Raw genomic sequence first — 71,609 nt, forward strand, 5'->3', positions numbered from 1 at the left:
GACCTCACTTGCTTCCGTGCGCACATCTGATTTTTGGGCCAGCTGCAGGATAGAGGTTACTGATTGAGGATGAGCCTTTACACCCAGAGCGGGTAGAAAAGCGCCAGAAACAGCAAGCCGGCCTCCCAGAGAGTCTCACTGCAGGACCAATAGGCAGGGAGCCCTCCACCCTCTCGTGTTTTCCATTACCTCCCCATAGGGCACACACTGTGCGATTATTCACGAGTAAATTGTCTTGAGTTACCGATGAGTAACGACATGAAACTTCACAAATGCCCTAGGTTTCTAGCCAGAGAACTACGTTTATCAGAGAAGGGAGTTTGCAATCTGCAGCAAACACATGTTGATTCTCAGTATTCGCATCATTATCGCTGGCTCGGAGGCCTTGTTTTCATTGCCCACTTTGTGTGTCAGTAAATAACCCTCTCTGGCAACAGGTCTGCCGTATCTGCGTGCACAGAAGGAAATCTGGTGGGGCTGGGCCAGGGCAAAACGCTCCTCAGAGCCTGCCCTATAAAAGCAGAGAGCCCTTCTCTTAAGCTCGGGAATGCTTTAAAGATGCATCATTGGCAAGCCCCGCTAAAGAAATACAGGATATAAATGTGATAAAACCCAAGACATCAAGCTGGCTCTGGAGGGCTCCTTTGAAGTTCGCTAAGTGGATTATCAGTGGGAGGCTGATATTTATATGTACAAACATACAGGCCGTTCCTGCTAATTGTGGTACGTCAGGCTGGCCGGGCTGGCTCTGGGGCCCGCTGTGCCCGTCACCACAGCAGTGAGGAAACCCTGCAACCCCCCCGGGCACATGCCAGGATCCGCAGAAGCCATCGGCGAGCCAGCATTGTGCAAATTGCATTTGGGTTCACAGCCCTGCAATTGTACTTCTCTCGCTGGGGTGAGCAGAGAAGGAAAGCCGGGCCCCAATTTGCATTAGGAAATAGTGTTGGGCGGGGGAAGGAGGGGACCCACAAGACTGAAACCCTGACCTTTCCTTGAGGGAGACCATATGGTGAATTGGAGAGAGCATGGCTTTTGTGTCACATAGACTTCGGGTTAGAATTCTGGCTTTATCACCAGCTGTGTGACTTGGGGTGAGTTGCTAAACTTCCCTGAGCCTCAGCTGGCCCTTCTTAAAATTAAGTATGTGTCAAGGCTATTATTTTTGAAAAAAATTTTTAATGTTTATTTATTTTTGAGAGACAGAAACAGAGCACGAGTGGGGGGGGGGGCGCAGGGAGGGAGGGAGACAGAATCTGAAGCAGGCTCCAGGCTCTGAGCTGTCAGTACGGAGCCTGACACGGAGCTCGAACTTACAAACGGCGAGATCATGACCTGAGCTAAAGTTGCACCCTCAACCGACTGAGCCACCCAGGCGTCCCTCAAAGTTATTAGGTTATTATTAACAGACACGACATAATGACAGCTTTGGCTTAGTAAATAGTTGTTTCTCATTCCTGCCTTGGAGAGAACAGAATTATTGTTTTTTTTTCCCGTCTACCCCCACCCCCTACACACACCATGGTTACCAGCATTCTGCCTTTCACTCTTTCTTCCTCCTGGTAGAATTCAGTGAAGCAGAAATCCGGTTTGTGCATATGGGTCACCTTAAAGCGGAAATACATGATCAGACTCACCCAGAAATGACTAGGCTGTCATCTGCTGGATCTTTTCCAACCAACCAACCAAACAAACAAAAACAAAACCCCACAAAACTATAGGCGCTTAACACAGGCATACATTGAATTTCTCTTTTTTGCTGTGGTTGGTTGGTTGGTTTTAAGCCAATTTAATCAGGAATCGTGAACACACATCTTCGTTTCCAAAGCCCATGATGGAACCAGTTAAATCCCATGAACTCCTTCCACTGCATGCTTGGGGTTTTGAGCCACTCAGGGGCCCAGTACATCCCCGGCCAAGGCTTAGGTGACTTTTTTATGGCATATCATAAAGCTTGTGCCCCTGCCCGGGCCCCTCAGCGGGGCCTCTCCAGTTGAAACTTGGGTGCACGGTTCTTTCCCTAACTGCTGTCAGATCACTTTATCAGTGATGTCATGTGGGCAGTGAAGGGGGAGATAAAATAAGGTAAGCGGGATGTGCATGAAAAGGAAGAGATAAGGAAAAGGGGGCCTTTTCAGAGGATTGCCCAGAATAGGCTGTTCGGTGGTTTCACCTCGGGGCTGCCTTGATCCTTCTTTAATGTTTCCCTGCTTTCCTGGTTTGTGTCTTCCGGACGTTCAGTTTCAGTGTCTCTCCCCACTTCTCTCTTCCCCTGCTCACATTTTGTGGCAGGAGGTTTGGAGTCGAAGACTTGGTTTCTGCAGCTACTGTCACCCGATTGTGAGAATCACTCGTTGGTCTCTGCTGCATTTTATCGTGTGGTTTCCTGCGTCCTCGGAAAAAAACGGGCATTCAGTCATGCTTTCCTCTCCCGTGTCCTCTCCCTGCTTCACCTGCTTTACTGCGCGATCCACTCCCACGTCCTGGGCTTCGGGTGCCTTGTTTAGCCCCACTGAGGTGCAGCAGGCCCCCGGGGGAACGCGGGCCGGGAGCCCAAGGCCTGAGCCTGGTCCGGGTCTGTGCACGGCAGAGTGACATCGTCTAAGTGACGTTGGTTAGCGGGACTTTCACAAACCCTAGATCAGAAAGGCTGGTAAGTATGGGAGATATTTGTTGTAGCCCAAGCATCTCTTGCAGAGCTTGTAGCTGATGTGAGCTTCATGTACTTTCTGTAGCGAAACACAAAGCAAAGGACAACGTGTTTTGAGTGAAAACAGCTCCAGTTTGGAAGTTGATTAAATAGATGTGCTCGTGTTTCACATCCTTAATTTAAATGGCTTAAAAGGAACAGTCGTCCTACACTCTTGGACGTATTCTAAGACCGTAAAGCAAGGCTTTTTGGAATTCGAGAGCCACACGCGATCAAAAAGGGTTTCAGCTTCAGGTGGTTTCTGCATGATCTTGGGGTCCCATCGGACCATGCGATGACCATTTTAACCATGAATCTTAGATCGAGGTGTTTTTCACTAAAACGATGCTGTTAACATGTTCCATACTGCAAAGCACAAGAACGAGGCTTACCAGTCATTTTATTGGCTAATGCTGTTTCTGTTTGACTTTTGATTTTCCAGTTTTCCAGAATTATGGGGACTTCCCACCTGGCGCTCCTGGTGTTAGTCTGTCTCCTCACAGGTATGGGTCCCCGTTCTCCTCGAGTTCCTTGTTCTGGGGGAAGCCTTGCTTTCCAAGTTCTCTGCTCCGGGAGTGTTATTACCTGTACTCTGCAAACACAGTCCACAAGAGTGAAGGAAAGCAGAAAATTGTGAGAAGTTATCTAGAATGACCACAAACCTCCAGGCCCTTCTGCTGTATCGCACTAATTCCAGTTCAAAAAGAATGCTCGCCAGTGGCAACTTTAGCGTATGTGTGATCCTGGCCTTGAATCGTGGGAGAAGTAATAGCCTAAATTTCCCCACTGTTTTTTATTTTTCCTGGGACATGGATCTCCAGTAAAGGGGATCAGAGACCTTCAAGAGTGTTCAAAAGAAATAAACAATGGAAACTTCTTTACAGGAAATCATGCCTGTCTTAAGTGGAAGATGCTTAAATTGCTGGAGAAATCTTAGAGCCGCCTTTTGCCTTCGAATCTAATTGGTAGCCTGTTTGACTCTTGGGTAATCTTACTAATGCTTTTCTACCAGGAGGACACTACTTGGACCATTTGCTGAAATGCTTACTGGGAATTTTTAGTTTCCATCCAGATGTTTATACATCACAGATGTTCATCACCAACCCAATGTTTTTCTAGTCTGAGGAGTTAACTTAAGTCTGTTAGTGTCTATAGGGCTTATCTATAAGGGCATGTTAGAAATGAGCGGTTTGGCAGTTCTAAACTCCAGCAGGGATATGCCGCCTTCAGGATAGAGGTGACCAGATCCACTTACGACTTCTGCCGTAAGCTGCAGGAATCCTAGTGGGCACATAAGTGAAGTTGGGTGGGATTCCCACATTGGGCTTCAAAGGAGATAAGAGGCCACTGATGAACAATTAAGCCATAATATCTCTTCTATCAGTTCTATAGACAGAGACAGCTAGGCTGAAAATTTAGGTTGTAAGATGAACCTAGAGTTTTCACTCTTGGACTTCATGTATTCTTACCTTTTTTTTTTTTTTAAGTTTATTTATTTTGAGAGAGTGAGAGAGAGAGAGAGAGATCAGGGGAGGAGCAGAGAGAGGAAGAGAGAGAATCCCAAGCAGGATCTGCACTGTCAGCATAGAGCCTGACATGGGGCTCGAACTCACCAACAGTGAGATCATGACCTGAGCCCAAATCAAGAGTCAGACACTTAACCGACTGAGACACCCAGGTGCCCCTGCGTATTCTTACTTTTTAAATTAGAATCTACATCATCCGGCTTGGGTTTTTGGGAAGTCGTTAGAGAGAAGGCACGCCAGAGTGTCGTGAGAAATGGAAACCGTGTAATTCTTGAGCACAAATCTGCCTTGTGCTTTGTTCGGTCTCCCTGGTCCTGTTCTCATCCTGTTTTTTACTAAGGGAAACCTCCGCAGGGAGTGTGGACGATAAAGAACATGTATGTGCTTCAGCCTATGCCGTCTTGGGATATTTTATGGTCACCCATGACCGTGTAAAATATGGAATTGGGATCAGGTGTCCTCTCTCCATTTGAGTGTTTGGACGGGTGAATCTAGGGGTTGGGGGGGGGTTGCTGTTGAGGCCTTTGGAGCATTCGCTGCTCTCGGCAGATGCAGCGGCCGTTATAATGGGGGGCCTTTCATGGGCATCCAGGCTAACGGATTTTTGCGGAGAAATGGTCATTGTTCGTATAAGCTGCTACTGTTGTTTCTGTCAGTTCTCTGGGTGAGACTGTCCTTTCTGGCTGCATCCTATTCAGAGCGTGTTTCCTTTTACAGGACCGAGCCTAATCTCCTGCCAGCTTTCATTACCCTCTATCCTTCCAAACGAAAATGAAAAGGTCGTGCAGCTGAATTCCTCCTTTTCTCTGCGATGCTTTGGGGAGAGTGAAGTGAGCTGGCAGTACCCCATGTCTGAAGAAGAGAACCCCAATGTGGAAGTCAGAAATGAAGAAAACAACAGTGGCCTTTTTGTGACGGTGCTGGAAGTGGTCAATGCGTCGGCGGCCCACACGGGACTGTACACTTGCTATTACAACCACACTCAGACGGACGAAAACGAGATCGAAGGCAGGCGCATTTACATCTATGTCCCAGGTGAGCTGTGGTGGGTCCCCTGGGCCAAACTTCTGGCCCCGTCTCTCCTGTTAACTGTATTCAAGTTTTAAAAAATACAAAAATAATAAACATCTATTGGAGAAAATGTGAAAAACCACAAGAGGACGCACAACGGTCAAGGTCATTTGTGACGCCGTTACCGAGAAATATGTATCGTAAACATTTTGGAAGTGTGTTAAGTTTTGGAAATCATTTTCATCGTGGCACATCTTTCTTTTTTTTTTTTTGGCATTGTGCAAAAACAGCTGAAATGTACTCATTTCTGTTCAACCAAGTTTGACAAATATCTGCTGTTTATTTATTGCGTGTCAGGCACTATGCCAAGTGTTGGGGACGCAGAAATTAGGTAGGTCCTCTCTTGGAGCTGCTTGTAGTTCATTATAATAGCTTCCAAATAACCGGGCTATTTTTCAGATTGAATAAAACATATATTTACTCTTGATTAATTAGATGGGCTTTTTTTTTTTCTTTTTAATTAAAATTTGGGGGCAAATTCCATACTAATGATGTTGTCTCCTGACCTGTGAGATGCAGACGGCAAGATAGGAGTAAGACAGGATTAAACACGCTAGGGTTTGATTAGGGGAGAAGCCTGTGGGAGAAAATGGGGAGGGGGACGCCGCAGAGCCTGCGAGGGCTCTCTGCCAGCACTGTACGCGTGACTCTGAAAGGAGGAGAGAGAGGGAAGGAAGGTGGGGTAGATGAGTCGGGGAACTCTGTGGAAGGGAAGTCTGGGAGTCCTGCAGCCTACGGAGCCCCAGTTCCACGCAGTCTGTGGCTGTGGCTGGCCACACCTCCGGAGGGCGTGGCCTTGGCTTGTGATGGATTTCAGGGCCCGCCCCCTACAGTGGAAGATTGTGTGGCTCTTTCTCACAGCAGCCCTGTGAATCAGCTAGGCTTAGCTATGAGCTTGAGGTTCATTTGGTTTACCACCCACCTGGCATTCCTCGTAATGATCTAAATCTAAATCTGTATATATGTCTCTATCTGTATCTGCATCTTTGTCTATATCTTTGTCTAAATCTATATCATGTATATCATGTATATCTGTATCTATCTATATCTGTACCTATATCTGTATTTATATCTATACCTTTATGTCTATATCCATATCCATATCTGTGTATCTGTATCTGTACCTGTATTGGGTACCTGGGTGGTTCCGTTGGTTGAGCATCTGACTCTTCATTTCAACTCAGGTCATGATCTCACAGTTCCTGGGATTGAATGCCCCACCTCCAGCTCTTGCGCTGACAGCACAGAGCCTGCTTGGGATTCTCTCTCTCCTTCTCTCTGCCCCTCCCCTGCTTGCACGCTCTTCTCAAATAAACTTAAAAAAATTACATCAGTATTGGAGTGCCTGGGTAGCCCAGTCGGTTAAGCGTCCGACTTCGGCTCAGGTCATGATCTTGTGGTTCATGAGTTTGAGCCCCACATCGGGCTCTGTGCTGACAGCTCAGAGCCTGGAGCCTGCTTCAGATTCTGTGTCTCCCTCTCTCTCTGCTCCTCCCCTGCTCGTGTTCTGCCTCTCTCTCTCTCCTTCAAAAATAAATAAAAACATTGAAAACAATTTTTAAATTACATCAGTATCTATATTTATGTATTTGTACCTGTGTCTGTACTTATATCTGTATTTAGATATACTTAGATAAGACTTAGATTTGTACCAATATCTATATCTGTATATATTGGCTTCTACAAGGATAGTTGTTAGAGGAAGGACCATGATGTTTTTTAAACATTGCATAGCAAAAATAAATAAATAAATAAATAAATAAATAAATAAATAAATAAAAATAAACATTGCATAGCTAGTGCATAATGGTAGGGAAGCTGTGCATTTTAAAGGGAGCCGTAGGGGCGCCTGGATGGCTCAGTCGGTTGAGTGGCCGACTTTGGCTCAGGTCATGATCTCGCCGTCCGTGAGTTCGAGCCCCACGTCGGGCTCTGTGCTGACAGCTCAGAGCCTGGAGCCTGTTTCAGATTCTGTGTCTCCCTCTCTCTCTGACCCTCCCCCGTTCATGCTCTGTCTCTCTCTGTCTCAAAAATAAATAAACGTTAAAAAAAGATTTTTTTAAAGGGAGCTGTGGCTCATGTGTTATGGATACCAAGTATATATCTTAACCTGAAATGAATTCGGAGTTTTGTTCGCTGAAATCTTTACTAACAAGGTTCAGGGATTTGGAACTCTGAACACAAATTCAAGTAATGGCAATCTTCGTATGTGATTTAAAGGAACTAGAGCTAGAGTTCTTGGCCTTAAAACAAACATACGAATATTGATAACTCTTACCATCCTGTTTTGGCAGAGGTGAAATAAGGTGGTCTCCAAAGTACGTCTTCCTTTTTTCCCATCTTTTCAAGTTTTTGTTTTTTTTTTTAAGTCAGCTACTCTTCTTCTCTGTAACTGTGGGTGCTTCACGGATCTAGACCCTGTTCACTTCTTTTTTTTTTTTTTTAATTTTTTTTTTAATGTTTATTTATTTTGGGGACAGAGAGAGACAGAGCATGAACGGGGGAGGGGCAGAGAGAGAGGGAGACACAGAATCGGAAGCAGGCTCCAGGCTCTGAGCCATCAGCCCAGAGCCTGACGCGGGGCTCGAACTCCCGGACCGCGAGATCGTGACCTGGCTGAAGTCGGACGCTTAACCGGCTGAGCCACCCAGGTGCCCCGACTCTGTTCACTTCTTTCATGACACTCTTATCTATCTGAACCTTCCTTCCTAACAATAAAAGGTTTTGTTTTAAGAAAGGTAGGTATTCAGAACTATCACCCCAGCTTTGTGCACACATAAATGCCCTTGCTTTGAAGAGAATGGTCGGAATGTGGGCTTGTTAAAGTTATATATGAGTCCTGGAGTTTTGATCACCTAAGCTTGTCTAAAAATTCTTGTTCCTCCCCCACCCCCAGCACAAACATCACCCAAGTAGGCCCTGCACTGGTGTCAGTTAGTTTATTTGTAGTCGTGGGGAGTAAGGGGCCCTTCTGAAACTGATGTTTGAGTCTCTTAGTACTTTGTACCGTGGTAGCCTCCGTAGCTGGTTTTCTTTTGAAAATAAAATTCTCAGGTTATGGAATTATAAATTTTATTTGTTACTTGACAGATTATTACTTATTTATTTTTAATGTTTATTTACTTATTTTTGAGAGAGGAAAAGGGTGCACACACAGGGGACGGGTAGAGAGAGAGGGAGACACAGAATCCGAAACAGGCTCCAAGCTCTGAGCTGTCAGCACAGAGCCTGACACAGGGCTCGAACTCATGGACCACGAGATCATGACCTGAGCCAAACCTTAACGGACTAAGCCACCTAGGTGCCCCATTGATAGATTTGTTTTTAATAGACAACTTTCTGTATTGCTTTTCAATAATACTACCTATAGGCAATAAGAATTTTTGAAATCATGAATATTTTCTCTTGTTTTGAATAGACTTGATTATTGATCATGTTTTTAGTAGTGTTTAAATTTTGATTGCAACGTATTTATATTCATCACCAGTCTTTTTTATTGGAGTATAGGCAATTTGGCGTTGTTCATACTTTATTTTTTGTTTTATTTTATTATTTTTAAAAAAATTTTTAAATGTTTGTTTTTGAGAGAGAGAGAGAGCAGGAGCAGACAGGGGAGGGGCAGAGAGAAACACACACACAGGATCTGAAGAAGGCTCCAGCGCAGAGCCTGACACAGGGCTTGAACCCATGAACCGTGAGATCATGACCCGAGCCGAAGTCAGACACTTACCCAACTGAGCCACCCAGGCGCCCCCTGTTATTCATGCTTTAAAATCACCTTCTAGCTGTGATGATGATTAATGTCAGCGTGGGGACAAGTCTGGATATATGTGAAGGTAGAATTCATACCTAATGTGACTCAGGCCAGCGGGATGATTTTTCTGTATGTGTGTGTAAAGGTAAAGTTAATGCCTAACATGTTTTTCTTTCTTTTCAAAACCACAGACCCAGACGTAGCCTTCGTACCTCTAGGAATGACAGATTATTTAGTTATCGTGGAGGACGATGACTCTGCCATCATACCTTGTCGCACAACTGATCCCAAGACTCCGGTTACCTTACGCAGCAGTGACGGGGTGGTACACGCCTCCTATGACAGCAGACAGGGCTTTAATGGGACCTTCAGCGTCGGGCCCTATATCTGCGAAGCCACAGTCAGCGGGAAGAAGTTCCAGACCATCCCATTTAATGTTTATGCTTTAAAAGGTACTTGTACCTTCTCTCTCCTCCTTTAAAGAAGAGTTAAAGGCAAAATAATTAGATGTATATATGATTAAAAAAATAAATCACAGTCCCTGGTGATGGAGACTCTGAATATTTGGGGATTTAGGACGCAAATATTTAGGACCCCACATTTACCGTACGACGTTAGGCTGCTCTCTGTGGCTATAATCATACTAAGTGTGGCATTACTAAAAACAAGTGCTTCTTTGCTACCGTAAGATTTCATATTTCATCAGTTGACTTCAAAATACTGTAAGGAATTCTTTTCTTGCATAAGCCTCTTACTGTTTTACCCACATTCCTGACCACAGAGGACCTAAAAACAAACACATACCTGTGGGGGGTGGATGCCTAGATTAACTTTAGTAACTTAAGAAAAGTGATTTTGATTTTGAGAAAAGCTTGTGATTACAGTCACCCCTTTGATGTGGGTGGTTAATGTGAATGGAGGGTATAATACACGTTTGGGGCAGCAGATTTATTGAACACTCACGTGCAAGAAGGCAGCAGCAGAGGGCCATTGGACTCTCGGTAAGGGCTTACTTTATGCCAGCACTGTGGTAGGTTCTAGAAAAGGGCTGAGAATAGCCGGGTAGGAGGGTGGGAGAGAGGAGAGAAAGGGTAGGGTAGGAGTGCCCCGAGCAGTGCTGGTCAGTAAAGATTGGTTGAGTAAATGAATAAATACATCCATAAAGGTGATTGCAGAAGAGGAAAGCCATCATTGACCCCAATGCTAAGGAAGGTGATGTTCTGTTAAATTGGAATTTACTTTTACTATCGTTACCGTTTTGTATGTAGGTATTTGTGTGTACGTGTGTACGTGTAGGTGTGTTATTTTATAACTATATGCCAAATTATATATGCCAACATAAAATCAAGGCTCCTGAGACTTCAAAAATTTCTTCTTGATCACAGTGGTTTGAAAATTATTTTTCATTTCTTTTTAAAAAAGAAAACAAACCCCAACCTTAGAAGATTCTAACTATACTGTGGATATTGAGGTCCTTGTGTTTATTCTTTTTTTAAATAGCAACATCAGAACTTGATCTAGAAATGGAAGCTCTCAAAACTGTCTATAAGTCAGGGGAGACGATTGTGGTCACCTGCGCCGTCTTTAACAACGAGGTGGTTGACCTTCAGTGGACTTACCCTGGAGAAGTGGTAGGTAGCTTCTGGGCTCCTGGTGGAACGGGGTGGGGCACAGCAGGACTCAAAAGACCCGTCACTGCCAGGGCAGGACATGAGCTTGTCCAGACCTCAGCTTGCCGCCTCTGTAGTGAGCCCATTTGTCTAGATGACTTTCTGGCTTTTCGGGCAATGGAAGAGGCTGAGACAAAAGCTGGACCAGACCCTTCAGAATACATAAAGGTTGCACCCTCAGCCTTCTTATTCATAAGTTAGAAAGAAATAAGAAAGCTCTATGGCTACAACTTAGCAACCAAAAAATTAGAAAAGCAAAAGGGGGTAGCTTTTACAATTTATGAACTGCTGAGAGAGTCATTAATTCCCATTTTCTTGGCTCCCATCCTTTTGGGTTTTGAGGCATTTGATAATGTCGATGGCCTGCCCCCTTTCAGTTCTGCTTCTTTGCCACCCAGGACGCTGTTCTCGCTCCTTTTGGCCTGGTCTTTCTTTGCATGGCCTGCCTTCAGTGAGCAGGCTTAACTTGAATCATTAGGCAACGATTGAGGAATGTTTGCTAAATCCCAAACACTCTGCTAGCAGCTGGCCCATGCACCAGAGGAGGGAGGAGTGCGGACAGAATTGGGGAAAGGGGAACCACATGCCAGCTATAGGTCCCTGGGGATTTACACACAGGGTCTCATTCATTCTGACGCATTGTGATAAGTGTACAAGAGAACCGTGTGTAAATGGCTGTGACTGTCCGATGGAGTGATGATCAGCAGGGCTTAATGCAGCAGCCTCATGGAGAGCAAAAACCATGTATATATTTGTATATGATTATATGGGTATATATGGTTATGTATATGTGTGTATATATGTATATAATATGTATTTTTTCCCCTTCAGTCCTGATTTGCAAATTTCTGCTCCCTGCTCTTTTTGGCAATTGAGAGCTTCTCTCCTTTTATCCACTTTCTCCGCTGTGCTCTTACTGCCCCTTCCTTCCTTTCTCTCTGGGGCATCTGACTGGAAGTTGGGCATTTTCACATATGACCATTATCACATATCACATTTTCACCTACTACCTTCACATAGACCTCGTGCATTGAAGAGACATTCATAGTCCCAATATGTGTACCTCTTCTCTGAAACATGAGGCGTTTTTATTTTACCCTTCACACTTGATTGCCCTTAATCCTTAAAGCATAAGCATTTCTTTTTATTTATTGGAGATAGACATTTCCCCCCACTCCCACCCCCAAACCACAGTTCCTGCTGTTTGGACCAAAAAAATACATAAGCACAGTATTGCTTTGTAACACAAAGTTTTCATCAGATCATAAATCATGCAGGTTTATTATTATAATATTAGAAAATTCAGAGAAACAGAGGAAAAGCCACTTCCCAGAACATCACCGTTAATATTTTAGGGAGACAAATCCTTTCAGTACTTTGTATACAAAATACATGTGACCATTAATGGGTATTATGCTTTAAATAGTACTTTGTTAGATCCTTTTTCCTTCAGTGGTATACCACAAACACCTTACTGTGCCATTGAATGTCCTCTTAAAACATGATTTTCTAAGGAGTTAGCTTAAAAAAAAATCTTTTTTGTCAGACTTTATTGTTTAGAGCAGTTTTAGGTTGACAGTAAAATTCGGTGGACGGTACAGAGATTTCCCATATAGCCCCTGCCCCACGCATGCACAGCTTCCCCCCTTATCAGCATCCCTACAGGGTAGTACATTACCATCTGGGAGTCTATACCGGTGCCCCATCACCACCCAGAGTCCAGACTTTCCATGAGGCCTCAGGAGCTAGCTTTTTAAAGTTGGTTTTCCTCCCCTTCTGCTGTATTGTAGAAAGGCAAAGGCATCACGATGCTGGAGGAGATCAAGGTCCCGTCCATCAAGCTGGTTTACACCCTGACGGTCCCCGAGGCCACGGTGAAGGATAGTGGAGATTATGAATGTGCTGCCCGCCAGGCCACCAAGGAGGTCAAAGAGATGAAGAAAGTCACCATTTCCGTCCATGGTACATTCTGCTTTCTAAAATGTCAGTCGTCCGGGCTGCTCAGGATCGATCATGTGGTAATCGTTACTTAATGGAAACTCTTCCCTGTACAGAGAAAGGGTTCATTGAAATCAAACCCAACTTCAGCCCGTTGGAGGCTGTTGACCTGCATGAAGTCAAACATTTCGTGGTGGACGTGCAGGCCTACCCCCCTCCCAGGATATCCTGGCTGAAGGACAACCTGACTCTGATTGAAAATCTCACGGAGATCACCACCGACATAGAAAAGATTCAGGAAATAAGGTAAAGAAACACCCTTCCCACGCATGCCTGTCCTTTTTATGGTGTGTCTGTAGACAGAGCGAGGTTCGCGCGTGTTCCGCAGCACAAACCGAGAATCAGTCTAGGAGATGTAACAAACCAGCACGGGAGGCCCTTGAAATCAGGTACCTTTGGTGGTCACGTTGCCATGTAGTAATACTATGCTGGTAAATACTTAACAATAAAATAAGAAGAAAGAACTGAAAAGCTCTGTTCCCAATGAAAGACCATTTCCTGCCTCCGGGAAGGGATGGAGGGAGGAACATAAAATTGGACCCACTTGGATTGAATACATTCCATGACATCCCCCATCTGTGTGGCAACTAGACATGTTGGTGATTCCAGTGACGAGGCCATTATCACATAAACCTACATGAAACAAAACATCACTGGTTTAATTTGAAACACATCTGCCCTAGCGAGGCCTCCGCAGGAAATAAGGGTAGAGTCTGGCCAGATTTGGTTTGGAGAAAATGTACAACGACCATCGTTTGGATCCCTGCCCTCTGATAAAATAGTATATCGCTCTCATCTCTTAACTAGGGGTGGAGTTAAGTCACCTCAGCCTCAGTTTCCTCCTCTGTAATGTAGGGTTAATAATACCTTATTTTTTAATTATTATTATTTTATTATTATTATTATTTTTTATTTTTTTTTACTAATTTGTTTTACTTTTTATTTTTTTAAATTTACATCCAAATTGGTTAGCAGATAGTGCAACAATGATTTCAGGAGTAGATTCCTTAGTGGCCCTTAACCCATTTGGCCCATCCCCCCTCCCACAACCCCTCCAGTAACCCTCAGTTTGTTCTCCATGTTTATGAGTCTCTTCTGCTTTGTCCCCCTCCCTGTTTTTATATGATTTTTGTTTCCCTTCCCTTATGTTCATCTGTTTTGTCTCTTAAAGTCCTCATATGAGTGAAGGCATATGGTTTTTGTCTTTCTCTGACTAATTTCACTTACCATAATACCTTCCAGTTCCATCATGTAATTGCAAATGGCAAGATTTCATTCTTTTTGATTGCCGAGTAATACTCCATTGTATATATGTATACCACATCTTCTTTATCCATTCATCCGTCAGTGGACATTTGGGCTCTTTCCATACTTTGGCTATTGTCGATAGTGCTGCTATAAACATGGGGTGCATGTGTCCCTTCGAAACAGCACACCGGAATCCCATGGATAAATGCCTAGTAGTGCAATTGCTGGGTCGTAGGGCAGTTCTATTTTTATTTTTTTGAGGAACCTCCATACTGTTTTCCAGAGTGGCTGCACCAGCTTGCATTCCCATTAATAATACCTTATGTGCTTCAAGGCAAGGAATTAGACCTGATGACATTTTGAGGCCCCTCGCAGATTAGTTTTAAGCTCTGATTAGAATCCCAGAGCAGAAAGTACATCTTGAGGGACCAGCTACTCCCACGCTGTGCCGTCCTCAGAAGTCGTCCTAGGGAGACACAGGGCAGTCCTCGATTTCCAGCCTTCAGGGAAGAGGGGAAGAACCCTTCTCGTCCGTTCACTTAATCTTGGGATTTGCTTTCTTCTTTCTGAACTAAATCCCATGTGCCGTTGAGAAGTGGTATCTGAGAAAATGGAATTTTACTGCCTCTGTGGAACAGCGATGGAAAAAGTGGTGAATACCGAATCTGGAAGGCTTTCTGATGACATGAAATGAGGGTGTGCAAAGAGGTGGGCAGTGCTAAACTTTCCATTAGGTGTGAGGCCAGAGAGGAACAGGGTAATTCTGGCACAGCTAGCACTTAGACGCTTGTAGGAGTGCTATACGTGAGCCATAATCAATAGTAATGACCGAGCAAAGCTCACCAACGAGAGGTTCGGGAAAGCTGCCTGTCACAGTGATTCAAGAGTCCCTCTAGGACATACCACTGTTCCCATTGTGGGCCAGGGACTGTGAGGAGGGAGTGTGAGGTCGGGGTGTCTGGCTTCCTGAAGTTTAGAACCAGTGGATCCACCAGTTTTCTTGGCTGAGCAGGTGTAGGCATTGAGTGAGAGGACTGTTCGGTGACGCGTAGCCAGGAGCGCCTGTGGGGACTCACTCAGGAAGTCCAGGCCTGAATCCTGTCCAGTATGGTGCAGCAGAGGAAAAGCCAGCCCAGTGTGTGCTCTTGCCCCCCCGTGCTGGTGCCCAGCACCTGGGGCTAGACGACTCAACATTTACAGGGTACTTCTGAGCCCTCAAGATGCTTTCACACATATAATTTCATTTAACTAATTCTGAAAATGACAGTGCACTATGCATACAGTTATCCCATGCTACACATAAGGGAGCTGATGCATGGAGAATTGCAGTAATGCCCAAGGTCTCCTCGCTTCCTGACCAGCACTCTCCCCCTTCCATCCCGTTGCCTTTTCCTGCTGTGATGTTTTATAAAGGAGGAAAAGAAGTCAAATGGGCCAGTACTTTATTGATGTACATACATAGAGCCAAATGTCATTTATAACACATGTAAGAAGTCGTTAGGGGAAACTTCCCTTTAGTAAAGTATGAAGAAATGGAGTTTCTTAATGTATTTATTTTTTTTAAATTTTTTTTTAACGTTTATTTATTTTTGAGACAGAGAGAGACAGAGCATGAATGGGGGAGGGGCAGAGAGAGAGGGAGACACAGAATCAAAAGCAGGCTCTAGGCTCTGAGCCGTCAGCCCAGAGCCCGACGCAGGGCTCGAACTCACGGACCGCGAGATCGTGACCTGAGCTGAAGTCGGACGCTTAACCGACTGAGCCACCCAGGCGCCCCTTAATGTATTTATTTTTAATAGGCGATGGAATCTTGTGCATTCAAAACATTCGGACATCAAGATAGTGCATTGTAGTAAGCCTCACTCCGTCCTGTCACCATTTTCCCAGGTCCCCCTGCCTCCCCACGCAGAGAAATACCTCTATTAGTTTCACTAGGTTCTTCTGAAACCTTCCAGAGTTTCTTTAAGCAAATACCAACGAGCAGGAGTGTTATACCCTGGTGACCTCTCCATATGAGTTTATAGACCATGTCCTCATTGTTTCTTCCAATGGTGGCCCATTGTTTGGCTGAACCACCTAAATGATGGATATGTAGGAGAAGCAAGTGTTTTTTAAAAGGTAAACATGAAGTTTTTTTTTTTTTTTTTTAAAGGGAAGTTGGTGGGATATGTCTACTTTCATTCAGAAGTCAGGCCTTACCAGAGCTGATCAGTGTTCTAGCCACAGAAGCTATCCCTCATCTCAAGATGTCTGGTCTTCTGTTTAAGAATTAAGTGTCGGTGGCACCTGGGTGGCTCAGTCGGTTAAGCGTCCGACTTCACCTCAGGTCATGATCTCACAGTTCGTAGGTTCAAGCCTGGCTCCAGGCTCTGTGCTGACACCTCTCTCTCTGCCCCTTGCCTGCTCGCACTGTCTTTCTCTCCCTCAAAAAGTAAATAAACGTTAAAGAAAAATAAATAAAAGAAAAATAAAAGAATTAAGTGTTGGGGTGCCCGGTTGGCTCAGTTGGTTAAGTGCCTGACTCTTGATCTCACCTCAGGTCTTGGTCTCAGGGCCATGAGTTCAAGCCTGCGTTGGACTCCATGTTGCGCATTGAAGCCTACTTAAAAAAAAAAAAAAATTAAGTGTCTATAAGTCAGACCTTCAACATGTAGAAAGTGCACCGAAAATCCCAGAAAAGTGATGAGGTGGTCAAGAAAATAAGTTGTTTTTCCTTTTCTTTTTTTTTTTTTTTACAAAAACAAAATTTAAATTGAACATGGTAACTGCTTGAATGGGTGGAACCTATTTGGCTACGACCTGCTGAGACAGAGTACTTTTCTTGTCAGGTATCGAAGCAAATTAAAGCTGATCCGTGCGAAGGAAGAAGACAGTGGCCATTACACTATTGTCGTCCAAAATGAAGACGACGTGAAGAGCTATACTTTCGAACTCTTAACGCAAGGTGTGTAAGGGCAGTACAAAGGTAATGTCAGCTCAGGGAATAAGTGCACGGGTGTCCCCCAGGGAGGGTTTGGCACTATTCGCCCAGGTCGTGGAGAGAAAAGCAACACTTCATGGGAGAAGCAGGGGGTGTAGATGTCATGTGTCAGGGAAAGCTTTGTTGGGCTTAATGAATTCACGCAGTTCTGGGAAGTTCCCGGCTCTGCTCTGAAGCACCCTGACTGGGGAATTCCTAGGTTACAACACCACCTGCTTCTCAGTCTGGCACCTCCAGTTCTGGGAAGAGGAAAATGATGCTTTTTTTTTTTTTTTGTCCAGATGATGTTTAGATTGTTCTGGAGACTTTTAGCCTTTTTGCTTAGCTTCCCTTGAAGATATTGGACAATAGCCCTTAGCAGGAGGGAGTGCCTGAGTCTGTTTACGTTCAGGCTCAGCACCTGTTTACTTAGGTGCCTACTGTGTGCCAGGGACTGTCTTAGGTGGGCTCAGTTGACCCTCGCAGTAAATCTGTGATGAGGTATTAGCATATTTCTAGTTTGTTTGACCACAGGGGCGCGCCTGGCTGGTTCCGTTAGTAGAGCATGCAGCTCTTGATCTTGGGGTCATGGACTTGAGCCCCACATTGGGTGTAGAGATTACTTAAAAATACAATCTTAAAAAAAATCTAATTATTTGATCATGGATTAAAGAAAGTCTTTTAGGGGCGCCTGGGTGGTTTAGTCAGTTGAGCGACCGACTTCGGCTCAGGTCATGATCTCACGGTTTGTAAGTTCGAGCCCCGCGTCGGGCTCTGTGCTGACAGCTCAGAGCCTGGAACCTGCTTCGGATTCTGTGTCTCCCTCTCTCTCTGCCCCTCCCCCACTCATGCTCTGTGTCTCTCTGTCTCAGAAATAAATAAACATTAAAAAAAATTTTTTTTTTAATCTTTAAAACGTAGTCACATTCCACAGAGGCACTTTGGTAGATGCTGCTTTAGATTATACTCTAGCTGAATCCATTAGTCGAACCCCAAGCTGTAATACAATTTTAAGAGCCCTCTTTGCCTTTTAAGCCAAATAACCACAGGGGCTTTTTGCTTTCCTCACTCCAGATTTCAAACACCACAGGGTACAAATCCCCAAACACTGAAACTTTGAAAATGCTCTTAACCAAGTGGGTCTGCCCGAACTGGAGCATTATTATTATGCACATAATTGCTTTCAGCCCCTTCTTGGGCGGTTATTTGCTCTGTAGGTTCAAGTGCCACGTGGACAAGTTCTGAACTTGTGTTTCCCGGGAGTTCTGGGACACAGGCCATCCCGTTCTGATTTCTTTTCCCTTCTTGCAGTTCCCTCGTCTATTCTGGACTTGGTCGACGATCACCATGGCTCCACCGGGGGACAGACTGTGAGATGCACAGCAGAAGGGACACCTCTTCCCGATATCGAGTGGATGATTTGCAAGGATATTAAGAAGTATGGAAACGAAATGTTTCTTTTCCATGTGTGGTCAGAATGTTTCCTCCTTGATAGGAAGAACTTCAAATGCATTTTCTTTCTCTTGTTGGTCATTTTCTTGTTTTTTTTTTTTTTTTTTTTTTTTGTTGTTGTTGTTTTTTGTATTTGTGATTCTTACTTGGCCTAAGTCTCATAAACTACAAGGTAGGGTTCGAAACCCGGGCTCGGTCTGCACATGTGCACGTTATGTATGCGTGTGCATTTGTGTGGTCGTGAAGAGACGTAAGGAGAAGGTCCGTGGCTCTCACCAGATTCTCAAAAGGTCCCTAATCAGAAAAGAAGATGGGGGCGCCTGGGTGGGTCAGTCGGTTAAGCATCCAGCTTCAGCTCAGGTCACGATCTCACGGTTCCTGGGTTCGAGCCCCGCGTCGGGCTCTGTGCTGACAGCTCAGGGCCTGGAGCCTGCTTCGGATCCTGTGTCTCCCTCTCTCTCTGCCCCTCCCCTGCTCACGCTCTTTCTCTTTCAAAAATAAATTTAAAAATGCTTACAAAAATTTAAAGAAAGAAAAGAAAAGAAGATGAATTTAAAGGACTACAGCGATAAGAGGATTTTTACTATCCTGGCCCACTTCACCTTTCACTTCTTATATGGTGAACTTTATTTGGTAGCTAGACTGGCATGGGAACGTAAACGAAAATATTGCCCATGTGACTGCTCACGTCATTTACCTGCCTGCTGTTTGGCAGGAGTTACCCCACCGGTTCCTCCTGTACCCCTCATTTGTGAACCTTCCATGATGGGCACTTGAGCGACATGGTCCCACTTTGACCCGTGGTGACTGGTTGTGTTCAGAAGCCTTGCCTCGACTGTTTCTGCTGGAGGCTGAGACTCCTGGACCTTCCCCTTCTTGGGGCTGAGAGCCTGGACTTAGATTTTGACGAAAGCTGGAATCTAGGTCTTGTAACTCAGCCAGGGATCACTCCAAACCTTGCGACATCTTACGGGCTGTTGACAGTGCAAGTGGAGAGAGAAGGACGGAGCCAGGCTTTTTCAAGGGGTGGAAAATGGGTATAGTTAAACATTATTTTTTTCAAATTAATTTATTTATTTGCAAGAGTGAGTGGAGGAGAGGGGCAGAGAGAGAGGGAGAGAATCCAAAGCAAGCTCTACACTGTCAGCTCAGGGCCCAACTCAGGACTCCATCCCACAAACCATGAGATCATAACCTGAGCCTAAATCAAGAGTTGGACGCTCACCCGACTGAGGCACCCAGGTGCCCCTAAACATTCTTGAGGTGGAACTGTTCCGTTTGCTCATGGGGTCAAGACTTGGGATTGGTAGTTATATTTGATTGAACTTATTTCTACCTCATGTACTTCCTAACAGTCAACTTTTTTTTTAAATTATTATTTTTTAAATGCTTTTATTTTATTTTTGAGAGAGAGAGAAAGGAGAGAGAGGGAGTGAGTGCGCCAGGGAGGGGCAGAGAGAGAGGGAGACAGAGGATCTGGAACAGGCTCCAGGCTCCATGCTGTCAGCACAGGAGCCCAATGCGGGGCTCGAACTCACGAACTGTGAGACTATGACCTGAGCCGAAATCGGGTGCTTAACCGACTGAGCCACCCGGGCGCCCCTATTCTTTTTTTTTTTTTTTTAATTTAAATCCAAGTTAGTTAACTTGTAGGTTGATCTGTGTGTACGTTTCAACAGTTACCTTTCATTTATCCACCTATAGGTTATTCTCTCTTGGGCGTGTGCAAACAAGTTTTAGCGTTATTACGTGCATAAAATGAGAAAGTCAACCTGTGGCACCCCCAAATGTAGGCAAGGTCAGAACTGCTTGCCACCTTAGAGGAGTCTCACTGCTTCAGTCACCTCCATTATCCCGATAATTGGCTCTACACTGATGTCCTCTTTCTCTCCAGATGTAATAACGAAACTTCATGGACGGTTTTGGCGAACAACATCTCGAACATCATCACGGAGGTCCACCGCCGGGACAGGAGTACTGTGGAGGGCCGAGTGACGTTCACCAGAGTGGAGGAGACCATCGCCGTTCGATGCCTGGCCAAGAATCTTCTTGGAGCCGAGAACCGAGAGCTGAAGCTGGTGGCTCCCAGTGAGTTGCTCTTAGACATCCGCCAAGCCCTTCCTCCCTCAGCCAGAACTTCGAGTCCCAGATGGGGTTCTAAAGGAATGAAGGCCCCAAGGCAGAAATTCAGCTCCGAATGCTCTCAAAGGGCCTTCTCTGGGCATCCATATGGGAACCCTTTTCTTTCAGATTTTGACCCCAAACTGCATCTCGCAGAAGCATCCTAGGCATTTTGCTTGTCTAACAGGATAGCTGCTCAGTCTCTTTAGTCTGAGGGGGGGAGGGGAGGGGTGGTGAGGGGGAAGGAGGATCTTCTGCCTTGTTGCTCCTTACAACCCTTGAGACAGGTTGAATTCTTAAAAATAATAATAATAATAATAATAATAATAATGAAGCCAGAAGTGATAGAAACACACTGCAGCCTTTCAAAATAAACTGAACTTACACAGCGTTCAGTGTCATTTGTCAGTCTTTATATTCCCAGTTCACATTCTGTCTAGAATGTTAATGCTGCGGCACCCTTGGAGGAAGTATGGCATTTTGCGCAGTCTTGTGCAGTTGCACAGAGTTGATTGAATTTTGTCCCTTTCTCTGCTAAGGGAAGAGACTGGACTGGTTTCATGAGCGTAGGTGATGGAGAGATGCTATCGCCCATCCCTAAAATAAGCCAAGCAGCCTCCTGCTTTTCCACCAGCGGTGTGAGAGTTCCGGCCCAGGCACCCCCCCCTCACCTTCCTGCGCTCTGGCACATTTGTGCGAATTCTTCACCATGCCTCTTTCTCCTCCAGCGCTGCGTTCTGAACTCACAGTGGCGGCTGCAGTCCTGGTCCTGCTGGTGATTGTGATCATCTCCCTCATTGTCCTGGTTGTCATTTGGAAACAGGTAGATATTTTCTTCAGAGAACGAAAGATACGAACAAGGAGCAGCGCAATCTAGTTCAGTGCTTGGCACAGAGAAGGAGCTCAGTCGTTACGTGTTGAACGAAAGTGTCGCTCGGTCCTACTGTGTGTGGTCGCCTTGCTGTAGTTAAGCTTTGGTGCCTTTGGACTTTGGTAATTCACCAGCTAGTTGTCCCGGTCGTTCACAGAAACCGAGGTATGAAATTCGTTGGAGGGTCATTGAATCGATCAGCCCCGATGGACATGAATATATTTACGTGGACCCGATGCAGCTGCCTTATGACTCTAGATGGGAGTTTCCAAGAGATGGACTAGTGCTTGGTAAGCGCCTACCCGGCTGATCTCCCAAGACTCCCTTTTGATTTCTACATAACTTTACTTTTTATAGCCTTGTGCAGGAATAAGGGATCTGGGCTTGCTTAGCAAGAGCTAGGCAATGGAAGTTGGCCGTCAGAAGTATTTTTGTCTTGAAAATGAGTTAATTGCATCACCGCAGTAGTTTTTGGGTTTTTTTTTTTTTTTTTAAATCTTGTCCTGTAGCAAATTATGGTTAAAGAAAATTTTACAAGAGGAGAAGAGAATATGAGGAGGTCCTGCCAAAGATAACAAGCAAAATGGCTTTGCTTTGGGAATGACACAAATTGAAAATGAGGCGAATTTCGGTGACCGAAAAGAGATGAGAAACGAATGAGGACAACCACAAAGGGTATTTTAATCCAGTACATTCTGAGGATGTATTAGATACTTCTTTAGAATATACATATTTAATAGGTACTTTTTTGGGGGTGCTCGGGTGGCTCAGGCAGTTGAGTGTCTGACTCTTTGATTTCGGCTCAGATCATCATCTTGAGGTTCGTGGGTTCGAGCCCTGCGTCGAGCTCTGCGGTGACCGCCTGGAGCCTGCTTGGGATTCTCTCTCTTCCTCTCTCTGCACCTCCCCTGCTCTCTCTCTCTCTCTCTCTCTCTCTCAAAATAAATAAAATAGGTACTTTTCAAAGCGGAACGTGTAAAAATAATCAAGCCAACTTCTCAACTATTGCAATCTTGGGCTGAGACCAACTACATGAAGCTTTAGTCCAAGGGTTTTTTTTTTTAATTTTAAATCATATTCAGAATGAATGAAAACAAGACAAAGACAAATGAAAGAGCTAGAAGTTGTGTCATCAGGAATATGCTAACGGTATGTACTTCGGAGGATGCCAGAGGCAGTGTTTAATTATCCACTTGTCTCATTCCAGAGTATGGCAAGGTTAGGTCTTCTTAGAGACTTACTTAAGCTGAAATCAAATATGGTATCCTAGCTACTTCCAAGTTCAAATATTACAGCTGGGAATTTAGCTTTCTTTATTATCTCTCTCTGCTGCCAGTCCCACCCCACCACCACCCCCTAATTTTACAAAATGGAGCGAGGAACTTAAAGTAATAAAATGTGGTGGAAAAGGGCGACATCCCTAATATGCTAAGAGGCATTTCTATGTCTCTCTCTGCTCCTGTGTATTTCCAGGTTGCTAGGGAAGCAGTACCTTTCCGGGTGCAGCTTCCGACATGAAAACATTCAGTCAGAGTTGCTGCTGGCCGGGGCGCCTAGGTGGCTCAGTAGGTTAAGCGTCCAACTCTTGACTTCGGCTCAGGTCATGATCTCATGGTTTGTGAGTTCAAGCCCCACCTCGGGCTCTGTGCTAACAGTACAGAGCCTGCCTGGGATTCTCTCTCTCTTTCCCCCTCTCTCTGCCCCTCCCCTACTGGCACATGTTCTCTCTCTCTCTCTCTCTCTCACAAAATCAATAAACATTAAAAAAAAAAAAAAGAGTTACTTCTGGCTATTAGTCCCTTATGAGCTGAGTCTTTTCCTGGTTTGGCTCTGCGTGGCGGGGCTGGCCACTCTGGGAAGCATTCCTTTTTAGACTGCGAGCTCTTTGGGGACACCTGAGTGGCTCAGTCAGTTAGGTGTCTGACTTTGGCTCAGGTCATGATCTTGCGTTTGTGGATTCAAGCCCCGCGTCGGGCTCTGTGCTGACAGCTCAGAGCCTGGAGCCTGCTTCCGATTCTGTGTCTCCTTCTCTCTTTGCCCCTCCCTGCTCGTGTTGTCTGTCTCTCTTTCTCTCTCTCTCTCTCAAAAAATAAAATAAAACCTTAAAAAAAATTTAGACTGTGAGCTCTTTAAGAGTGGGGACAGCAGCTTCCATTTCCTTTTGCTCCCAGGGCGTGTTTAGCCTTTGTTGTGCCTGGGCTTTCTGACAAGCAGGCAGCTAGGACACCAGCCTGAAGTTTACTTCGTCATTCCTCGGAATCAGCGATATCTTGAATGCTGCAGTCTTTCCAGTGGATAAGGACTTATTGATGCAAAAGATGCCTGTGGAGAACAGAAGGGTAGCGAGGCAGGGGGTTTTGGGTGAGAGCCACAGAAAACGAGCACATGGGAGCCTGCAGTCTGGCCCAGCGCTGGAGCTAGCCGACAGGATGCTCACCCCAAGGAGAGCTGCACCCTCCTTATTCCTCCCTGCGTTTTCCTTTTCCTTGCAAATGTTATTTGACAAAAGCAATCGTGCTAATGTCCTTCCCCGTGGGTTCGGTGCTGGTCTTGACATGGTGACTTGGAGGAACCGTTATGCTTACTCCATGCTGGAAGAATGCCCCCGCTGTGCCCCTGCGAGCGCTGGCCATGGGGAATAGAACTGAGGGGACGCCACCGTCTGCCTGAGTTAGTGGTTCTGATCGCCCACAGGTCGTATCCTGGGATCTGGTGCGTTCGGGAAAGTGGTCGAAGGAACTGCCTATGGATTGAGCCGGTCCCAGCCTGTCATGAAAGTAGCAGTAAAGATGCTAAAACGTAAGTGCCCCATCCTGGGATTTCTTCGAAAATGGAGATAGTAAGTGAATCGCTCCAAACCCCACAGCCAGTAAATGCCAAACTTAGGACTAGATCTTGGTTCTTTCGACTCTAGGTTTCATGGGTAGTTAGACTCTTTTCTCAGTCGGGTTATTTAAATTATTCTTGTTGCCTGTATGTTGGAAAATCAAGAGTTGTTATTTTTGGTGACTTCTTTTTTCCCTGAAGACTTGGGATTAGTTATCAGTCTAGACCAAGTCACTATGTGTTTCTCTTTTAGACTCTTCGCTAAGTAAAATGACATCCAATCACAGGATTAAAGCCATGTTGCTGGCTTTTTCTGGGAAGTAAATCAGTTGAACTGATACGTGATTTATTTCTTCAACAGCCACAGCCAGATCCAGTGAAAAACAAGCTCTCATGTCGGAACTGAAGATAATGACTCACCTGGGGCCCCATTTAAACATTGTGAACTTGCTGGGGGCCTGCACCAAGTCGGGTAGGTTTCCTGACCTGGGGGTAGGGATCTTTTATAGATCTATAGTTGGGAAGACTGCTCAGGATTTTTTTTTTTAATGTTTATTTATTTTTGAGAGAGAGAGAGAGGTGCAGAGAAAAAGGGGAACAGAGGATCCGAAGCAGGCTTTGCACTGACAGCAGAGAGCCTGACGTGGGGCTTGAACTCACAAACTGTGAGATCAAGACCTGAGCTGAAGTCAGACGCTCAACTGACTGAGCCACCCAGGCACCTCCTTTTTTGTTTTTGTTTTTTAAAGTTTACTTATTTTGAGGCAGAGAGAGAGAGAGAGCCTCCCAAATGATCTCATGACTGTGAGATCATGACCTGAGCAAAGTCAAGAGTCAGATGCTTACCTGACTGAGCCACCCAGGCTCCCCTGTCCAGACTTTTTTATTTTATTTTATTTTTTAATTTTTTTTAACGTTTTATTTATTTTTGAGACAGGGAGAGACAGAGCATGAACGGGGGAGGGTCAGAGAGAGGGAGACACAGAATCCGAAACAGGCTCCAGGTTCTGAGCTGTCAGCACAGAGCCCGACGCGGGGCTCGAACTCACGGACAGTGACATCGTGACCTGAGCCGAAGTCGGACGCTTAACCGACTGAGCCACCCAGGTGCCCCTGTCCAGACTTTTTTAAACCCTCCTTCTCTCTCTGCAAACATGCCCACAAATATAAGTCCGTGAATGGAGTTGCCTGGATTCCACTGAATGGAAGGTCATTGTTTTTGAGCCATATCTCTCGCCAGCACGCACAGCATTTCATGACTTTTCTTCATTTTCATACCCATTTCTAAACTGGCCTTGGTTCCCACAGGCCCTATTTACATCATCACGGAGTACTGCTTCTATGGGGATTTGGTCAACTATTTGCATAAGAATAGGGACAGCTTCCTGAGCCGACACCCAGAGAAGCCAAAGAAAGAGTTGGACATTTTTGGGCTGAACCCTGCTGATGAAAGCACACGGAGGTGGGTGCAGAGGGACACGTTGCTGTGAATCGTTGTGTTACAAGTGGGGAGAACCCACGTCGGGATAGAATCCACGTCTGCAGATCCAGGGCCGGCAGGTGGCAAGAGTCCAGCTCCCCTGCCCATCATTCCATGATGGTGACACGTGCCGGTACATCCCATGACACGGTGCTGGTGTTTTGGACCAGATATCACCTGAGGAGGCCTAACTGAGAGGTTTGAATGGAAGCAAAAGTTGGACTCATTCTGGGGGCCAGTTTGCTGTTTTTGTGTGTTCCACTTAAGACCCGTAATTGCAGCTATAAATCAAGCCAGTGGTAGTGATCGTAACTGCAGGAACTTACAGGTGGCTATAAAGATCTCTGTAGATTTCAAGTTCCGTAAGATCAGAAAGTACAAGTTCCCTTTGTATCGAATTACTCGACGGCCACCAAACTGGCACTGAATTTACGGAGTAGCAGGAAACGTCTGCCCGAGCCATGTGGTCGTGTGGTCCGGGTTTGTGGCCTGTTTATTGTAAAACGGAGCAAGAATAAGGACAGACACACCTGAGTAGATGACCCGTGTGTTTGTGTGATTACTGATTAGTGCTCATCTCATCTACCAGACCACCCCACGTGAAGGGTACACATTGGTTTTGCTTTTGCTCACCCCGGCCACCCCCCTACTCACCACACTACCTTGCATGCGGTAGGCACCTGGTCGTCCCCTACTGAATGTTGAATGACCACCCCCGAGGGGCACCCTGAATCACGTTTCTTTTTCTGTTTTTACAGTTACGTTATTTTATCTTTTGAAAACAACGGTGACTATATGGACATGAAGCAAGCTGATACCACACAGTACGTCCCCATGCTGGAAAGGAAAGAGGTTTCTAAATACTCGGACATCCAGAGATCTCTGTATGATCGCCCGGCCTCGTATAAGAAGAAATCTACGTCAGGTAAAAGTGTCAGTGTGTCCTCTCTGCCTCTTCTAGTGCCTTAACGATTCAGATGTCCCCTGCTCTCCGCAAGTTTTGTTCGTGCCACTCTGCTTTTATGAAAGGCCCACGTGAGTATTTGTTTTCGCTTGCTGAGAGAAATCAATCCAAAGAGGATTTGCTTCTTTGCTTTATGCCATTTTGGCTTGCAGAGGGTTTCATAGGCATGCTCTACTTTCGGATAGTGGTCAATTCTCAGGGGAAGGTGAGCAGGTGGGGTGAGTCAGACTGTGAGGCTGTGGTCCCTAAATGCAGGTTTGCACAAGTGGGTCTGTGACGTGCCCTCAGAACTTTCTGGGCTATGACTTGAAAGGAAGAACAAGAATAAAGACAAACTTAATGCAATGCATTTTCATTTACTTGAAATGTAAAACTTCTAAGGAATTATTTATTCTGATATAACGATCTTCCTTTTTTTGGTGTTTGTGTGTGTGTGTGTGTGTGTGTGTGTGTGTGTTTTAATGAAAGTATGGGGGTAATTGATGGTTTTTTCCCCCCTCAGTGCCCTTACTTGGTAAATTTAAAAGTTGGCTACCTTATATTGGTTCCCAATAGTATTTAAAAATTTTTAATCACATAAGTCTCTGATATCGATGAGTTCAGTAGCCCTTGCTTTTGGCTTTGCTAATATCCGCTTTGTGATAGAAGCTGGAAGGTAGACAATTTAAGGTTATATTTTCTGACAAGGGTGTTGAGTGTTTGTACTGAACGTTGTTTGAAGGAAGATCCCGTCTAATCTTTCAAAACAGATGAACATGTGGCATAGTGGCATTGATTTGTGAACTCCAGGGAGCCTAACTGATGCCCATAGCAGATGGACTACCCCACTTCTGCTGCGGGGAGACCCTTCCAGGTCCCCGTCTAATCCCAGGCTTGGAGTGGGGAGGACGTCCTGCTGGGTCTGAGGTTGACCAGTCTCTCGATTTTGTGTTCCTGGGCCTGGGCCCTCCCCTTGGTCAATGCAAAAAAGTGTTGAGCTGCCATGGAAATTATTTTGTAAATCACTGATATGCTCTGCATGCTTGCGGGGTTCTTCAGTGAAAGGTACAAATCCATTTAAAAAAAGAATGTGCTTGTTTTGCAAAGCTCCATACATGAGAATATTTTCCATTGCTGCAGTTCCAAGTTCCATTCACTCCTCATTGCCAAATGGGGGAACTTCCAAGCCCTTTTAAAAGATTAGCCAATGAGAGCTGTCGGAACAGTGCTTCCTCTCCCCTCCCGTATTGTTAAAAATAGTTTACATTGCTTCCCAGGCTGGACCTGGCTCCAGATGTCAGGGGAACCTGATTCATGCTCAGCCCGGGCCCTGTTGGCAGGCACGCCCCTGATTTCTGGCCTTCTCCTGGCTGGCTGGAAAAATATGAATGGTTGCACTACTCTTCACTTGCCTGAAAGCGTTCAAAAAGAAATGAGAACGGCTGGCCTAGATTACCTCCTTCCTCGAAAACCCTGGGACCCTTCCAGAGGAGACTAACTGGGCAAAGTGGACAAGTTGCAGAAGGAACTAAACGCAGAGTCAATGGCACTGACCTTTAAGATCGTTCCCTCTAGTCTGACTGGGGCTTGCTTTAATACAGGAAAGAAGCCAAATACTATGAAGGTGGCTTTAACGAGAAAAGAGAAAGGCAATTCTTAGAAGCTACTTTTTTTTTTTAATGGTCATTTATTTTTTAGAGAAAGAGAGAGACGCACACACAGAGTGTAAGTGGGGGAGGGGCAGGGAGAGAAGGAGACACAGAATCCATCCAAACGAAGCAGGCTCCAGGCTCTGAGCTGTCAGCACAGAGCCTGATGTGGGGCTCGAACTCACAGACCGTGAGATCACGACCTAAGCCAAAGTCAGATGCTTAACGGGCTGAGCCACCCAGGCACCCCAGAAGCTACTTTTTCGAAGGGCCCTCATGTATATTCATCCCGTAAGATTTAAAGATGACTATGTGACTTGCTAACTAAGGTTGAAAAAAGAAATATAGGAGGCAAACAACAAAATATGTGTGAGACCCCATTAGACTGGTCCCTATGGACACACACACACACACACACACACACACACACACACCAGATATATATTTCTGCAGGCATACTTCTTTTTAATGGTAGAACCTCTGTGTGGTTTGCGTCCCCACCTGCGAGGTCTGGAAACACTATAGGAAAATAATTTTAGATTTGTTCTTTGGACAAGCCTGCGCAGCCCTGTGGGAGAGCCCCCCGTGGGTGACGTTTCACGCTGTCCTCCAGCACCAACACACTTAATTCCTTTCCTGCAGACTCGGAAGTCAAAAACCTCCTTTCGGACGATAACTCAGAAGGCCTGACTCTGCTGGATTTGTTGAGCTTTACCTATCAAGTGGCGCGAGGGATGGAATTTTTGGCTTCCAAAAATGTGAGTATGTTCCCGGAACGGAGTTCTCTGTAGATCCGGGCCTGGAGCGTGGTAGGCCTGGCAGAGGCTTGTAGCAACGGCTGCTTCTCCCTTCCCTTTCCCCGAAGTGTGGTGGGGCGTCCGGTCTCGTCAGGCGCCTACTCTGCTCCAGAGCCTTCTCCTTCGTGGGGGTGGCCGGGATGAGAGCCTGCAGGCCGTGAGCTCTTTGCTCCAGGACAGCCTCCCTGAGGTGTCCCGGGCAGCCCCAAGCACCACCACGAAGTGGCCAACCTTGCAGGGGTGAGGTGGTGTGGCGGCAGATGGACAGACTCTGTTGTTTCTTCCCTTCCCACGCAGTGTGTCCACCGGGACCTGGCTGCTCGCAACGTCCTCCTGGCGCAAGGGAAAATCGTGAAGATCTGTGACTTCGGCCTGGCCAGGGACATCATGCACGATTCAAACTACGTGTCCAAAGGCAGCGTACGTGCTCTTTCCCCCCGTTTGACTTGCTCACCTTTCCTCACTGAAGCTCTGAAACTAGGCATTGCTTCTGGCCATTCAGTGTCCATATTTGTTGTTAAATATTAAAAAAATTTTTTTAAATGTTTTATTTATTTTTGAGACAGAGACAGAGAGAGAGAGAGAGAGAGAGAGAGAGAGAGCATGAGCAGGGGAGGGGCAGAGAGAGAGGGAGACACAGAATCCGAAGCAGACTTCAGGCTCTGAGCTGTCAGCACAGAGCCCGACGCAGGGCTCAAACCCACTAATCTTGAGATCATGACCTGAGCCAAAGTCGGACGCTTAACTGACTGAGCCACCCAGGTGCCCCTTAAACATTTTTTTTAAAGTTAATTTATTTATTTTGAGAGAAAGAGAGCATGTACGTGTGCATGTGCAAGTGGGGGAGGGGCAGAGAGAGAGAGAGGGAAAGGGGGAATCCCAAGGAGTCTTCATGCTGTCAGAGCAGAGCCCAATGCCGGGCTTGATCCCATGAGATCATGACCTGAGCGGAAGTCAAAAGCCAGACGCTTAACCGACTGAGCCACCAAGGCGTCCCCAGCGTCCATATTTTAATGTGGAGCCCACAAGATTCATGAATGGGCTCCTGGGACCAATACGGAAAGCACAAGGTCTGCAGCCAGACTGCTTGGGTGTGAGTACTGGTTCCAGCACTTACTACTGTGGGGATTTGGGGCAAGTGACTTGACCATTCTGTATCTTGGTTTCCCTATCGGTCACAGCGACCTGATAATAGTACCCATCTCCTGGGTTGCCTTGGGTGATTCAGTCGGTGACTTTAAGTTAAATGCTTAGGGCAGTGCCTGGCACACACGAGCCCTCAGCAAGTGTTAGCTATTAATGTGTAGATCATGTGTGCCTGTGCACCTGCATTCATTTCCAAAGAGAGCATCTTTAACTTTTATCAAATTTGCAAACGGTGTCTGTGACCCCTAAAATGTTGCGACCCTATGAGTTAATAGATCTTAGAAGCACAATTTCCTTAAAGATGGTCTTTCTCCCCACCCCTTCTACCTCTAAGCAGATGCAGTAATTTAGGATACATTTTCCACTTGTAGGGACAATTCCAAATCACCCCACTGCACTAGTTGTGAGACAGCATGGGGTTGCTGTGCCCACCCACAGAAGGCCACTTGTCTGTGTCCAGTCTCCATGTGAGACCAGCTTTAGGTACCCTGAACAAGTCAGTGGACTTTGGTGGAGCCAATTTCTCACCTGCCTAAAAAGTTGGGGCGCCTGGGCGGCTCAGCGGGTTAAGCATCTGACTTCAGCTCGGGTCATGATCTCACAGTTCTTGGGTTCGAGCCCTGCGCTGGGCTCTGTGCTGACTGCTTAGAGCCTGGAGCCTGCTTTGGATTCTGTCTCTGTGTTTCTCTGCCCCTCCCCCACTTGTGCTCTGTCTCTCTCTCTCTCTCTCTCTCTCTCTCAAAAATAAATAAACATTAAAAAAAAGTTGATGAATCTGTGATCTCCCCATGAATTTCAGAAGGCTGAAGGTTGCTAATGTGGTTCCTTTATATTGTATATCTGCTTCAGTCTTAGTATTTCGACTGGAGTTTGTACAGCCTCCCAAAAGAAGTGGCAAAATTATCATAACGTCATATTTATAGTGATAGGAAATGAAGTTCTTAAAATTCAGTAATGTAATTGGTTCTCAGATCACTGGATCTGTTTCAAATTTTGTTCCTAGGAACACCGGCAAATAGGAGAGACTGGTCCAGTCAGGGCTTTCGCTTTTTGGGTAAAACATTCAGGATTAAATATTTTCCAATGTTATTCCTTGGGAGGACCTAAGAGGCCACATCAACTATCCATCATTCATGAAATATTTATCGAGTACCCACCAGGTGCCAGGCACTCTCACGAGGGTGGAGAACACAGCCCTGGACAAAAAAACACAGGGAGATACTTACATGGACAAGGTTCTCATTGCAAGTTATTATTAGTCCAAAAAGGACCCCTACTATTTCCGCTGCTGTGGGTCATTGGTGCGTATGCTGGATTTAATTTCCTCCCTCCTTCCATGCAGACCTTTCTCCCTGTGAAGTGGATGGCTCCTGAGAGCATCTTTGACAACCTCTACACCACGCTGAGTGACGTCTGGTCTTACGGCATTCTGCTCTGGGAGATCTTTTCCCTTGGTATGGGCCTGACGTCTCTGCTCGCTTGGGTCGTTTTGGAAAAACACTGGGAGGGAAACACTGTGTTTTCCAGGCTCCAGGGTGTTAACAATGTTAAGATACCTGCTGTGAGTCAAGTGCACTGCGGCAGATTAAATCACACATTGCGCACTTCTGGTGTCAGGAGTATGCCCGTGCAGACAGCCAGGAGTTTTGGGGGGCTGCACCCTCACGTCTGGCCTTTGCCCCCCCTCTCCTTTGGGCTGTGCTAGAATGACTTTCTCCCACTAGAGATGTTCCTGAGGACACCCACTCCCCAGCTGCTTTTTCACGGGGTCTTTGGGTTAAGTGGGTTCACCAGTGGTGATCGAGGCTCAGGTGAAAAGAAGTGTGGCCAGGAAAAGAGTGTGATTCCCCTTCTTGATCATCTCTCTGGAGGAGAAGAGCCTCCTAGTCATTGGGTTCGTCAGTCACCAGGTCCCAAACAACACAGGTACCCTGTGCTGCCAGGTGAGGGCCCTGAGGGAGGAGTGATTCATGACCCTGACCTCTGACAGTTCATCTCGGATAAGATAAGACTTACACATAGCAATAAACGGGGTGGTTCTGATTAAAATTGTAATGGAAGAGAAAAGGGGAAGGAGTTTTGGAGTAGTTTTGGAAGGCTTTAGAGAGGAAACTAAGCTTGTTCTGACTGTGGCCATAAAAACGGAAATGTTTCATGAATTCTGTTATCTTAATGTGGTAGTAAAGGGTTTCTTCCTGCCTGGTCTCCTTCTTCGATCCCATTTGTCCCTGCTTGGATGTCACTGCATCATCCCGGTGTGTGGCTTAACTGAGGCTCACAGTCTACTAAAAGCAGAGAATCACCTAGATATTTCAAGCCTCAGCTTTGACTTTTGCTCTAATTATTAAACATTTTTGGTGAGAATGATTTTTTTTTGTAATTTTTTTGGCTTTAGTGATTGAGAATTTCTCTTCCTTTTCTATTTTGCTTTGTATGTGTAGATCCAGGGATCAGAAACATTGACAAACACTTGTGTGCTTTTCCTAAGATGTAGCATCTTTGCCTAGGGTGTCTGGACTTGACCAACCCAGAAGTCCTGGTTACCTTTACGATTCCGGGCAAGCCCGTGAAGTCAAGGAGATGGTAACCCTTCATTTCCTTGCAAGAACCAGAAGTCCAAGTGGGGATCCCCAAATGTGTTCTGTAGGTGCTGTATGACCCCGAGTATCTCAGCAGTATAACGCACGCTCGTTAATCCTGGTTGTTCCCTTTGGTTTTCAGGGGGCACCCCGTACCCTGGCATGATGGTGGATTCCACTTTCTACAACAAGATCAAGAACGGGTACCGGATGGCCAAGCCTGACCACGCCACCAGCGAAGTGTGAGCCCCCTCCCCATCTCGTGCGCCTTGCGTTCATGCCCGGCGGGCGTGTGGGGTGGGGCGGGGGTGCCCTGACACTCCTCCCTGTGCCCACTCGGAGTTGTGTGCTTCCGCAGCTATGAAATCATGGTCAAGTGCTGGCACAGTGAGCCGGAGAAGAGACCCTCCTTTTACCACCTGAGTGAGATTGTGGAGAATCTGTTGCCGGGACAATATAAGAAGGTTTGTCTGGGCCCCTCCAAGCTGGGTGGAACGGCACGGGCAAAGGGAGAAGTCAAGAGCAGGCAGTCACGCGAGCGAGCAGCACAGTTCAACGCTGTTTTAAAGGAACGTTTCCAAAGGGGAGGAAGATTGTTTGATCCAGTGGCCAGGGCTTTCATGGCGTGCTCCCCCGGCCCCTGGTAGCGATGATGAATGAAAACCCTCCCCTCTCCTCAGGGCTCCCCTTTTATCTCAAGTGTGCGACACCTGTAAGCACTTTATTCTCCAGATGTTCGAGTATCTGAAGCTACCGTGCAGTTAGAAGTCTCAGGGCATCCACAGCCATTAAATCGCTAATTTGAATGCACTTAAATCCATGTGAAATTGGCTTTCACCAGCTGACTGGAAGGAACAACCTCAGCTGTTATCTGTGGCTCCAGCTGGTTTTTTGCGGAATAGGAAGCATTGTTCAAAGGAACAAATGTAATTTCATGGAGCCAAGCAGGATATGTTAATAAATGAAACAACTTTCTGCCGAGATGCTGTGAAGGAGCCCCAGACACAGTTGTATAATCAATGCAATTTCTAAGATTCAGGTTCGTCAGTATGTAGAGTCTTCATATCTATTGCTTGTCCTTCTCATAGAGGAGCAGCGTTAGGTCGTTGCATGCTGAACTGGGCGTTAAATACTTGTGTCTATTGATTATCTCACTGCCCGTTACAACTCCCATAAGTGAGGCAATGAGGAGGCGAAAGGAAATTAATGGTGGCTCAGTCAAAGATGCCCTGGCTGGTTAAGTAAGATGTATGGGTGGGAAGAGACTGGAATTGGTCTGGAAAATGAAGTCTTTTTAGATCCAAGTTCTGTAAGTTTTGAGTTAGATTTCTCCAACGTTTAAGGGTCAGGAAGGTTTCAGGGGTGGTGCTTTCAGTGGAAGTCCTTGTCCCCTCTTATTGAGACCCATCCAAGCCCTGAAGAGACTATGTATTGGGACCAGAAGGCTCCCCGCTAGTCCCAGAGAAGGGAGTGTGTGTGCATGGGGGTGGGTGGGAACACAGTCATAGCTACCAACTCAGTGAAGGGGTTCATTGTATCTTTTTTTTTAAACAAGTTTATTTGGAGAGCGACAGAGAGAGCGGGGGAGGAGCAGAGAGAGAGAGAGAGAGAGAGAGAGAGAGAGAGAGAATCCCAAGCAGGCTCAGTGTTATGCGGGGCTCAAACTCAATAACCGCGAGATTATGACCTGAGCCAAAACCAAGAGTCAGTCGCTTAACCCACTGAGCCACCCAGGTGCCCTGGGGCTCATTGTATCTTAAGGAGAATGAGAGATCCCATTGGTAGGATGGCAGGAGATCTCTGCCATCAGTGGTCCTTTCCCCATGTCCCACATCCCTGGGATGTGACAGTTGACAGCTGACTCTCCTTCAATTGTCTCAACCCCGCATCTGTGTGGTAGCTTGGAAACACAGACGGTTAAATAATAGTTCTGAGCGTCCTTTCTGCAGTTCAGTGGGTGACACTTGGTTAACCATGTGAAATGCATATCTGCAGAGCTACGAAAAGATTCACCTGGACTTCTTGAAGAGCGACCACCCTGCCGTGGCGCGCATGCGCGTGGACTCGGACAACGCCTACATTGGCGTCACCTACAAACACGAGGAAGACAAGCTGAAGGACTGGGAAGGCAGCCTGGACGAGCAGAGGCTGAGTGCAGACAGCGGCTACATCATCCCTCTGCCCGACATCGACCCTGTTCCTGAGGAGGAGGACCTGGGCAAGAGGAACAGACACAGGTAGGGCCTCCTGCAGAGCTCCCCTCCGCCCCCAGCGCACCTGAAGGAGGGGAGCCATTGCCCTGGCGACATCAGTGCATCTGTTCGAGGGGAGCGAGGGGAGCGGTGGCAGAGCCTCCGAGGGGTCTGTTTCCATATGCAAATGCTTCCCAGATGCTCCTCATACCTGCTCCGTGGGGCTGGGGGAGGTATAGGGCAGGCAGGGTGGAGAGTCTTTGACCAGAGTCCTCAGGTGTTTTGATCAGACTGTCGCAGCCGCTCTGATTATTGAGATACTAGAAGCCTCTCTTGCTGTTTTCTGCACTGGTCATGGAACAGAGGAGAGAGCTGAGAGAGAGGCCAGACTGGGCTATTGGATGCTTCATCGGTGGATCTTACTCCTAGCTGTAAGCTCGGATCACCTGGGGAGACTAGAAAACCGATCTACGCACATCACCCAGACCAACGAGTTAGAATCTCTGGGAATGGGACCCAGGCGCTTCCTGGCTGATTTGTTCTTCCTTTTTAACTTTGTATAATGGAAGACTTCTAACGTGCCCGACTCAAGTTGTACAGTGACCTGTCAGTTAATCTGTCACCCAATTTGAGCGTGCATGAACTCATGGCCAGAATGCATGAATCCACTACCACTCTCCTTGGGTTATTTTGAAGCCAATCCTAGACATCGTGTCATTTCACCCATAAATATTCCATCATGGGTCTCTAAAAGATAAAGGCTCTATTTAAAAAATGTTTTAAGTGTATTTATTTTGAGAGAGACCGAGAACGTGAACGGGGGAGGAACAGAGAGCGAGGAGAGAGAATCCTAAACAGGACCTATGCTGTCATCGTGGAGCCTGACCTAGGGTTCAGTCGCACAAACTGTGAGATCATGACCTGAGCTGAAAGCAAGAGTCAGGTGCTTAACCGACTGAGCCTCCCAGGCCCCCTGTGACTCTATTGAAAGAAATAACTGGAGTTATTAAAAATAACTTACGATGCCATTTTCTCACCCCTCCCCCACCAATTGACAATAAATTGCTAGGAGCATCAGATATCCAGTGGTCAAATCTCCCCGACTCTCTGATAAGTATTATCTTGCATTTGTTTTATTCTAATTGAGATGGAAATTAAGAGTGACCCATGGCCTTTAGTTGCTATGTCTCTATGCATTTGTCTTGCCTCTTTTTACCCGCTTTGCATAGTATTTGTGAAGGACCCGGAGCGTTTGGCCGTCACGTTCTCACGTTCAGAATTTTGTTGATTGCATTCTGTAGTGTGTCTTCATGTGCTTTATCTCCTGTGTTTGTTGTAAACTGGTGGTCTAGAGGCTTGATCTGACTCAGGTTAGATTTTTTGGCATGTGTGCCTCAAAGATCATGCTGTATCCTTCCGTCGGGAGCTGCATGCTGTCCAGTGGCCTTCCCTTTTGTGACATCAACAGCCATTGTTGATCATTACCTGAATCCATTAACTTACGACCAAAGCGATGCTCATACGCAGCCGGGACTAGAACCACTGGTTTGAACGCCCAGACGAGGGGACTGTGTCTTTGGTCTCCACTGTCTTTGCAGGGTCCTTGAACAGAGGCAGGTGAAAGTGATGTGTCTCCTTTTTCCATCTTCATTGAGGATGTTTTTCTCCCTTCTTCCTCTTTTGGTTAGCTACATGTAATTATTTAGGCAGAAGCATATGGCATTATTATTTTGGAGGCTTGTGATTGTGACATCCCTTGCTGTTGGTGTGAACCAGGTAATTTAAAAAAGTATAATTGTGTTTTTTTGTTTTTGGAATGGTTATGAGGATTGGAGATTGCGCAAAGCACTCTGACTTAACCTTTGCAAAAATATGTTTGTGTTGTTTTAGCGAAACGTTTCTCCAGCTTTTGGGGATCTGTGGTAGCCCTTGACCCCAGATCTGCCATCCATTTGGTTATTTTGTATTTGGGGGCTCTGAATAATATTTAAGTGACAAAAAAGGTTTGCTTCATTTTTTTTTCTTTACTTATTTATTTTGAGAGAGAGAGAGAGAGCCAGTGAACAAGCTGGGAGGCACAGAGAGAATCTCAAGCAGGCTCCATGCTGTGAGCTCAGAACCCAAATGGGGCTCGAACTCACGAACCGTGAGATCATGCCCAAATCAAGAGTTGGACACTTAGCCGAGTGAGCTACCTAGGCACCCCAAAAGGTTTTGTTTCTAAATTAAGTTAGAAAGTTGTAGGGACTTTCACCATTCATGAGTTTGAGCCCCGTGTCGGGCTCTGTACTCACAGCACAGAGCCTGCTTGGGATTCTCTCTCTCCCTCTCTCTCTGTTCCTCCCCTGCTCTCTCTCACTCTCAGAATGAATAAACTTAAAAAAAGAAAGTCGTATTGATAAATAACACAAGAAAGGTGCCCAGGACTTTTCTAGGCGTATACCAGGCTGTAATGCAGAGTTTGACGTATATTACGTGGAGAGAACAATTCTAGTTGGTAGAAAGTTGTTGTGTTAGATAATTAGATAATTGCCCTCTGGAAGGGCAATACATTTGGTCTTGTAATTGTGCAGAGTATGTCCCAAATGACTACACCAGGTCAGGTGAAGCTGTGGTCCTCACAGATGGGCCGAGCACGGGGAATGTCTTGGTTAGCTTGGGCTGCCATAACACAATACCGTAGACTTGGGGGCTTAAACAATAGACATTTATTTTCTCACAGTCCTGGAGGCTGGCAGTCCAAGATCAAGGTGTTGGCAGGTTTGATTTTTCCTGCAGCCCCCTTCCTTGGCTTGCAGATGGCCATCTTCTTAAAGTGTTCTCTCATGGTCTTTTTCTGTGTGTGTATCACAGGTGTCTCTTCCTCTTACAAGGACACCGTTTCTATTGGGTGAGAGCCCCACTTTAGTGACCTCATTTAACTGTGATTACCTCCTTAAAGGCCCTATCTCCAAAGATAGTCACAGTGGGGATTAGGGCTTTCACATGTGAGTTTTGTGGGGGGGAGGGGGACACAGTTCAGCCTATCCTAGTGAAGGGGAATCCCAGGGCTGAGATGCTCTAGGTCTAGGAAAGCATGATGATCCTGTGGAATCTTCTTGGGCTCAGGGGGCTTGGCCTTGGGAGGGGAATAGGTATGAGAAAGACTGGGCCTTGCTTGCTATAGAGGGTTTGGGGCTGCTGGGTCAGGAATATCAGGAGCCAGGCCCTGGGCCACAAGATGGGCACTGTGGCTTGGGACTCAGAAGTAAGCCCAGTCATCAGCTTTAGGACCACCATGAAGCCTGGCAAGCTGCAAGGATGATCTCATGCCGAGTCTCTGTGGAAGTTAGCTTCCTCCACGCCCATACCCTTGCCTTCTGTCTGTGAGGTAGACTGGCCGAGAGAGGAGCACGTCAGGCCCAGGAGAGTCAGTGCAAGGGGAATGACTCCACTGTAGGACTCAGCTGTAGAACTCGCCCCCATGGAGGGGACCTTAGTCCAAATCACAGCATCTAGAGCAGTCTCATAAATGCAGGTCCCGTCTGGGTTAGGGCCATCTCCAAAGGTTGACTCTGGCCTCCAGCTATTGGCCAGGGCCCCATGAACCGGGACTGGCTTCCCAGAGAGAGAGGTTGTCGGGACAACATGGTTATCAAGACCAGCCAAGTGGACTTGGGGTTCACAGTGAGGCCCCAGGACCAGGGTGTAAGCCGAGGGGAGGGTAGAGTACAAAGTAAGAACGGAGACAGAAGCTCTTAGTCCTAGGGAAAGGCCCAATCTGTGGGGTTGTGAAAAGACCCCTCAGTGTAGCCACCCTGCAGGTTCTAAGAACTCTCCAGGCCACCTTTGGGATGGATGGCAGCAGACCATTTCGCATGGGCTTCTATACGCCAGGCTCAGTTTTCTGCCTGGAAACTGAACTGACCTAGAGAGGAGGGGGAGAGGCAGAGGAGTCAGGCCTGGCCCTTCGGGAAGGAAACAGCCAGCAGGGCTGAGAGCCCCTATTGGGCACGTGTGTGAGACTGCTTCCTCTGGCTGGCCAGCCAATGGTATGGTTTCTGTGTTATGTCTACAGTTGCAGCCCCACGGTGAGAGCAGACCGTCCTGCCTATCAGCAGATAACCTGCTTGTGGCAAAAAGATATGTATAGAAATTTCGCAATCCAAGGCAGGATAATGATAAGGTGGTAAGAGTTCAGAGACAGGAAGACAGGGAATCATGACGGGCTAGAGACTAGGGAGAATTATTTTTCTAAAAATCTTTGTGAGAAATTTTAAACGTTCAGAAAGATTGAGTGAATCCATCTACCACTTAGCTTTAGTAGTTGTTAACATTTTGCCATGTGTGGTTTATCTAACTATACATATATATGCATATATACGCGTATATACATATATATGTATATATATATGTAGTTATACCTATGTTGTGTCTATACATAATATATAATAATATGTCCTACATATTCTTTTTAAGTTTATTTTGAGAGAGAGCGAGCACATGTGTGAGCAGGAGAGGAGCAGAGAGAGTGGGGGGAGAGAGAGAATCCCAAGCAGACTCCACACTGTCAGTGCAGAGCCCAGCGTGGGGCTCGATCTCATGAACCGTGAGATCATGACCTGAGCCAAAACCAAGAGTCGGATGCTTAACCGACTGAGTCACCCAGGTGCCCCAATACTACATATTTAATAACATATGATATGTAAATATACATGTACCACATACACACCCCTACTTATTTTTCCTTGCTAAAACATTTGAAACTCCTGCGAACATCTCCTAAGAATAAGGATACTCTCTCTCTTATGTAATTATAACAGCATGATCACATGTGAGAAAATTAACAACTGTTTCCTGATATCTGATATTCGGGCCCTAATCAGGTAAGGATCTGAGTGATAACAATAATAATAGTAATAACTAATATTTATTGGACACTTAGTATGTTGTAGGTCCTGTGCTCAGTGCTTTATGGTTATTACCTTATTTAATTTCCCTAACAGATAGGAATATTGTAGGTACTATTGTCATCTCATTTTATTTAATGTAATTTTTAAAAAGTTTTTATTTACTTATTTTGAGAGGGGGTATGAGCGGGAGAAGGGCAGAGAGAGAGGGAGACAGGGAGAATCCCAAGCAGGCTCCGTGCTTTCAGCACAGAGCCTGACTCAGGGCTCGAACTCATGAACTGTGAGATCATGACCTGATCCAGAATCAAGAGTCGGATGCTGAACTGAATGAGCCATCCAGGTGCCCCTGTCATCCCATCTTGTAAGCCAGGGAACAAGTTCAGGGAGTTAAGTGACTCATGTGACTCCCACAGCTACTAAGTGGTGGGTGATTCCAGACCTAAGGCTTTTTGACGATAGAACGCTCCCTTTCGGCCGCTACTCTAGTGAGTAAGGAGCCTTCACCCGCCTTCATGACTGGTGCCAGGGAACGTGGGGGGTGGGTATAAAGAGGAGGGGGAGGAAGGCATTCCAGGGGCGTGGGGTCAGATCCTGAAAACACCATTTGGGTGCTCGGGAAATTTCACAGCAAGGGACTGGCTGGGCTGTGGTTTGCAGCTGATTTCATCCCCTTCTGTCTTTTGACCAGGCACTGCTTACTCTCTTTTCCACTAGGACTGGGTAGGGAAAGAATCGTGGCAGTGTGTTAGCAGCTCTGCTGAAAGATTTGACGGGAGAGAAGGAAGGCGGAAGGGTGAAGGTGACCTGGGGGTTCTTGGTTTTCCACTGGGCCCCCTGCAGTGTGGTGGATGATGAGTAGCTGTCTGGCTTGGTGGCAGGATCTTGCCTAATTCGGTGGCCAAAGGATCTTGCAGAAAGAGCTCCTTTGCCTTTGCGGGGGGGGGGGGGGCGGCCACCTTGGTCACACGACTGTGGTCTCGTCGGTCTGTACCTGGGCTTAACCTTTCCTATTCTCTCCCTCCACCAGCTCGCAGACTTCAGAAGAGAGCGCCATTGAGACAGGTTCCAGCAGCTCTACCTTCGTCAAGAGAGAGGATGAAACCATCGAGGACATCGACATGATGGATGACATTGGCATAGACTCCTCAGACCTGGTAGAGGACAGCTTCCTGTGACTGGCAGATTCAGGGGGTACCTTCCACTCTTGGAGCCACCTTGGATCCCTTTAAGAAAACCACTTTATTGCAATACAAAGTTGGGGAGGAGGACTTGGACGATGTGTAAAGAGAAGTTCCCAGCCAAGGGCCTCAGGGAGCCTTCTAAATATGGATGAATGGGATATTTCGGAATGAACTTTCTTAGCGTTGCCCTTGCAATGCTTTAGTAGCATCTCAGCGGTGTGTGAAGTTTGGAGATAGATGGACAAAGAAATAATAGGCCACGGAAGGTGAACTTTGTGTTTCAAGGGCATTGGTGAGAGTCCAACATACACGATTTTTATTTACGAGAAAACTCCAGCATTGTAATTATGTAAATAACTCTAACTGAGGGTGTGTTTAGATTTCTATTAACTGCTCTGGACTTCTGAAGAGACCACTCAACCCATCCATGTACTTCCTGCTTGAAACCTGGTATCAGTTGCCGTTGAACTTTCCTGGGAAGTACATGCAAAACCACTTTTGAACCTTAAAAGGTACTGGTACTATAGCATCTTACTTTTTTTTTTTTTTTTTTTTTAGTGTTAAAGAGATAAAGAATAATAATTAACCAATCTTGTTTACTAGATTTGGGTCATTTAGAAGCCCAGCCACTCATTTTCATATTGTAATCTACTGTTATCAGTAATGCTACATGTGTAATGTGTAACACGTTTTCCCTACAGAGAAAGCACAATTAAAAAAAAAAGATTCTTACTAAGTAGGCGACAAGTTTGACAGTTTGTGACATTTATATCAAATAACCGATGTTTCTCTATAAAATATGGTAATAGCTTTAGTGGATTAAATTTAGTTGAACATAGAGAACAGTAAAAGTAGTGTCTTCCAGGAAGTCAGTGTTTTTAACTGTGTGCCGAATAGGTTCCCTAATCCGTTGTACTAAAAACAATTAACTGCCCTCTGAAGTAATGGGATTTGAAAGAAACAAAACCCCGAAATCCTAAATGTTCGCAATCTAAAGGCATAAGCCTATGCCTAACATGACTTGTCATGTTACTACCTAGTGGAAAATACAATCATTGGTAAAAAGACTGGATTTGCAGAGGTCGTTTTCATGCTTGGTGATAACTTTGGTGGATCCCCAAATCTGTGTTTTTAAAATGTTACAAACCCTAGAAGGGTCAGAAGGTTGCCTGGAATATCAGCCCCCTTTCTTTCATCTCATACCCCAAAGAGAAATAGTTTGAAACTGTGAGAACATAAAGGCATTATTTAATGAATACTGCATGCGCATTGGCCTGGATCCTTGGTTCCCAAATGGGATCGCAACTGGGAACACCAGATTCTAGGTCCCCACCCCAGATCTTCTGAATTATTAAGTCTGGTCAGGAGTAGGAACCTGTCTTTTTATAAACTCCCTGGCTGTTTTGATTAGCCAGGTTTGGGCAACACCAGCTTAGGGTACAGGAAGTTGCCATGGGACACAGATAATTTGAAATTTGGAACTAGGCTAGAAGTCAGCCATGCAGGAAGCCTACCATTTAAGTCCTTGGCTTTGGGTCAGTGACGTTTAATGCCATATATGTGGCAATTGCTGCCCTTAATTTAACTTTCCAGTCTTAGCTGAGGCTGCGAAAGCAAAACCTTGGTTTAGCAGGTCTTTCCAAAAGTAAAGACATTGCTCCCTACTGCATGGGGGACCTGAACTTGCCACCCAACCCCGCCCCCAGCCCCCCAGAGGCATGTACAAAAATGATGCGATTCAGAGTGCCAGGTCTCTGTATAACCAGGTTAATATTTTGGTGAAAACAAAAAAAAAACCCTAAAAAGTTGTGCTGAAATTTTGGGGTGACATAGCAGGACACATTGTCACCTCCATCCAAACTGTCAGACGGATTGGGGTGGGTTCATTGGCATTCTCTGCACTACTGCTTAATTGCTGACACCATATGAATGAAACATGGGCTGTGATTGCCGCAATCACCGTCCGTGCTCCTTGGAAGAAATAGCAGCAGAAACAAGGTACTTGACTACCTAGTGGTATAATCTCAGTGCAAGCCCCAACTTTCTTACCCACCTTTTTCATACTAAGTGTGAAGACTGAGCCAGACTGGCCAATTAAAAAAGAAAATCTGACTAGGTTCTGTAGAGCCAATTAGACTTGAAATACATTTGTGTTTCTAGAATCACAGCTCAAGCATTCTGTTTATCGCTCACTCTCCCTTGTACAGCCTTCTTTTGTTGGTGCTTTGCATTTTGATGTTCCTTTGAATTTTGTGTGACATCATGGGGCTGGATGAAAATTCTCAGACAAGCAGGTTCCAGTCCTAATGAATACTCCCACCTAAGTTTTTGTGTGACTGCATCTTATTTTTTTTAACAGTATTTTCATTGTATCACAGACTTGTTTCCTTTTTGGCCTCCTGCAAAACCGCCAGATGAAAATTTGCCAATCCTTCCTGCTTTCTGTTTTTATGAAGACAATCAAAGCTGGCCTGAGAAACACAATTTGTGACTTTTTTTTTTTAAATGATCAATGATGTCCTTAAAATGTGGTCTGCCAATCTGTACAAACGGTCCTATTTTTGTGAAGAGGGACATGACATAAAATGATGTTATACATCAATATGTATATATGTATTTCTTTATAGACTTGGAGAATACTGCCAAAACATTTATGACAAGCTGTATCACTGCCTTTGTTTATATTTTTTTTGACTGTGATATTCCCCACAGGCACATTAACTGTTGCACTTTTGAATGTCCAAAATTTATATTTTAGAAAAATAAAGAGAAAAATACATAAGTGTTTCCAAAACAGTGGTGTGGTGAATGTTTGTGAAGTAACTCAATAGGTAGGGTCTACTGATAAAAAATGTATTACAGAACGCCCCGTTTGTGTTTTTGTTTTAAAACATGTAAATGAAGATCTTTATATTTCAATAAATGATATATATAATTTAAAGTTACACTAAGGTCCCAGCATTTTTGTTTTTAGCTGAATCACATAAATTAAAGCAATCTTGTTCAATGCGCTTTCTGAGCAGTATTTCAGTAGGGCTTCATATCGTGGTTTTGATGAAACGAATGGGAAATTTAAGATTTAAACGTTATTTGAGCGTGTTAGTTTTCAGACACAGCGTTTAACTTAAAGATAACCGGCACTTGGCTCATCCTCAATCCTATTGTTTGTTTGTTTGAATAGCATTTTATTGCATCGTGTTTTTCTCCCCCGCAGGAGCACAGGAGTGCATTTGCAACATTCAAACATTGTAGGTGTGTGTGATACGAGCGACTAAAGGCTTTCTTCACTATATCTTCTTCCCTGTCCCTGTCCGGGTTCCCAGAGGCAGAATTGCATCTTTCATCTTTCCACTCTCCTCTCCGTGCATCTGCTTATGTACCCGTATCTACATCTCTATTTTTGCTTCATGTTTTACCTAAATGGTATTTACTTTACGTAACGCTTTGTAAAGTGCTTTTTTTCCTTTTTTTAAATCGGCTTTATTTCCTACAGCAGTTTTAGGTTCACAGTAAAATTGAACAGAAGGTATGGAGGTTTCCCGTATACCCCCTCTCCCCACTCATGCAAAGCCTCCCCTATTATCAGCATCTCCCACGAGAGTGGTACATTTGTTCCAATTGATGAACCTATACGCATACATCATTATCAGAGCTTATACTGCTCTTCTCTTTTAATGCTATGTTTTACAGAGCTCTGTGAGAAGTACATATAGATAGACCTCCCTCGATTTTTATCAGCTATATAGTTTCTCATTATGTGAATATACCATAATTTATGCAATCATGTTTCTATAGGTGCATTTATAGGTTCCCATTCTTCGCTACAGAAATGACTTCTTGAATAGCCTTGTGCACACATAGGAGTGTCTTGTTAGGGTAGAATCCTGGAAATAAAATTGCTAGGCCAAAGGGTGTGTGGAAATAAATTGATGTTAAGCCCAAGCCTTCACTTCCGACTGTCACAGTAAATTTTGGAACGGGAGTCACCTGCTTTGCAGATTATTTTATTAGCCCTAGTTTTCTCGGGTCTCCTCTACCTCTCATTGCTCGCTGTGAAGTCGTAAGTGTCAGGAGGGTGTCAGTTTTTGCACTCTGAGGCATGCCGAATCAAACGACATGGATTTACAAAACAAAAATCGTATAATTCAGTTTCTTTTTTTTTTAATTTTTTTTACATTTTTTAAAATTTATTTTTGAGAGAGAGAGAGAGAGAGAGAGATAGAGCACAAGTGGGGGAGGGGCAGAGAGAGAGGGAGACACAGAATCTGAAGCAGGCTCCAGGCTCCGAGCTGTCAGCACAGAGCCCGATGTGGGGCTCGAACCCACGAACCGTGAGATCATGACCTGAGCCGAAGTCAGTTGCTTAACTGACTGAGCCACCCAGGCGCCCCTATTTTTTTATTTTATTTTATTTTTTTATTTTTTTAAATTCAATTTGTTTTCAATTTCCGGTTATGGAAATTGATTGTTATTAATAATTGGAATATAGCACCCTATTCCAACAGAACTCCTTCTGGCCCATAGTCAATCAGCCTGCAGATCAAAGTACACCTCCTTGGAGTTAAGTTAGAAGATGTCAATGTAGGCTGAGTATTGGCTCTGCTTCTGTTCAGCCCCAGAAAGGAGAGGGATCATCAGGAACAATAATCCTACTGATTAAACAATAGCTGCCTAATCTAGCATCCACACGAAGCGCTAAGCCTGCAGAGAGATCTTTCTGTTCTGCTGTTTAACGTATAACTCTACCTCTCAACATCGTATAGACAACGCGGCCTTCTTTATCCCCTCGTGATGATAAAAATGACTTTTACTATTGGAGGATTTTCCAGCTTTTTCAAAGATCCTGTTCACATTCACTTCTTTTGGTTCTCAAGATGGGATTTTGAGGCAGGGAAGAGAGTTTATAGATGAGGAAGCCCAGCGACTTCTAAAAATCATACAGCGGAGTGATGAGAGCATGAGGGCCAGAAATTCGAAATTGTACCAATTCCAGCGCTGTTTATACCACAACAGACCAGGGAAAGCAAGAGATACTGAGAAGCCTTGCTGCTAGAGGTATTTCAAAAGACAAGTGATGGATTAGTTGGCCTATGGAAGTATTTTACACGTTTATAATAACGATTTCCTTTTAGGCTATACTACAACAGCTGTAATAATGGATATTATGACTTTAACAGTTATATGCTTCATAAAATGCAGCTCAGGAAAATGACTTAGAATATCTGAATCCATCATAAACTAGGCAATTTTCCCCAAGATAATGGCTATAGAAATGCTTCATTATCTCTGACTCCGAATACATATAAGGATCAAACCCAATCATGTTGTTACAGCAAAATGAATATACTGTGTTTATAACAGACACAATTTTTTTCACCCCTACACTTAAGATACAGGTGAAAAAATATATATGTGGCCTTAATTAGCAGATTATAATGTTCTGTTCCACCCGGTTACATGAATAGCACCTGTGTCCTAGAGAATAATGAACGCATCCTCCAAAATATATTCCTATGTGGCTAATGTTTCCATCACCCACATCCTAGTCCACGTATAAAACAGTGGAGATATCAAGGACACATGGTTTCACATGGCAGGGGGAGCATATTTGCTCCCTGTTTCTGGTTTAAAGGCTAATTGGAATTTTAAAAAGATTTGCCACATTATCCTGGCAGATGGTATTTTGCTTTATCATTATTCATGGGTATTAATGACTTCCCTCTGGAGCATGTGTATCCTGTCTATTTTGAATTTCATTACATTTCATGCTGACTGCTCCGCACAGAATCGGATCCAGTGTTTTCTGTGTGGTGCCTAAGCTGCAGATTGTTGGGTTGGTCAAAGTTTTAGACTTGAGGAGGAATTAAGGAACGCTTTGAAATGAAGAAAACGTTTTTCTTCTCTGACCTGAGTATTCCATCCCATTTCTCGTTTTGTTCGAGCTTGCTGTCCCACAGGGTAGCCTGTCATATCTGGTGTATGTGGAGACAGTTCCAGAGTGGATACATTCTTCGCCAGCCTGAGATGATTAGACACCCGTTCTTTTTCCCTAGAAAGGTTGGGGTTAGTTTCCTAAGTGCAGAAAATGCATGAGGACATGATGTAATGATCTGGCCACAGAAAATCATCTTTTAAATTAATCTCTTCAACAAATATTTATTAGAGAGCAGCCTCTTCTTTGTTTAGGTGATCTCTAGGATATGTAAGCCTCAGTGAGGCAGCTGGCGGAGTTGATTCCAACTGGCTAATTACCTGAGGGGAACATTACATCACAGGGCAGAGCAGCGCAGAACAGAAAATTGTGGTGGGTGGAGGCCACGGTCTGTATGTGGGAGTAACAAGCAGCCGGAGGACTATATCATGTATGTTCTGAGTGATATGGATTATAGCTCTAGGGAGCCTTCTGATAAAACCAAAGCTTTTCTGCAACCAGAGGACATAGAGTGTTGTTGGAACATTCGAGAATGGGAAGGTAGGGCCAGGGGAGCCAGACCTGGTAGATTTGCTTCCTGAAGCCCCTGTCCTAGCTTGATTCCAGATACTCTACGGCCAACTTCACATCCCTCCTCCCCAAATTGTATTCCCCTATTCTTAGATGTTGTTGAGCTAGGCACTGTTTTAGGCACTGGGATTCAGAAATTAACACGACAGACAAGATCTCTACATCATGGGAGACAGAAATAGTCTTTCTCCAGAGCAGAAAGCAGATTTGTTTAACGGCCAGTACAATAAAGACGATGTCCCCTTCTGGGACAAATGTTGATCACATTCGCTTGCAGCCCATAATACAAGACTGGTGCTTCCTAAGCTTAGGGCTCTTGAGCTGTGACACAAAGCCAGTGCCTGAATAGCACCCACCCAGGACACATTGCATTACCCCCACAGGGCTTGGGGGGCAGGGAGAACTGATGTAAATACCAAGTTCATGGTATTTACTGGATTGTGAGTAGTAAAGTCCTGTTTCTGACTTAGGAGTCTCTTGTGTTTTCTGGCAGCATCCATGAAACCGTGGTAGGCCAATTTGTTAGCTTGCAAATAGGATAAAACCTCAGACTCTTCATAGTTCTTAACACTAACTGAGCACGGTACCAGCCAAGTAAGATCTCCATCTTCTTACTTCTTCCCCAAACGATGCCCCCCATTAGCCCTGAAGGGACTGTGAGTAGGGAAGGAATTAAAAAGCTCTAGTTGGGGGAAGATAGAGAAGAAACTGATCATCAACATCTTTTTAACGCTGTAACCTTTCCTTCGCCTTCTTCGGTAGGTCCAAGATGGGGAAATAGAAATTAAACCTTCTCACAAAGTTCAGAGTTGATATAGTTACTATACTGGAGGAAGTAGAGAACATTTCATTATCTAAGCATGACAAAAAATGTCAATGGGTTGATTCTAAATTTCATCCAAAGGGACAGGAAGAATGAACTCTACAGAATAGGTATGTAGGGGAAGTTATGGGACAATAATTAATTAAGGTTGTTTTCTATTCTAATACATGTTCAACCCAACCATTGCATCTCAACTCTACAGAAAACAGGGAAAAAATAGCAATTTCCTACTTTTTGTGAGAATGATATATTTTGGTGCAGCCATTCAGCTCCTATCATAGCTCCTTTTGCAACCAGAGTGAGACTATAGTGATGGTAGGATCTAAGAGATGTCCACAGTGAGGGTAAGGTTGCAACACTCTATGATCTATTTATGATTTGGGAAATAAGAATCCTTCCAAATCAAAGCATAGAGTGATATTTTGTCATATTTTTTCTAAAAAGACATTTATTTAGTCGTTACTCAACAACCATTTCTCATGTATTAAGTCCTAGGGATACTAATATCACTCATGTTCAGTGAACATTGTGGTAAGTCAAATTATGCTTTAGAACTATATTCCTCCCCCGCATCTTCACAGGGGAAGTAGATATTCTCACTGCACTGATGTTAGACTTGACCATGTAACTCTCTTTGACTAACAGGATGTTAACAGACATGATACAGTGGATGCTTGAAATTTGTGTTTAGGGCTTATGCTCTTGACATCTTAGCAATATTGAGTCTTCCAACATGTGGACATGATTACCTCTGTAGTTAGTTAGGTCTTCTTTATCCTAATATCTCAGTTATAAAAACTATATTTTATAGTTTTATGTATTTACATACATTCTGTTAATTTTTTCTAAATATTTCATTTTTTGATGCCATACATAGCATTTTTTCTATATCTATTTATAGCTGGTATGTAGAAATGCAATTGACCTTATATTCTGCAACTCTGTAGGTTCCTAAAAAAATTTTTTTTATACAGAAAGTGATGTTATCTGTAAGTAAGGACAATGTTACCTCTTCCTACCCAATTTGGATGCCTTTTATTTGTTTCACTTATCTTATTTCATTGGCTAGGAATTCCACTACATAATTAAAGGGATGTGGTTGATTAGGAAAGCTTTTTCCTGCATCTATTGAAATTATCATATACTTATTGCTCACAGACTTTATGTTACTCCACAAGATTCTTAGGACAGTACAATTATTTATCTAAGGTCCTTATTGCTTACATTATCCGCAGGTGTCTTTATCAAAGTGTTCCCGCCCCTGGGGCACCTGGGTGGCTCAGTCAGTTAAGCTTCAGGCTCTTGATTTCAGCTCTGGTTATGATCTCACTGTTTGTGGGATTGAGCCCCACATTGGGCTCTGTGCTAACAGTGTGGAGCCTGCTTGGGATTCTCGTTCTCCCTCCCTCTCTCCCCTACCCTGCCCAGTGCTCTCTCTTTCTCTCAAAATAAGTAAATACACATTTAAAAAAAGTTTCCTCCTCAGATGCTTTATGGCTGGGGTCTCTCTCTCTCTTTTTTAATGTTTATTTATTTATTTTGAGAAAGAGAGAGAGTGTGAACATGAGTGGGGGCGGGCAGAAAGAGAGAGAGAGAGAGAGAGAGAATCCCAAGCAGGCTCTGAGCTCTCAGTGCAGAGCAGAGCCTGAGGTGGGACTCTATCTCACTAAGTGTGAGATCATGACTTGAGCTGAAATCTAGAGTTGGAAGCTTAACCGACTGAGCCACCCAGGCACTCCAAGTCTTTTTTTGTTCTAAGACTCTTTTATTTTTTTAATTTACTTTATTTTATTTTTTATTAAGTTTTTAATTTTAATTACATTATAGTTAACATACAGTTTATATTAGTTTCAAGTGTACAATATGGTGATTCAACAATTCAACAACGTATTTATTACTCAGTGCTCATCATGATAAGTGTACTCTTAATCCCCTTCAGCTATTTCACCCATCCCCCCACCTCCCCTCTGATGTGCTTTATTTTAATAGAGTACACACAGTTAAAGCTTTTTTTTTTTCCAACAAGAATATTTTTTTACCTGAAGCATACTTCAGAATACGTGGTTCTAAAAGATGTATATAGAACATTCCATCCTTATTCATAATGGATATTGACTTATAGTTTTCTATTCTTTTTTTTTTTTTAATTTTTTTTTTTTCAACGTTTATTTATTTTTGGGACAGAGAGAGACAGAGCATGAACGGGGGAGGGGCAGAGAGAGAGGGAGACACAGAATCGGAAACAGGCTCCAGGCTCCGAGCCATCAGCCCAGAGCCCGACGCGGGGCTCGAACTCACGGACCGCGAGATCGTGACCTGGCTGAAGTCGGACGCTTAACCGACTGCGCCACCCAGGCGCCCCTATAGTTTTCTATTCTTGTCATGTCTTTGTCTTAGTTTGTATAAAGGTAATAAAATGGCCTTATATAACGAGTTGGGACATGTTTCCTCCTCCTCTGTATTCTGGAAGAGTTTGTGTAGAACTGGTATTATTTCTCCCTTAAATGTTTGATGTAATTCATCAGTGAAGCCATTTAGGCCTGGAAATTTCTTTGTTGGAAGGTTACAAATAATGAATCAATTTCCATAAATGTAGGGCTCTTCAAGCTATCTAATTCTTTTTGAGTAAGTTGGCTAGTTTGTGTTTTTAAAGAAATTTGTCCATATCCATTATGAATATATTAGCAGAAAGTTTTTTACTTTATTGGCATGAAGTTGTTGGTAACATTTCTTATTATTTTTTAATATTGTAAGATCTGTAGTGTTGTCTCCTTGTTCATTCATGATATTGATAATTTGTGTCTTTCTTTTTTTATTGACCAGAGGCTTGTCAATGTTAGGAACAGTTTTGAAAAAAAAATAAGCTTTTGGTTTCATTGCTTATTCTCTAATGTTTGTCCCATTTCTATTTTATTGATTTCTACTCCTTATTACTTCAGGTTTAATTTGCTTTTTCTTTTCTGGTTTCTTAAGATAGAACCTTAGATAATTTAGGTAAGACCTTATACTTCCTTCTAAGAGTTGTTGTAGATGCATTCTACACATTTTGGTAAAGTGCAGTATGATATATGATATATAATTCAAAGGATTATCAAAATACAGAGAAAAAAGCTTTTAATCAATCCAAGGAATGTTGCAGAGAAGTGTTTGAGTTGGCCTTTGAAAGATCTTTATCCCCCAGGCAGAGAGGAGGTAAGAACATTCTAAGCCAAAAGAACAATAAACCAGGATTTATGAATTGACCTTTCCTTTATAAAGTGTGCTCATGAATATTTAATAACTATAATCTACAGATAGAGCATCTCCTTGAAAGACAGGGACAGAGCCAGTCATTCCCATAAACCAAAAATGATGTTGAGGCTGAAAGTTTGGGTCTTGAAGTCATCCTTTTAGTTGATACCATTTCAAATGAGAATAGTATAGGCCCAATAGAGTAAAAAAACAAGTACTGTCATGTGTGAAATTCTTGGGTATTGATCAGAACAAAGGTAAAATGAGGTGGAAATAAGGCAGTGTCTGGTTATAACTCTTAGGTATAGATCATTACAAAACACTCATTTGTCAGAGAGATATTACCTTGGAAATCCCAATTTCTCATCTACTTCTACAGTCATGAGACCTTTGTCTCTGCCTAATTTCTACCCTCTGCAGCAGATATTATAGATCGGCTCACTCAACATCTTTCTGTATATTGTTTTTATTGCTTTTTAAAAATACGAATGTTGGAAAACAAAACACTCATTCCCTGGAACCTAGAATTTGGCCATGTGACATGATTCTGGTCAATAAGATGTGAGTATAATTTCTGGGGAGGACTTCCTTATTGCATTAAAAAGGCAAAGATGAGAAAAAGTTTTTGTCTTTCTCACATTGTCCTTCCCATTTCTTCCTGCCTGGAACTTGAAGACACTTCCTAACGTTGTAGCAGCCATCTTTTGACCATGACATTAAAAACCCTAAAAATGGCAGTCCAGGAGACTGCAACAGGTTTCCTGATGACATTCTTCACAAGTGCATTAGCCCTGACCTCTATAATTCCACATTCTTTTTTTTTTTATGCTTGCATGACAAAAAATACATGTTTAAGTGACTATTTCCATGTTTTCCATCACTTGCAATAAATGCACTCATAAGTGATGCAACTTTTTATAACAAGCAAAAATGTTGTGTGGGGACGTCTGTAATTCCAAGTTGTAATATACTTTCTTCACTGGGTTTCCAAGACATCAACCTCTCTTGGTTTTCATCTGGCACTGCTGGTCGGTTTTAATCACTCTCTGCTGATCCTTCTCTTCTCCTGGTCTCTATTTATATTGAAGTGCCCCAGGGCAAATTCTGAACCTCATTTTTTTTCTGGTCTCATCTAAGCTCACGGCTTCACATACCATGTATATGCTGGCAATTCCTAAATGCATATTTCCAGCCCAGTCCTCTCTCCTGAACTACAGATTCATGTGGCCAACTGCATTCTCAGCGTATTCATTTGGATGTCAGATAGTTGACCTCTTAACTTTGAAACCTGACCCCCCGGCTTCTTCCCTCAAGCTTTGTCCATCTTCAGTCTCCCTCAATTCAATTGATGGCAACCCTAATCTTCCAATTGCTTATGCTCCAAATCTTGGAGTCATCCTTGACAATTCTCTTTCTCTTTCTCACACTCTGCGTTTAATCTGGCAAAGACTTTGGTTCTACCTTAAGCCTAACCAAGTGGATTCAGAATCTGGCCACTTCTCATTAACTCCATTGCTACTTCTGTGCACCAAGTCACCATCACCTTTTGCTCTTTTCCCTCCCGTAGTACACTATTTTCAATACCACAGCCAGAGTGATCCTTTAGAAATGAAGTCAGATCGCAGTTACCCCCTTGGCTCAAAACCCTGCAACGGCTCTCCATTTTACTCAGAGTAAAACATAAATTGCTGAAAAGAGGTGTCAAGGCCCTTCAAGGTGTGACCTCTGCCACCTCGCTAACCTCTTCTCCTCTAGTTCACTCTCTTCCAACCTCACTGGCCTCGTTGCTAAATCACAAGAACACACTCATGCTATGGCCTTTGAATTGGCTGTTCCCTTTGCCTGGAATCCTCTTCCCCAGCTATGCTTGGATAATTCACTCATCTTCTTCATATGTCTGTTCAATTTCACTTTTTTCCATGAAGCCAAGCCTGACTGCTCTATTTCGTATTGACATCGGCACCATCCACCACCTTACTCCCACACTGTCTCTCACTTCCAACACTTCCTTTCCGCCTACCCTCCTCTACTTTTTCTTTTTTCCTCCACTTACGAGCGTCTAATTTACTGTATAATTTATTGTTGTGTTCATTGTTATTTCTGTCTCCTCTGCTAGTATGTAAGCTACATGATTACAGGATTTAAATCTGTTTTCTTTACTGATGTATCCCTGGTACCTAGAACAGTGCCTGGTCCAGAGTAAGTGTCTAGTAAATATTTGTTGCAGGATTGAGTGAACCACCTATCCACAGAGAGGGTAGTTACAGGAGGCTTCAGGTCAGCAGAGTAATTGAGAAAGCAACACTCTGCCACAACTCTGGCAATTCTGGAGGCCAAATTCAATGTTGACCCCAAAGCTCCTGCCCGTATGAACTGATCTAAAATGCCTATTACATAATGGCTATGCTTTTCTCTAGTGAAAAGAGGAACAACAATCATGACAATGAATGTATGGGACGTTTTTAGTAGGACATATTTGCAAAGCGCTGAAAAGTGTCTAAACAGAGCTTCTCTTAAATCCCCCCAAATCAAACCTCCTTCTGAATGCCTTCATTTACCATCATAACACATCTTTCAGACTTACGGGAAGAATTGCGTTCCTTATTTTGAATAAAACCCAAAGTTTTTAAATAATTGAAGTATAATTGACATCCAATGTTATATTAGTTTCAGGTGTACCACAGTGATTCAATCTTTGTATACGTTGCAAAACGATCACCTCAATAAGTCTAGCTACCATCCATCACCATACTAAGTTACTACAATATTACTGACTATATTCCCTGTGCTATACATTACATTCACATAGCTTACTTATTTTATAACTGAAAGTTTGTACTTCTTGATCCCCTTCACTCATTTCACCCCCCAACTCCCGTTCCCTCTGAAACCACCAATCTATTCTCTGTATCTATGAGCCTGAGTTTGTTTATTGTGTTTTTTAGATTCCATGTGTAAGTGAAATCATGCGGTATTTGTCTTTCTCTGTCTGACTTATTTTTCTTAGCATAATACCTTCCAGATCCATCCATGCTATCACAAATGACAAGATTCTATTCATTTTATGGCTAAGTAGTATTCTATTTTGTATATATATATATATATATATATATATATATATACCACATCTTTATCTATTCATCCATCAATGGATACTTAGGTGTCTCTGTATCTCAGTTATTATAAATAATGTTATAATGAACCTAAGCGTGCATATATCTTTTTGAATTAATGTTTTTGTTTTCTTTGGATAGATACCCAGAAGTGGAGCTGTTGGATCATATGGCATTTCTATTTTTAATTTTTTGTGGAACCTCCATACTGTTTTCCATGCTGGCTACACCGATTCACATTCCCATCAACAGTGTATGATGGTTTCCTTTTCATCTTCACCAATGGTTGTTATTTCTTGTCTTTTGGTAGTAGCATTCTTACAGATGCCAAGTGATATCTCATAGTGGTATTAACTTGCATTTCTCTGATAATTAGTGATGTTTAGCATGTTTTCATGTGCTTATCGGCCATCTGGATGTCTTCTGTGGCTTTCTATACAGATCCTCTGCCCATTTTAAATCAGATTCTTTTTGTTATTGAGCTGTATGAGTTTTTTGTGCATTTTGCACATTAGCTCCTTATCAGATATATGGTTTGCAAATATCTCCTCCCATTCAGTAGGTTGCCTCTTTTTCATTTTGTTGATAGCTTCTGTTGATGGGCAGAAGCTTTTTAGTTTGCAATCTCACTTATTTCTTTTGCTCTCGTTGCCCTTACTTTTGGAGTCAGATCAAAAAAAAAAGTCTGTAAGACCCATGTCAAGGAGCCTACCACCTATGTTTTCTTCTAGAAGTCTTCCGGTTTCAGGTCTTATAGTCAAGTTTTAATCCATTTTGAGTTAATTTTTATGTTATGGTGCAAGGTAGTGGTCCAGTTTATTTTTTTGGCCTGTGGCTTTCCAGTTTTCTTGGCACCGTTTATAGAAGACCTGTCCTTTCCCCATTACAATGGGGGATTCCTCCTTTGTTGTCGGTTAATCGACCATATATGCGTGGATTAAATAAAACCCAGCACTTTGCCGGAAACCTGTCCAATCCTGGAGTGAGGCAAAAGGAAGAAAAACCAGAGGCGAAATCCTGAGCACTGTTGGAATTAAGTACATGAGTCGTGTTGAGTGGTGGCTACTTTCATGAGAAACATTTCTTTGTATACGTAGAAGTTGAGGCGAATTTCTCAGAAACACTGACTTTTACCTCACTAAGACGGAGAGTTTGTCCCACTTCCGGTGTGAATAAGCAAACAGTGTTTAGTCTCAATTCCTCTTCAAATTCAGGACTCTTAGGTTTTGATGGAGGCTACTTGGCAAAGAACCCAGTCTACCCATAGAGGCATGCTTCAGTGTGGAGGACAGCACACAATAGTCCGCATTATGATTATGCTACAGCTGAGGACTAGCCACTTGATAGAGGTTCTCTATGTTAATGGTGCTAGAAAGGAAATTCTTTATCTGTGGAGCTGTACTGTAGGGTGGGGATCAGGGGGCACTCACAGTCAGAAATCTCAAGTGCCTCCTTAAATTTTGCACCCTTGGCATCTCACTTACCTCACCCTGATCATTGTCCTCATCTGTTCTCATTCTGAACCAAGTGGAATAAGCATTAAGTGGTCTAGGAAGTCTAGAGTTTCCTCACGCTGAGTTCCCGTAAATAGTCACTCGCCATCTTGACTGTGATACTCTCTGATGAGTCTTGGACAAGCCCTTCCCTGTCAGCATCTTGAAACTCTGGAGGGCTATCTGTGGGAACTTCATTATTTCTTAGAACAACAATAATGCCATTTTGCTTATGGAAAAGACCATTTTCCTTCTATTTACTCCCTTTCCCTCCACAGATTATCTCCCCCTCCTTCCTGAGGCATCATTTATTCCATTTATTGTGTTTGGAACAGCAACAATTAAGAATCTGGTGGGAAGTTTTTATAAACTAGCAATTAGATTTAATAAAGGCTTAATGGTCAAATTCTGTTTCATTGGACTCCTGAAAAAGTCTAACTAGAATGATCATCAATCCAGCCATCTTTTTATACACTAGGGGAATGCTTTCTCCTGATTTTCCTTTTTTTTTAATGCAGAGTTTTATATATGATACTGCATCATGTAAGTCCAAACAATCCAACTCCTTGTAGCTCTGTAACTGTTGCTTGAATTTATCTGAGTTCTGATAAGATACTCTTCACCTGGACGGGCACGATGCTTCATGAATATGATTCATTGATTATATTGTCAGGGGAAAAAAAACATCAGAAGCTGATTTTGCCAGGAAAGGTACTAACAGATCAGATTTTTGAGGGCTAATTATAAGAATGGACATGTTTATAATGTGCAAAGACTATTATCACATATTTGAAGTAAGCCTCATGACAATCATACGAAGTAACTCATTGCTATTATTCCTATATTTTAGTTAAGCAAAAGAAAGTTCAAAGGAAGTAGCATGTCTGGAATTACAAAGGAAGAGGTGTGATTATTTTTCCACCTTAATTTATAAAAATAAAGGGGACTGAGTGATGATATGGAGAGGTCAATGCCATTAAAAGAAGATTCTTCTTCCTTGCATTTCCTGAGAGGAGGGAGCTCACACCACATCATGCAGGACCACATGGGAAGCATTGGAGTCAGTCAGGAGGCAGATGAAAAGGGGGAAATATGAGTAGCATAGGTTTAAGTTCATTGGGTTTCCAGCCAGGAAGGCAAGGCAGGGCAGGGTAGATGTCTTAGGACTCACTTGTTGGAACGATTCCAGCAGGCTTTGGGGCTTAGGAGCTGTCCCCGGTTGTTCGGGTTGCTTTAGGATGGAGGAAATTGACATGGTGTGTGTGAATTAGATAAAGGAGGGGCTGGGGGGTATGAACTTGGGACTGGTTGGGGGGTTTGTAATGCCATTTTTGTGTACCTGTGACATTTGGATTGTAGGGGAGATATAGACAACTCGTTAGTTTGGATCTGTGATTAATGGGTGTCAAAGACAAATACAGCCTCAGAAAATACAGTTAGAACCAGGTGGCATTAAGGCAGGAGCCTTACTCCAAATGCAAGACTCTTTCTACGAAAACCATTTGAAGTTTTCATCAAATTCTCCTTCTTGTGATCTCTATACCCCCCAACTCTTCTCCAAGCCTCCTAAGTTTGCAACATCAGGTATTAGCACTACCAGCTGCTTGGTTGCTTTAGTTAGTAAGCTAAGCCATCTGCTAAGTCCTTCAGTTCTAGTCCCTAGTATCTCTTCAGTGTGTCCTTCTCATTCTTTATGTTTACTACCTTTGCCATGGGTCAGACTCCCTCGGCTTTGCTCTCTCCTCATCCATCTTTTCCTCTGCACCCATGCCCACCCCAGCTTCACCCGGTTTCCAGAATGAGCTTTGGTAAGTGCCAGGTGTGGTGATATCACATCCTTGCTGACCTACCACATGTCTCCCTATCTCCTTCAAATTTCTCAGCAGAATATAGAGGGTCTTTCGTGATTTGACTCTTGCCTATCTGCTAGCCGTCTGTCTTACAAAAGTATGATATTGTTGTGCCCATCTATTTACCCAAGCCACAATCCTAAGGTTGGTACACAGTAGAAGCTAATTAAATGTTTGGAGGATGGAGAGATATAGCAAATGAGATCAAGAGAGAGCCAGAGGTGGGGAGAGAGATTCTTTTTTTTTAATTTTTTTTTTCAACGTTTATTTTATTTTTGGGACAGAGAGAGACAGAGCATGAACGGGGGAGGGGCAGAGAGAGAGGGAGACACAGAATCAGAAACAGGCTCCAGGCTCTGAGCCATCAGCCCAGAGCCTGACGCGGGGCTCGAACTCACGGACCGCGAGATCGTGACCTGGCTGAAGTCGGACGCTTAACCGACTGCGCCACCCAGGCGCCCCAAGGGAGAGAGATTCTTAACTGAATTGGTTCTCTTAAAAGAATTGAGTTTCACTGGTATGTAGGAAATAGTCAGTGCTAGCTTTATTTTGATTACTGTAAACTTTTTCTTGCAAGGTCTACAAGATTCCTGTGCTTAAGACAAAGATTCTAGTGCATTCAAGGTCAAGAGTTGGGAGCTGGAAGGGGTCTGGAACAGAGGCACAGAGCTGCAGATTGTTTCAAGTTCCACAAGGGGATGCTAGAGAGCAATAGAAGTTCTAAAGAAACCTAAATTTCCCCTTCTGTCCACATCCTCATTTACTTAGTTTCATAGAAGTGAGGTGTTTTCTTCCATTCGGGATTATATTTATTTAGCGGATATGGCTCTGCCTGGGTTATTCATATTTGTCTGCTTGTGATACCAGTGTCCTTTTTTTTTTAAAGTTTATTTATTTTGAGAGGGCAGGGGGAGGGGCAGAGAGAAGGAGGGGAAGTGGGGGAGAAGAGAGAGGGAGAGAGAATCCCAAGCAGGAGAGTGCAGAGCCCGATGTGGGGCTCAAACCCATGAACCATGAGGTCATGACCTGATCTAAAGTCAGATGCTTAACCAGCTGAGCCACCCAGGTGCCCCAGCACCAGTGTTCTTTAATCCAATCCATCCAAGTGCTTCATCTGTCTTCTTTGCTGTTTGGAGGGACTGCTAAGATGTTTTCCTATTCCTCAACTTCTTTTTAAAAATTTTTATTTTAGCTTTTAAAAGTTCTAAAAAATTTTATTTATTTTGGGAGAGAAAGAGTGTGCAACAGAGGGGCAGAGAGTGAGGGAGAGAGAGAATCCCAAGCAGGTTCTGCTCTGTCAGCGCGGAGCCTGATGTGGGGCTCAATCTCACAGGCCACGAGACCATGACTTGAGCCAAAATCAAGTGTCTGATGCTTCACCGACTGAGCCTTCCAGGTGCCCTCCTATTTCTCAACTTCTTAAATGCCATCTAAATAAATGTGGTTTTCAGAGGAAAGGAATAAGGTGGGCCCATGTATCCACAGGGAACCAGCTAATACATCAAACATCTTTGTCTCCATTTCTAAAGGAAGCCTCTTATGGGTGAACAAATGGCCAAAAGTGCCACTGCTTCCTGGCTGACCTGGCCTCACCCCAGGGCAGTCTTTTAAGAATTAAATTCAAGCTGGATTTCAGCTCTCACTCATTCCTTTGCTCAGGCAACCTGGAGATAGAATTCTAGAAGAATTAACAAACCAAAGGGAACTGAGAAGAGCGTGAGGTGTAAACATATATTAAAAAAAAATTCTTGGGGGGGGCACCTGGGTGGTGCAGTCGGTTAAGCGTCCGACTTCAGCCAGGTCACGATCTCGCGGTCTGTGAGTTCGAGCCCCGCGTCGGGCTCTGGGCTGATGGCTCAGAGCCTGGAGCCTGTTTCTGATTCTGTGTCTCCCTCTCTCTCTGCCCCTCCCCCGTTCATGCTCTGTCTCTCTCTGTCCCAAAAATAAATAAACGTTGAAAAAAAATTAAAAAAAAAAATTCTCGGGGCGCCTGGGTGGCTCAGTCGGTTGGGCGTCCGACTTCGGCTCAGGTCATGATCTCACGGTCCGTGAGTTCGAGCCCCGCATCGGGCTCTGTGCTGACAGCTCAGAGCCTGGAGCCTGTTTCGGATTCTGTGTCTCCCTCTCTCATGACCCTCCCCCGTTCATGCTCTCTCTCTGTCTCAAAAATAAATAAACATTAAAAAAATTAAAAAAAAAATTCTTTTCCAGAAATTTCGTGAGGGTGCTTTCTTTGTACAGAATGGATGTGCATCCCAAGCAGCGGAGATGTCACACTATCTAAATTGTGTGAAATATTCTAAACTTTGCAATTATTCAGTTATGGTTGTTAGATCTTACAATGAGCACTCTTTTTGTATTTCGTTTCTGTACACGGAATTAACATTCCTGTGTGATTCAAAGATGTTCGATTGCTAATAGACTCCCAAGGGGAGGAATTTGCCATGATCTACTTTAGCTTTTGCACTGCCAGTTCAAGACATTGTGAGAAATGTGGAAAATTTCCCTGATGATACATGAAAGAGCATTTTGTGCCTTTATGCAGCAGCCTAACCTGCTTTATTCTTTCCTGTGCATTCCTACATGATCTTGAATTCACTGTCTGATTATCACATGGATGATGTATCGGTTAGATTATGTTTGACTTCATATGCGACAAAATCCACACACATGTCAGTAACTTATACAACATAGAGGCTCATTTTTTATTTCATATCCAAGAAGTCCGCAAATCACCTAGGCTGGAATGGTAGCTCCACAGTCATCAGAGACCCAGAAACTATTTTTCTGTCCATCCCTCCACCCTTCGTTCAAGACTGCCTCATGGTCTAAGATGGCCTCTGGAGCCCCAGCCATCAGGTCCAAGTTCCGGGGAGAAAATGAAGGAAGGTAGAAGAGCGAAAGGACACATACCTCTTTGTTGAGTCAGCCCCCTTAGGAGGGCTTTGTTAGCAGTCTCAGCCACTTTCATCTGTATCCCGCTAGCCATCCCTACCACAACGGATGCTGTTTTCTAGGTGGGACATACAGTTTTCTAGGTGGACACACTGAGTCTTTTGACAAAACTGGAGTCTGTTACTGAGGCAGAAGAGAGAATGGATGTAGGGTAGGAAACTAACTGCCTTGACTACATATGAGAATTCAATTCTCTGATGCCCAGAAAAATACAGAGATTAAAAGCAAAATGCAAGAGGAATTCTGATGCAGAGAGTTGCTGCGCTGTCTTAACACAGTCGCCTTATGCCCATATATTCAATGGCTGTTAGGTGGAGTCGCTTGGCCTTTCTTATCTTGAACTCACCTGGCTTCATTTACCATCAATACGTTCTCTATTTCCATTGAGAACTCTCTCTGAGTTCCAAACTCACGTAGCCAGTTACTGACTTGATAGCTGTTCATGGAGGACACGTAGCATCCTCAAATTCGGGAGGTCCCCAAATAAGCCCAGAGACCTGTTCCTCTCCTAGAGTCCATGCACCAGCTGCTCAAGTCCCAGATCTGGCAGTCATCTCTGGCATCTTCTCATACCTCCTTACACTCTCCAAGTTCTGCTTCCTAAGTCACTCCCAAATCTTCCCCCTACTCACCTCCATGACCACCACCAAGGGCAAGCCCACATCACTTTTCACCTGGACGGCCACGGCAGCCTCTTAGCTAGTCTAGCCCTGTCAACTCTTCCCTGCCTCCGATCCATGCTCCCACAGCAGCCAGAGAAATGATTATTTTAAAAAAAAACGCAAACTCCATTATGTCATTCCATAGCTTCCTACCAATCAATGGCTTCTAACTGCTCTTAGGGAAAAGTCCAGCTCAATGACAAGTACTGAAAGCCCCTGAGTGATCTGGCCCCTGCCCACATCATGTTGTGTCACTCTCCCTTTTGCTCTGGTTTCCATGATGGTCTTGCTAATGAGCTAAGTTCTTCCCCATCTCAGACCTTGCCATGCTCAGTTCTTGCTGCCTGGAATGCTCTCCCTTGGATCCCTACATCCCTACATCTTTGTTTAGTGACTCTCCATGCAGTCTTTGAGGTATCAGATCCACGCATGCCCAAGCCATGCTGGATTCCTGTCAGCTCCCACAGCACACTGTACTTGTCCTTTGAATTTATCAGTTTTCTAGTTACTTGCTCAGTTGTGAGTTCCTTGAGGGCGAATCTTGTCGCCTTCTGTATTCCTGGTGCCCTCGCTCTTAGCGCCTGTTCATTCGATGACACAATCCTTCATTCATTTACTTATTACCTCAAAAACATTTGTTGATCCCTGTCTTCATTAATGGTGCAGTGGTGGAGAAAGACTTAGTGAAGTAAGTACTCAAATAGTCACCTCATAAGAGTTCTGATTAAGACTATAAGTAAAAAGGGCATTACGAAGGTACACCAAAGAGGGATCTGATCTTGTGTCAGAAGGACAGGGAGAATGGGAAGTTGATTTTCTATTAAGGACATAAGTAGGCATGTTTTTGCGATCTTCACTCTAACCGTCCTCTGCATCCGCACCCCAGCCTTAAACCTGACCAACAAATATAAACCCAGTGTGAAACGAGTTCACTTGAAACATCTTTTAAGCCATTGGTTACCATAGTGCTATCTTCTTGGAGTTTCTGATTTCAAAGAAAAACAAATCTAGGAATGGGCTGCTGATCCCTCTGCCTCTCCATTCACCATTTTTTTCCTGCTCATTTTCCTACCTTCAGACTCTCTCTGCCACCTTAGACTGGTTCTGCTCTGCTGGAACCTACATAGAACAAGGCTCCATGTACCAAGATAAACATGCCCCCTATTTACCATCCCCTTCGGTCTTGAATTGGGCACCATGGATAAGTGAGGTTGTGGTCCTTATAATCTTGCAGGTTGCGATGGCCCCAGGATAGTGAACAAGAAATGCTTAGAAATGGCAAAGGAGCTGGAAGGGGATCCTGGGTCCTATTTTTTTTCATTAAAACAATTTTTTTAATGTTTATTTGCTTTTGAGAGAGAGAGACAGAGTGTGAGCAGGGGAGGGGAAGAGAGTGAGGGAGACACAGAATCCGAAGCAGGCTCCAGGCTCTGAGCTGTCAGCACAGAGCCCGATGCGGGGCTTGAGTCCGTAGACTGTGAGATCATGACCTGGGCTGGAGTCAGACACTTAACCCACTGAACCATCCAGGTACCCCAATCCATTTTATATCAATAAAAATAGCAGTTTCAAAAATGCTTTTATTCAAGTTTATATAACATTGAAGGAATATACACATAATGAAAGAATAAAGACACCAAGGAGAGCTGGGAGGCAGCTCTGATGGAGATTATGGGGTGGTCAGCCACCAACTAACTCTCCTCCCCCGGCCATCCTTTGGCATCAGCCATTGCTTACAACCTACTGACATCCTCAAGATGTGTTGAGCTTTTGCTGACAGGCAAGAGTTAGCCCTTGAACAACCGTAAAGTTCCCGGCTGGCATTAGGAGGTCAGACACTCCATTTGTGTACTTAATTCGTTGGAGCCTCAGCTTTATTGTGAGCAAACCTCCACCTCCCTTACCCACACGGTAAGGATTTTATGTAAAATCTGTGGGCAGGGAGCTGGTGGGGATCCCCTCCAGACCATCAGACTCAGACCCAGGCTTCTGAGTAGGTACATAATCCCTAGCAAGGAAGACCTTTGGAGAGTTCATTACTTCCTGTCCAAAGCAGCAAGTTGGCCACAAGGGGGAAGCATCATACAGAGATAGTGTTCTGGCTGGACCTGCTCTTTGTTCTGGCTTTCCTATTGTCATCCACAAAAGGCAGGCAGGTGAGGCCCACCGCCTGTGGCTGTTGCTCAGCTGTGACCCTGTCCTTCTGTGGTCTTGAACCCAGCCGCGCGGCCAATAGACGCTCAATGAATAGTAATTGACATGGATGAATATTCAGGACTTAACTCATTAATGAGAGTAAGCAAATCACCGAAACAGGTAAGTAGAGATGGCAAATTCTTAGATTCCGAAGATTGGTCATATACTGAAAACTGGGAACCAGAAAATCTGGTCCCAGTGCTGGCTTGCAAGGCACTCAGTGTCCTGTGCTTTTCGGCAAGTCTCTCCTGGCCGTATCCCTCATATGCTCCCCACGGCCTCTTTCTGTCCATGTTACAGTGCGGACGTGAGGATGAAGCGAGAGAACGTGGGGGAAAATGCTTAGGAAAATGGTAAAGCCGGATTAGAAGTTTACCGGCACTACAGTTTAGACGAGCAAAGAAAATGCAGCTTGCTATTTCTCTACAGTGATGTGATCTTTCTGAAGTGGGGAGTGTGTGTGTGTGTGTGTGTGTGTGTGTCTCAATTTAGTGCAACTTGGTTTAAAATCTTAGCTCAAGGTAATCATTTAAACTATCAGCTCTTCAGGCTAAGGTACTGTCTTCATTCACCAGGACTTCCCCAATTTTAAACTCAAAGTCCTGTGCCTGAATAGTCCCATCAGTCTGTTTGGGATCATCGCTCAGTCTTTCCAATGTCCCCTGCTCTTTTCTCTTCTGCAAGAAGGCACTGGTATAATGGGGAAAGGTGTAGTTCACCTGACTTGCACCAGTAAAGAGGAGCCCAGGTCTTTGGATCCCTGTAAAATTCTCTGGATCCTGTCCACCTACCTGTCTTGGGGGTAGCTTTGGAGGAAGAGCAAGGAGGACTGGGCAGATTTGGACTGCTTGGCTCTTGCTCTGGGCCCACGGCTGGAGTATGGCTCTTGCTCGAGGCCTTTGATCTCAGCGTCTTCACCTACTTCCTCCCCCTAACTGTGCCTTCAGGGCAGGTCACCAGCCCTCAGTGGCCTTGAAGACTGTCTCTCTGGGCGTGGGCACTTCTGAGTCATCCGCTCATCATGGGCTCATTTGATTATTCCCTCTGCCACAGTGTCCATCACTGCTCTTGTCATAGTAGGACAGATAGCCCCATCAGCTGTGGGCTCTTCCCAAAGGCTTGAAACCTTCTCCCAGGATTCAAGGGAAAGTGTGCACTAGCCCCGATGTTTTCCATCTGATTCATATCTGGGTGTTTGTGACTGCCTGTGGTGGGCAGAATTCTAAGATGTCCCCAGAGTCCGGGCCCTTGTTGTGCTCGCACCCTTTCCCAGTATTCAGTAGAACGCTAGCCTAGGTGCTGCTGTGAAAGGATTTTGCAGATCAGTTGATCGTAAGAGAGAGAGATTACCTTTCTCTTGAGCCGGACCCGATCACACGAACTCTTTAATGAGGTCTGGAGGTCAGAGACAGGGTCAGAGGCATTGGAAGTGTGAGACAGCTTATGGAGAGGGACACACAGAAAGGCACTGAGAGCTATCCCTGGGTGACAGATAGCAAGACAGGGGACCCAGTCCTATACTTGCAAGAATAGGAATTCTGATAACAACTAGAATTGGCTTGGAAGCAGACCTTTCTCTAGTTAATCCCCGGGATAAAAATACAAATACCTTGAGACCTGTCTTGAGAGACCCTGTGTTGAGCTAAGACATGCTGGACTTCTGACCCATGGAAAATGTAAGGGAATAAATTTGTGGGGTTTTAAGCCACTAAATTTGTGCTAATTTGTTACACCGCATGGAAAACAAAGAAACAAAGACAGTGTCCCTCTTTAAGGTGAGGGCCCCAAGAGAGGGAGAGGAAGCATGCTTATATCTTCCTCCCTTTTCAACCCTTTTCTCCCTTCTCCTTCCTACAAGTCTTCTGATTGGAAGGGTCAGGCTTTTCTTCCTCCACAGTACCCGGCCCCGTAGCCTCACTGTCCTGGGGAAAGGATCACATTCTCTATGGTTCTGAGGAAACCTCTGATCTCAAATCCCCACACAGGAAATGACTCTCGCTCCGGATGTTTGAGAACAACTAGAACCGAAGATAGCCAAGGATGAATCTGGTGGTTATCCTGAATAGTGAGCAAAACAATTTATAATCACTATTTTCTGAATAGGTCTTCCAACCTGCTCAAAGTGGCTGGTTCTTTCTCTTCTCTTCCAAGGTAACCAGTTTCACAAATATCGTCTCAACTCCCTGATACAGTCAGTGCTGTCGGGCCTGAACTACCAGACAGATTTAGTATTGGCAAATCACCAATATTTTTGAAACACGGGCCCATTAGTAGGGAGCACTCAGCAAAGTGTTAGAGTCTGTTAGAAGTCATGGAACCAAAGTAGTGCTTTATACTGGCGAGTCAGTTTTATTTAGGGATTGGGAGAATCAGCTAAGTACTTTGGATAGGTAATTTAAAACCGATTTGTAATATTTAAAAGAAACAGTCATTGGTTTTGGAGGACAACGGAGCATGCACATGAATCTGCAAGATGAACACAAGTTTTCAAGATTTCAAACAATTCATAGGCTTGTTTTAGGCCGTGATGCAGACCTCAGGAGCCATGCGGCCATTCTCTTCCACTACTGACAACCCATTGGAAGAGGAGTTTAGAAGACCATTGCCCAACCATACGGAGAAAATGGAGAGGGAGGGAGAGAGTAGAGGAGGTGCCCCTCAGGAGTTTATGGGAAGAATGAAAGATTGGGGGTAGTGTGACCCACCACCACGGGAGGATCACTGAGCACCCAGGGCTGTTTGGGTTCAAGTCATAGAATCATAGAATGTTTGAGTAGAAAGCTTTAGTGTATCAGTTAGTTTCTAGATATATAAATGGCACTATCCTTTTCTTGTGTGTGTGGGAGGAGACATTATTTCCAAGTATTCAGCCAGAGGCACATCTCCAGAGAGGACCAGGATTTTTATAGTTGGAATACAAGAAGAAATAAAGCGTTGAAGTTGAAGTACTTGCAGCCCAAATAGACTCTTGATGCCTATTTCAGCAATAGTAGCTGGGAAAGCCATAGATTGATTGCCAGAGCCAGGCACTTGAGAGAAAAAAGAGTCTATTTCTCCAAATTCCGAAAGCTTTTCTTTAAATATTGAGGACCAGAGCTTGGAAGACCAAACGTAAATTTTTCCCTTTATAAACTAAAGAGAGAAGAGTGTAGCATACGACAAATTCAGTTTCTTACTACACAGAAAGGACATTTCAAACTTTTGAACTGGAAGGAGGAATTGGGGCAAGAGAAGAGAGCCAGACAAAGGACCCTGGGGTAAGGTGGGCCATGAACACTCCGTAGGTAGGTTTGGGGATGAGAGGACGGAGAAAAGTTCTACCCCATATCCTGTGGGAAGGGAGCTCATTGAACATCCTGTGCCCATTCAACGATAGAATTACATCTTCAAATTCTGCAAGATATTCCATGAAATTCCATGATTCTAAATCTTCCTATGCAGATTGGGTGGATATTTTAAACATCCGGATTATCATCTTTGCTGGAATGTTCTGAGTTTCTTCTGATTGAGAAATGCTTGTCGTATTGGGATAATCAGAACTACAGGGAGGTTATGAGGTGAGGATCAGAATGCTTCTGCTCACAACTCCCTTTTCTATCATGAACTGTGGTGTGGTTTTTCGGCTTCAGAAGATAACTTCCCCTGACCTCTGTGAGAACTCTGAGCCCCATGAGCCTTTGTATTTCCTTCTTTGCACTTAGAGCATAGTTACAGGAAGTAAAACAGTGACCTGTGGAAAGAAAATCCTGATGAGAAGACCCACAGGAACTCTTGATCACTTCTCACCTTCATTTTTAAAAGATCTTTTCTTAGGGGCGCCTGGGTGGTGCAGTCGGTTAAGCGTCCGACTTCAGCCAGGTCACGATCTCGCGGTCCGTGAGTTCGAGCCCCGCGTCGGGCTCTGGGCTGATGGCTCAGAGCCTGGAGCCTGTTTCCGATTCTGTGTCTCCCTCTCTCTCTGCCCCTCCCCCGTTCATGCTCTGTCTCTCTCTGTCCCAAAAATAAATAAATGTTGAAAAAAAAATTTTAAAAAGATCTTTTTTTAATGTTTATTTCTTTATTTTGAGAGAGAGAGAGAGAGAGGAAGGGAGAGAATCTCAAGCAGGCTCTGCCCTGTCAGTGCAGAGCCTGACTCAGGGCTTGGGGCTCCAACCCATGAACCACGGTATCATGACCTGAGCTGAGATCGAGAGTAGGGTGCTTAACCAACTGAGGCACTCAGGATACCCTAAAAAGAGCTTTATTGAGATACAGTTTACACACCATACAATTCAACCACTTAGAGTGCACAATTCGGTGGTTGTTAGTATATTTACAGGTAGGCACAGTGATTACCACAGTCAGTTTTAGAACATTTGTGTCACCCTAAAAAGAAGCTCCGTATACTTCAGCTTTCATCCCCCTTCCCCACCAGAACCTTCCTCCCTTAGCCCTGGCAAGTACTAATCTGCTCTCACTATAGATTTCCCTGTTCTGGACATGTCATATGTATGGAATCATATAACATGTGGTCTTTTGTGACCACCTTTTTCACTCCTCACAACCCTTCGAGGTTCATCCATGTTGTAGCATGTATCAGAATTTCATTTCGTCTTACGATCAAATAATATTCCGTTGTATGGATATGCTATGTCTTGTGTTTCCATTTATCAAATGATGGACATTTGGATTGTTTCCACCTACACTTCATGCCGTGGGTCCTGTAGTGTTTGGGGTTCTACTACTAGGCACCTAACAATGAGAAGCACTTCCCTTTCCTGAAAACATAGGTAGACTAAGAAAACCTGGTGTATCTGGGATTCAGACAAATCAAGTTCTGTATGTGTTAAAGTGATGTCAAACAGAGGGGCCAGGGGCTTAGGACCTTGTAGTGGAGTGTCAAGATGGCATCCAGGACAGAACCTCAGAGAGGACCAGGCCCTCACGTTCCTTCAGAGACGATCAGGCTCAGGAGACCTGACTCACATTTACCCAACTTATTAGAACTCCTACCCCAAACTGCCTGATGAGCCAAGGATCCAGTTTAGGAATTTACAGTGTCTCCAAACAGACCTGGAGTCAGGAGTTGGCTGGTGTATACATAACGTCTCTGTAGGAAGGTTTGCATGAGAAGTCAAATTACTATCAGAAGTTTGCCTTGTAAGCACCACTGTGGGCATAGGAAACCGGACAACTTTAAGGAATTGACAGTTAAGCCATAATAGCTGGACACACTTTGATATGTGGGCGAATAAACACTCTTCTGGTCAAGATATCCTGTTTCTCGGTAGTGTTGGATAAACACTGATCAACTCTTGCTATTTTCACGGTCTCCTTCTCATTACGAGTTGACCGCCGGCTCTTTATGTACAATGAGGTTTTGTAATTACTTAGCATAGCAATATCCCAGCTTTATTTTATTGTTCACCCCTATGACTAAAACTTTTTGGCCACTAAAACCACATTTATTTATTTACTTATTTACTTACTTGCTTATTACATACCCATACTGCCATCAATTTGTATGTTAAAATGAAGATCATTGGGGCACCTGGGTGACTCAGTCAGTTAAGCAGATGACTTCAGCTCAGGTCATGATCTCGCAGTTCATGAGTTCAAGCCCTGCACTGACAGTGTGAAGCCTGCTTGGGATTCTCTCTCTCCCTCTCGTGCTCAGCACCCACAACAGCGGGATCCCCCACTTGAGCTCTCTCTCTCTCTCTCTCTCTCTCTCAAAAATACATAAATGAACTTAAAAAAATAAAATGAAGATTTATTTATTTCTATGAATTAAGTTGAATCTAAATTGAAGTGTTCGATTTTTTCTCTACCCCAAATGGTCTTATCCTCCCCATCAAAAGAACACTGTTTTTGTTTTTGCACTAAATCCAACACAGATCTAAAGTTATACTCTAATAATCTGCTCTGTTAGTTGTGTTTACTCTCGACTGCACCATCTTACAAACCTTTTTTTTTTGACAATACAGTGATACCTTTATTTATTTATTTTTTTTAATGTATGAAATTTATTGTCAAACTGGTTTCCATACAACACCCAGTGCTCATCCCAAAAGATGCCCTCTTCAATGCCCATCACCTACCCTCCCCTCCCTCCCACCCCCCATCAACCCTCAGTTTGTTCTCAGTTTTTAAGAGTCTCTTATGCTTTGGCTCTCTCCCACTCTAACCTCTTTTTTTCTTTTTTTTTCCTTCCTCTCCCCCATGGACAAACCTATCTTTTAAAGTAGATTATTTAGATGAGATCAGAAAGGCTACTTCAGGTGTTTTTTAAAATTAATTCTATTACTTCTCATTTCAGCTAAGGTGTCATTTTCTGTTTATTTCCCAAGATTCCAGGGGGCAACCTACTGCAGCCTTCTCACATGGACTAAAACCTCGCAGGGGACCTAGTGTTCTGCACTTTGGCTTCTCAGGCAAGAGAAATGGTGAGAGACGAGTGTCTGAGGGTGTCATTCCTAGCAGGAACGAGAGTAAATGGCACCAAGAAGGGAAATTGGGGTGAGCAGAACTTGGGAATTGGCAAAAATCTTTGAGAACTAAAGCTTGTCAGTGGTTAGCCTCCTGGAAGCAGGCCCTGTACTCTAATTATGCTCCCTGATGTATACATTGGATTGTGGAGATGCTCCAAGAAATACAAGTGACGTCTGATACCCAGAGCAGAGAATATGACTGTTCCAGAAAATTCTTTGGTCGCAATTGGAAGACACCAGTGAATTAGGATTTGAGTACCCTAGAGAGAATATAAAATAAAAAATAAAATAAAAGATGGGTTTGGCTCAAAATAAAAGATGGGTTGGGTTCCAGATAAAAAGGAGAAAACTCCATTCTTGGACTATGTCGGTGGTTCTTAACGTTGGTTGCCAACTGCAGTCACCTGAGGGTCTGTTAAAATTCCTGAGGCCTGAGTCTCATCCCTAGAGATTCTGATTTCATTCGTTTGGGATGACGCTTGGCCACTGGGGCTTTTTTTAAAAAACTTCTGATGTGCACCCAAGGTTGGGAACCATTGGGTTAGAGGGTGGAAGAATGGAGTGACCTTGGAAGTCACAGGAGGAAACTTGGAGGGAAGAGGAAGGGCCTGGAACAGCCTAAGTAATTAGAGAAGTTCTTACTGCAGGGCCTTCTGCGACCCCATCCTCCAGGCTGCCATAAACACTGTGAAGAGAAGAGCGAGAAAGAGAAGGAAATAGGGAAAGGCTGGGATTTCAGGACGGTGGCGTGGAACTGGGTCACGGAACCTTCTGTTTGGGGGCTGCTGTTGGTCTCGGTTACAACAATAGCTGTGACGCAGCAAGTCCCCGGTGAGGCTGGTACAGGAAGCAGAGAACATGTAAATGGCGTCTCTTGTGGGAGTTTTTCCCTTCTCGCTGCCCTCTGGGCCTCTCTGCACAGGGTAGGCTGCGCCTAACGTCTTTTTTCCCTTGCATTCTGCATTTTCCAGGCATGGGAAGGAAGGCAAAGAGAAGGCTTCCTCTGACCGGCAAGTATCTGGCAGAATCTGGTATAATCTGGCCTATGGTCTGCGGCGTGGATACTCTGGAGCTGCATTTTCCCCAGTGTGTTCCGTAGACACTGGCTCCTCCGGGTGTCCTTCCCCGGGGCCACACAAGCTCGGGAAAGGCAGCGAGCCTCAGCGCCCTCACTGACATTCGCAGTGCGCGGTAGTCATGCTCTGAGACCTCCCGCAGAAAGAAACCTGTTTTGTTTTGTTTTGTTTTGTTTTGTTAACCCTCCTGTCCC

General features: G+C 44.4%; 1 protein-coding gene across 2 annotated transcripts; it reads left to right on the top strand.

Moving 5' to 3' along the window:
• The first annotated feature begins 3,143 nt into the window (after nucleotides 1-3,143).
• Nucleotides 3,144-41,102, top strand: PDGFRA (platelet derived growth factor receptor alpha). 2 transcript variants are annotated; one of them, XM_047090991.1, is made up of 22 exons: nucleotides 3,144-3,192; nucleotides 4,933-5,250; nucleotides 9,232-9,492; nucleotides 10,541-10,671; nucleotides 12,501-12,672; nucleotides 12,765-12,954; nucleotides 16,785-16,900; nucleotides 18,227-18,353; nucleotides 20,262-20,455; nucleotides 21,217-21,311; nucleotides 21,517-21,649; nucleotides 24,054-24,158; nucleotides 24,547-24,657; nucleotides 25,494-25,647; nucleotides 26,424-26,590; nucleotides 28,900-29,015; nucleotides 29,352-29,474; nucleotides 31,543-31,654; nucleotides 32,922-33,021; nucleotides 33,138-33,243; nucleotides 34,775-35,016; nucleotides 40,891-41,102. In XM_047090991.1, the coding sequence occupies exons 1-22, from the start codon at nucleotides 3,144-3,146 to the stop codon at nucleotides 41,036-41,038; spliced, it is 3,270 nt and encodes a 1,089-aa protein (XP_046946947.1). In that variant the 3' UTR covers nucleotides 41,039-41,102. The 2 variants fall into 2 exon arrangements, with proteins under 2 accessions (XP_046946947.1, XP_046946948.1); XM_047090992.1 differs by lacking the exons at nucleotides 28,900-29,015; nucleotides 29,352-29,474; nucleotides 31,543-31,654; ... (2 more) ...; nucleotides 34,775-35,016; nucleotides 40,891-41,102 and adding an exon at nucleotides 27,886-27,960 and having other exon boundaries at nucleotides 26,424-26,598.
• Nucleotides 41,103-71,609: the final 30,507 nt, after the last annotated feature.

Source organism: Lynx rufus, unplaced genomic scaffold (genome assembly GCF_022079265.1).
Source record: "Lynx rufus isolate CCGP_SWC_20201006 ecotype Redwood Valley unplaced genomic scaffold, mLynRuf1.p SCAF_3, whole genome shotgun sequence".
Lineage (NCBI taxonomy): Eukaryota > Metazoa > Chordata > Mammalia > Carnivora > Felidae > Lynx > Lynx rufus.

Coding starts and splice junctions, on each gene's coding strand:
- PDGFRA (XM_047090991.1), top strand. CDS start 3,144: ATGGGGACTTCCCACCTGGCGCTCCTGGTGTTAGTCTGTCTCCTCACA. Junction 9,493..10,540: donor TAATGTTTATGCTTTAAAAG/GTACTTGTACCT, acceptor TTTTTTAAATAG/CAACATCAGAACTTGATCTA. Junction 31,655..32,921: donor CTGGGAGATCTTTTCCCTTG/GTATGGGCCTGA, acceptor TTTGGTTTTCAG/GGGGCACCCCGTACCCTGGC.